This window comes from Lycium ferocissimum, chromosome 8 (assembly GCF_029784015.1).
Source record: "Lycium ferocissimum isolate CSIRO_LF1 chromosome 8, AGI_CSIRO_Lferr_CH_V1, whole genome shotgun sequence".
NCBI lineage: Eukaryota > Viridiplantae > Streptophyta > Magnoliopsida > Solanales > Solanaceae > Lycium > Lycium ferocissimum.
The window spans coordinates 45802432-45874520 of NC_081349.1; the positions used below are offsets into that span (position 1 = coordinate 45802432).

A 72089-nucleotide genomic window follows, 5' to 3' on the forward strand; every position below is an offset into this window, starting at 1 on the left:
AGACCATTATCACGGATAATGCAACCAATCTTAATAGTCATCTCATGAAGGAGGTATGCGAGCAATTTAAAATTATGCATCACAACTCTACCCCTTATCGGCCCAAAGCCAATAGAGCTGTTGAAGCTGCAAACAAAAACATTAAGAAGATCCTTAGGAAGATGGTGCCAGGATCCAGGCAATGGCACGAGAAATTGCCTTTTGCTCTTTTAGGGTACCGCACAACTATCTGCACGTCTGTTGGCACAACTCCTTACTTATTGGTTTATGGGAACTCGCAGTCATACCAAAGAAGTAGAAATCCTCTCTTCGAATCATTGTTGAAGCGAGAGATTGACACCCGAATGGGTCACGTCTAGACTAGAACATTGTCGTTAATCGATGAAAAGCGGTTGACGGCGGTTTGCTTTGGCCAGTTATACCAGCAAAGGATGGCTAGCACTTACAACAAAAAGGTGTGTCCAAGAAATTTTGAGGTGGGCCAACTTGTTGTGAAACGCATCCTTCTGCACCAAGAAGAAGCGGGGGGAAAATTCGCCCCAAATTGGCAGGGCCCTTATGTTATCAAACAAGTGTTGTCAAAAGGAGCTTTGCAGTTGTCCGATATAGAAGGAAAGGTGGCTGACATAGCCATTAACGCAGACTCAGTCAAAAGATATTATGTTTGATATGCTTTCACTTCGACGCTAATAGCACTTTAAGTTTGGGATGACGAAAGGCTATCGTTCTCACTATCCAAACACCGGTCACCCCTTTCTAGCCCTTTTGAGCTTTGTTTATATTTTCTTTGTTTTCCCCTCTTTGGAACTAATGTAGCGCAAAAACAAAACAAAAAAACAAATCAAATGTGTTTATTGAACTATGTTCGACCTGATTCCTAAAAGGATACGTAGGGCCCCTATTTCGGGGTTCGGTCCCACCACTCAAAAGAAAAAAAAAATCATATTTCCCTAGTATTCGAAGAAACTGGGATATTTTTTTTCTCTAGATATTTCATAAAGAGGTTCCAAAGTTGTAATTCAATCTATGATTCTTTTTGCCTTTCCCCTTTAAGACCTTCTAATCGATCTTCGAGAATGCCAAATTAGCGTGCCACGACTATGGTGTTGTATACAACGCTTTATTTGAACGCAAAGGAGTAAAGAAAAAATGAGAGAGTCTTACTGGTGAAAACCCTTACGGGCACTATAAGGCGATAATAAGTTTAGAAAAGAAAAATGAAAGAGTCTTATTGGTGAAAGCCCTCACTGGCACCATTAGACGATTGTAAGTTCAGAAAAAATAAAATGAGAGAGTCTTATTGGTGAAAACCCTCACGAGCACTATAAGACGATTGTAAGTTAAGAGAAATAAAATGAGAGAGTCATATTAGTGAAAACCCTCAAGGGTACTATAAGACGATTGTAAATTGAGAGAAATAAAATGAGAGAGGTCAGTTGGTGAAGACCTGTAAAGGGAACCATTGGTCGAACGAGTTTCTTCTATTCCGGCATGAACACGATCAAGGTAGAGAGCTCGGTTTTGGATTGAAGGGTACTATATTTTGAGATTTAGACAGCTCAAACGGATCAAGCGTATGTCATAATTCATTGAAGTCGACATATACCTCCAGATAATTCTCTTCCCACTTTCCCCGAAAGGGACACCTTTTTGTTTAAACATAACTCATTTTACCTTTTTTTTTTTTTTTTGGCACTTTCTTCTCCTTGTCTCTAGTATATTCTTTGAGTCCCTTTCGGTATAATCTTGCACCAAATTCAAGAGCAAAGAAAAGGCTGCAAAATTGACTACGGTTTCCTAGCGGTACACAGAAAGACTATCGGGGCGGCACCGCGTCGGCAGCGGCATAAAGCCATTTGTGATCTATCCAAAAAGTGAACCCCCGAAAAGCAAAGCATTATTTCGAGGTACTAGGGGAAGGATCACCACAACAAACATTTGCTCTAAGAATAAGATCGGTTACACACCGTATACACAAGATGATGCGGGTACAAAATAGTCAAGGTGGGCACCGAAAGATGAAGGTCTCATGAAGCAAAGATAGTTTCTAAGCAATTTGGTCGATCACTATCAGCCTCGTTTTTCGTAAAGTGGGATGGGCTCTAAGACAATTTCCACAGCGAGTGAAGGCCACAAACCGACCACCATTTTAAGACTAACAAATTTTTCTTTGTTGAAAACAAGGGCAAAGAAATTTCAGAAAAACAGTTTTTAAAAAAGACGAACGCCATAAAGTGAAGTTCTCAAATTTTGTTTGATATGCATATAATCATGTTATTATTGGTAGTATTTTAGGGCACAAAAATCCCTATTTATTTTCATGCCTTCACATGGGACAATATCCCCTGGTTGCATTTTAGGGAACGAGAACCCCTAAATCTTATTTCATGACTTCACAGGCTACAACACTCCCTGGTTGCATTTTAGGGAACCAAAACCCCTACCTTTTGTCATGTCTTCACAGGGAACAACACTCCCTGGTTGCATTTGAGGGAACAAAAACCCCTACCTTTTGTTATGTCTTCACAGGGTACAACATCCTCTGGTTGCATTTTAGGGAACGAGAACCCCTAAATCTTATTTCATGACTTCACAGGGTACAACACTCCCTGGTTGCATTTTAGGGAACAAAAACCCCTACTTTTTTTCATGACTTCACAGGGTACGACACTCCCTGGTTGCATTTTAGGGAACGAGAACCCCTAAATCTTATTTCATGACTTCACAGGGTACAACAATCCCTGGTTGCATTTTAGGGAACAAAAACCCCTAACTTTTTTCATGACTTCACAGGGTACGACACTCTCTGGTTGCATTTTTAGGGAACGAGAACCCCTAAATCTTATTTCATGACTTCACAAGGTACAACAATCCCTGGTTGCATTTTAGGGAACAAAACCCCTACTTTTTTTTTCATGACTTCACAAGGTACGACAATCCCTGGTTGCATTTTAGGGAACAAAACTCCCTACCTTTTTGTCATGTCTTCACAGGGTACAACATCCCTTGGTTGCATTTTAGGGAGCAGATACCCCTACTTTTTTTTTTTCATGCCTTCACAGGGTACAACAATCCCTGGTTGCATTTTAGGGAACAAATACCCCTACTTTTTTCATGACTTCACAGGGTACTACACTCCCTGGTTGCATTTTAGGGAACAAATACCCCTACTCTTTTTTTTTTCTTGCCTTCACAAGGTGCAATATTCCTTGGTTGCATTTGATTTTATCTTTGTACTTTTCTTATACTATTATCATTGTTTTCTTTTAGTAGTTGGTTTCTAGTTTAACTAATAACTCACAAAAAATTTCCTAGCGCAAACTGGGGCAGAAATTTTTGTTCGTTTTGTGCGTCTTGATGGCTTGCAGGTTCCCTGAAAAGCAAGGATTTGATGACAAATGGAGTTCCATCTCTGATCGGAGAAAAGAAGAATGTTCAGCTAGAGTCAACTTTGACAGATAAGGCGGCCCAACGTCTCAAGATACATCTTCTCAGCCTCTATTCAAGAAAAAAATCCAAGAATATTCTACGAACTGTCATTTGGAAGAACATCAACAACTCATTCCAAGTTGCAAGTTCAAGTCTCAAATTCTAACTTCAAGATCAAACTTTGAGATCAAGGTACCCACTGAAAGAAGGTGAGGGATAATCGAAGATCCAAGTGAAGGTCTAAAGGAAGGCTCAAGACAAGTAGAGCAGATAGGATCTTGTATTTCATTTCGTCTTTTATTGTATTTTTCATTCTTTTTATGTAATAGCAGGAGCCACGGACCGGAACCTCGAAAGGACCTCACTCGATTCTCCAACTCATCATTCCATCCATATACTCACTTGAACTACACGTGACCTGATTCTCTTATAACCCGGGATATGTAGGCTGCCCAAAACAAGGACTCGGTCACATCCTTTTCTTTTATTTCTTTTCGGTTTCAAATAATGGTCAGGTCAAAAATCGATCACAAGAAACACGTCTTTGCCTGAAAACTCTTCATGTTTCCAAGCAAAGAGGGACATTCTGTAAGTCTTACTTTTAAAGTTTGAAAGCTACAAAAATAGAGTCACTTTTTAGGATAAGTTTTGCCCTCATTTTTCCAAAAAGAACAGAAAATCCACAAAAAAATATGTTTCTTCTAATTTGGGTTTTAATAAATAAGCTAGAGATTTTTAGTAGTTTTCTTAGTTTAGATTTCCTTTTGGACCGTCTATTAAATTTTTCTACATTGTATTAATCTAAAAAAATAGTTCATTTGTAGTTTTATCTTACGTTATATTTTAAAGCACAAAAGGAACAAAATAAAAAATAAGGTGAAATAACAAAACTAACCTAAAACTACCTTGCCACTAAAATCAAGACCCCTATAATACCACACCTCTTACGTCTATCCCTACAAAAACTAACCAAAAATTTTGCAACAAAATATATCCCTGCACTCACAGCCGCCTAAACTACCCCAACCAAACCCAATCCTAATCCCTATCCCTTAAACCCCTCAACCATAACTAATTCCCCCTTATCCCAACTCCCTATCCTTCACGTTCCTTTTAATTAGGTAGCAACTATACATGACACTACTTCCATTCACCTATATAAATTAACCATACACACAGTAAAAAAAAAAAAACACACACACACACAAAAACAGAGCGGAAAACGTAAAACACAGAAACAAGCACATGATACAGAGAGGAAAAGAATTTTAGAAAAAAAAATGTGGTTTTAGCAAAAGAGTTTTGCAAGTTTGCGAGCTTGAGTTGTGGTTCCTGTCGAGTTCTGGTGACGACGTTCTTGCTGCTATTTTCAGTTAGTTTACTACACAAGTTCTTGCTCACTTCTTTCTATTTAATTTTGACGACTTTATTGTAAATAAAACTTGAGCAAGACGATTCAGAAATGGTTTCTTAGATTATTTAGCATGTAAGTTTTGAGCTAATCATGTTATATTTCCAGTTGCATATTATGTTTGATTATCAGCGTTGTTTTCTCTTATTCCGTTCAAGTCACCATGTTTTGAGTTCGATATTTTGTTAGACCCTGTTTAGGTTAAAGGCCAAATAATAAAGTTTATGGTCCATTAAAAAGTGTTTCGGTCTTTCGTTTTGGTCGAGAACGAGTACTGTTTTAATATGAATAGGCTATTGCTAGTAATCAATTTTTTTAAAAAAAATAGATATTGAGTTTTTTTTGTAAAAAAAAAAAAAAAAAAAAAGAGGATTCGGTTCGTGTTGGTAAGTCAATAATCATTGTAGTTGAGATTTATATTTGAAGTACAGATGTGAGGATTCATTTAAAGCCCATGCATATGTGCAGTTCATATTTTACTAGTTTAGTATCAATATCTAAGCATGAGGTTTAACTGGTTATGAGCTGAAAAAAAAAGTACGAAGAGGCAATACTTGCATGCCATGCTGCGTTTGTGATTTTTGAGTTATTTATGGCTTGGGTGCTTATCTTTGCTCAATATTTTTTTATATAGGTGGTTGATAGTAGTTTTTTTTATTCTTTTATTTTCTGTTCGTTGGTTCTCAAAAATTGCTGTAAGTTTTATTTTTTTTTGCTAGATATTAGCTAACTGTTGTGTCTAAATAAAGTAACGAATAATAGAACATTGGCAAGCACTAGTTAAAAGTGATTAAAGAACACATAGTGTTTAAAATAAAGAGTAGACTTAATATCATGTTTCATCACTTAATAAAATGATATTTGAGCCTAATGACGGTCCTTAGTTTGACGTTGAGTGCTTAATATTGAATTGGTCACTGTTTCTTATTGAATATATATCCATGTTTTGCTGAGATAAAGTGATTTGAATTTGATCAAGCGTTTTTTATTTAAAACTTTGAAAAGAATAAGACGCGAGATAAAAGATCAGAATTGTGGTAAGGCTGGAAAGTGCTGCTACCAGTACATCACACACTAACAAAAAAAAATTAAACAGTTTTTTTTTAATAATTCCAAAACGATAAAGAGGCTAAAAATAAGTACTTTTAAGCTCATAAGCATAATGTATTCTAAAAAATAATTAAGCCGAATATAAGTTGATAAAACGACCGTGATAGAACTACGGGACTCGAGGGGTGCCTCATACCTTCCCCTCGATCAACAGAATTCCTTATCTAGACTTTTGTTTTCGCAAACCAATAAAAATAGAATCATTTCCTTTTGATTAGGGATTCATAAGGTGATTTGGAACACCAAAATTTAATTTCAAGTGGCGACTCTGGAACAAAGAAATAATCCCTTCTCAAAACGTTACTTTAAGTGAAAAAACCCTTTTTAATAACTATAAACTAATTTATTTATTTAGGTGAAAGAAAGGGGTGTGACAGCAGCCTATTCTTACATCATGAATTGATTTAATTGCTTAAAGAGGCTCAGTTGTCTCAACTATTTCTCTTGGGTGGTGCAGTTAAAGCTCTCGCGCCCACAACTCGTATGTCAGCCGTAATAGTCAAAAGATGCTATAAAATATGGGCCCCACAGAAGCTTGCTTTTCTTGTTTTGATTTTGCTGAAGGCACACTCTGTTCCATCATATTTGGTCCTCACTCCGTCTCAATTTAAGTGTTTTTTTTATTTTTTTGATTTGTCTAAAAAAGAGTGTCTTTTTTTTATTTTATTTACTTCCTCCGTCTCATAATAAGTGTCACATTAGCTAAATTTTTTATCCCATAATAAGTGTCACCTTAGGAAATTAGGATATAAATTGGATAGTTTTTTTTCAATTCTACCCTTAGACAATAAAGTAACATCTAAATTGTGATTGGAAAAGCCACATAGTAACTTGGTATTGTTGGATTCCCAATGTCAAAAGGTTTACTTCTTGTGCATGCTCTAATCAAAAGGAAAAAGTAATTAATTTTTATTCTATAGGGATAATTTGGTAAACTTAAAATTGCATTATTGGTTTATTAATATGCGTGTTTTTGGCTAAGTGACACTTATTATGGGACAGAGGGAGTATATAATTCTAATATTTCACATGACAAGTTTAAGTTCACAAGATTTAAATGACTACATACATCTTTAATTTAAGACCATAATATTCAAAAGTCTTTATTTATTTCTTAAACTCTATGTTTTCACACTACGACACTTAGATTGGGACGGAGGAAATAGTTCTCAAGAGTTTTGTAAAAATGAGCCCATTCAAACTTTACACACATAAACTCTCAATTGCATTTTATTTTCAATTCACTGGCTGCCTACTTTCATTTGTGAGGGAGAAGTGTGGCTGGCCACTGAAGAAGATGTAGTATAATACTATTGGAGCGTGTATACACTTTTTATTTTTATTTTTAGTTTAAGCATTAATAATCAACTTAATAAATAAAAAACAAACAATTAATAAATGATGTTTATAAAAATGACTAAATGTAGTGTATATTGGTAAGGGCAATTGTGATTTTTCTACATCAATGATAAATAATTTAAATAAGTAGTTACAGAGAAATCAAAATAAAGGAATTAGGTAATATTGTAAATCACAGGAGAAGTTAGTGTTACAAAGCAACATCTTTAGGGCGGTCTATGAAATTATCCTTTATTTTTAATATTTCTTTTTCAATTGACAATATAACTAATTTACTTATTATTTCGTGAGACGTTTTTTTAATCTTATATAAGATTTACCAATCTTAATTTTGAAATTCTTCGCTTAGCTGATCTTAAACTCAGTAGTACATCCATTGCCCTTTAAAATAACGACCATATTGTGTCTATAAGGACACTAACACAAATCAAACTTATACACATTGAGCATTGCATGCCAAAAGGGTAAATTGACTATTTTGAATGTTTTGCATAGCATTGTGTTAGTTATTACTTATCGGGCTCGTGGACAACACGGATTACTCCTAACTAGTCTAAACATGGAAATCGTAGATCGTAAGTGTCTATACTGAAATCAATTTTCAACAAAATAGCAAAGACACACATGGTAAAATTGCAACCGACGAAAAACTATAAAATGACATTTTCTTGTATAGATTGCAGTACCAAATTATTATTAGAACTCTACTTCTAACATCAAAGATAATTAAGTGCTACTTTCTCAAACTAACCAGCAAATTTAAAGAAAATAACACACTTATTTCCAAAGTCAAAACAAAGCCCATCTTGTGTAGCATACCAAGAGCAAGTTTGGCCATTGCAAAAATCTTTATCTCTTGAATATTTAAACACTTGAAATAAACCATGTTTGTTCCCTAAAGCCATTTGACAAAAATACCATTCTCAGTTACTTCACCTATTGTAACACTGAAAGACCAAATAACTGATGGATTAATTGTTTGTTGCCATAAAAATTTTTCATCTGATAAACATATCAAAGGTTGATTTGCTCGATTTTGAATAGGAACATTATATGACAAAGAGGTGACAAAAACTGAATTGAAAGTTAGAAGAAGAAGAGAGAAAATAGTGAAGGACAGAGAAGAAAAAGCCATTGAATTTTGCTCTTCTTGTTGTAGAAAATTAAGTTAATTTGATGTCATTTTATATGTACCACTGAAGAATTTTTTTAATGGAAAAGATATGACTAATTATTTTGGAATTTCTATTACGATAAAAGGGAAACTTTTGTTTTTAGTCTCTGAATTATGTACAAACTCTGAATTTTAATCCTTATGTTATCTGTTTAGACACATTTAACCTTCAATTGATCGAGATGTGCACTATTGATCCTTTAGCTTGTGAATGTTACTACTTATTGACTGATAAATCAAATAATTACTCATGTATTATGTTAAATATGTATTGTTACTTTATATTTGAAGATAATATAGATCTAAAAAATAAATTAAATATTACATAGTTACTATATAAAGGACTAAAAATATGCACATACAAAAATAAAAATTATCAATAGTTAATGGATCAGAAGTGCAATCACCTCTTGATAAAATGGTGATAAATCTACTTTAGTAATTGGATATGATTGAATAAAAAATTCTAATGACTCGACATCTATAAAGTTAGAAGTTTATTACAAAAGTCCTTTGGGATGTTTAGACTTCAAAATTCTGCAATCTAAATTTAGTGTTTGGTCAAACACTGTTATATACTCTCTAGCCAAATTTATGTGATCTACTTGTTTTTTTAGTTTCTCTTACAGAGAGTGATATTCTTATATATTTAAAATTATTAAATTCTAAAATTTTATTTTATTCTTGATGAAACAATTTATATCCATATAAATGTATGTGACTTATTTTATCGCCTGTATGGTCAAACTTTTAAAAGAACCAAAGTTTTTGATTAAAAAAGACTTATTTTAAAGAAACAAAGTATTTTTGAGTAGTAGACTGTTTTTCAGCTTTTAAGCAGAAGCTGAAAAAGTTAGTGTCTCTAAAAAATAAGTATTTATATTTACATCTTTTAAGACAAGACTACTTATGCCAAAAAATTCATATTGCCAAATTAGAATTAGTCATTCCTTTTCTTTTTTGCAATTTGACACATAAAAATACTTTTTAAAAATATTGGCCGCAAGACAAACTGCTAACAAAAATAAATTTTAAGTGATTTTAGCAAAATAAAAATTGGTATTGTACCTAAATACTTTTTCAAAAAGTTATTTTTCAAAATAAACTAATTTTGACTGGTTAATCAAACAAATTATAAGATCACAAATTGGAAACAAGAAAATATGGTTTCAGTAAGAGAGTGACAGAGAACATTATTCATGAGAAAGATCCAAAAGATTCATCAGTTAAGACTGAAACCTAAGTACGGTGAAAATTGGGAGAGGCTGTTCAATAAAATAAAAATGGGGTGTGGTGGAGAGGACAACTAGGTGGGGGGGGAGGTGTAGTATTTTGATTTATTTTTAATTTAGATTGGAAGAAAAAATTCACGTAGGCGCCACGTAAGAAAATAAAGGTGGGAAAGGGATTTAAGGGACAAAGGGTAAATATGACTCAAAAGTAGAGTACAAGGGCAAATATAAGCTTAAAATTAGATGACAAGAGCAAACATATTAAAAAGTATAACGAAGGGTAAATATAATTTATTTGTGATAGTGCAAAGGCAAATCCTACCCTTTTCCGGAATAACCATTATGCATTAGTGTATCGTCCTGTAATTCAATTTTTTCTCATCTTTTATTATTCCTTGTCTTTATGCTTGTAAAAGTAATAAAGAAAAGTCATGAATGACTCATTATTCTGAAAGTAATTTTTTATTCTTCAAAGTATGATTGAACTAGTAAATTTGTTCGTGCTTAGCACAGTCATAAAAGATCTTATTGAATTTATAAACTAATACTCTCTCTGTTTCAATTTATATGAACCTATTTCCTTTTTAGTCCGTGCCAAAATGAATGACTTCTTTCCTAATTTGGAAACAAATTCACTTTATGAAATGTTTTACAACCACACAAATATTCAAGACTTATTTTCAACCACAAGTTTCAAAAGTTTTCACTCTTTCTTAAATGTCGTGCCCAGTCAAATGGGTTGACATAAATTGAAACGGAGGGAGTATATTTTAAGTACTTAATATTACAAAAATATAACTTGAAAGATCTCATTAAATTTATAAACTAATCGTTTTCTAATAGTTAAATATTAAAAAACTAAACATGAATATCTCATTGATTTTACATACTAATCTCGTTCTCACATTTTGACTATTAAAAAATATAAATATGAAAGATCTCATTGAATTTACGAACTAAATTTTTCTAATACTGAATATTCAAAAATATAAACATCAAACAAAGGGGAATAACAACAATAAGAAAATGACTTGGATGAAATCAACACATCCTTACAAAGCACCGCTCTTCTTATTTATCCCATTCCTTATGCTCTATTCTTTAAGAATAATTCACCGTCAACCATTTGGGATCGAGCAAGTGCATAGATAGACGATTGAAACTCCTATTTAAGCCACAGTCTGAGTTTATAAAATTTTATAAGATTAATAATCACTTTGAAAATAACTTCTGATATATATACGCAACGACCGAAGATACAAAACTTCGTGTCTCAAGTTAGAAATTTTGTCCCAAGTTTAGCATATTGTGTATGCTTGCCAGGGCTTAATTTTCAAAAATGCATGTTTGAAGATTGACTATCAAGGTCTTCATAATTTCACATATATATTTGAAATTAAGAGTGACTGTTCGAAGTTTAATTTGAACCATCAATCTTCATCTCCATCAATATTTTCAAGTTTTCCAATAACTTTCATTTGATTTAAACTCACATTTCATCATTTAATTTGCTTGGCTTGCTTAGGTGATTGTAGAGCCTGAATAATTGCAAGGCGGAAACTAATGAGATAACATCTGAACAACTATGATAAGGCATCTCCAATTTGGAAACAAAACCTTTTGAACTCAAATCAATTGTGTTGATTTATGATTCCAGAAGGATAAGGTGTTTCTCTTCCAATAAGGTAAAAATAATTATCAACTTACACTCTATCAAAGACTGAAAAAGAATGAATTACACATCCATTTGCCAGCAACGTGATTGAAGAATGAGGACCTAATACTCACCAAAAGCAAAATCAGTGTTAAGCATCCATTAGATACCGGATAGGAAGCTCCTAGTAGTTGTAGAACATGGCTTGTGTAGTCTTGAAGAAAAGTTATTCAATTAAAAGATGAAGTTTTTTACTCCTATGTTGGTTTTTCACCGTCCCGGGTGCCAGTGCAATTAAAAACCAGCAACAAAAATAAAAAGTAAAAATTAAAAAACTGACAACAATACCTCCTTATGTTGGTTTTTCACTGTCTTGTGTGCCAGTGGATTGAAAACCTGGAAAACAAAAACAGAAAACAACCATGGTGAAATGACTCTTTATTCTGTTGACAATATTTCAGTATAAATGAGAGTAAAGGTAAATTTTTTTCTTGATTGGGACCTTTGGAATTTGTAGTAGAAAACAAAACCTGATGTATGACTTTTGGACTTCTATAATTGTTGATTGATTTAACGTGAGGGAGTTAAACAGTTTTAACCTCTTTTGAGTGGAGTAGTAAATTTTGAGACATTAGAATTTTTACATTAAAGAATAGGAATGAATGAAAGAATAGCAATTGCTATATTTATTTTTGTGCAATTAAAAAATAGGACAAATTGTCAAAAAAAAAATGAGAAAATAAATAAATAAGATTCTTGGCCATAGAGAGGCAGTCACATCAACTTATTTTTATGTCTAGCTTTAAATTATATATAGATTTGCTTTGTTGTAGATGTATCAATCACCACACCTTTTCTAAAATATTTTTATAATTTTATCACATATCTGACTTGTATGTTAGGTTCTTTCTTTTTGTTCATTTTTTATATTCATTTACCCTTTAACTTTCTCTAACATAGTATTTCCTTTTAACTATTCATAATGAAGCCTTCTTTTTTGTTGTTGTGCTCTTGAGAAATGTTTGTACAAGGGGAAAAAGGAAAAAGAAAGGAAATATGCACAGTAAGTGAATTTTAAGCTAAGTACTCCCATCTATATATAATACAAAGCTAGGCATAGATAAGGTGATGTGGCACCTCTTTATGGCCTTCATTAGTATTTATCTTTTTTCTCAATTTTCTGACCTTTTTCTCTTATATTTCCCTCAAAATATTTGTTGAAAATTAAAATCATCTATCATTAAGTGCATAATTTCCCACATTAATTTGTATTAATAAAGGCAAAAAAAAAAAAAAAAAAAAAAAAAAAACGTTTCCTTACCCCACGTTTAAGAGTTAGGACCCACTATTAAGTGTAAATTTATTAGTAAAGGCAAAAAAAAACCTTTCCTTACCCCACGTTTAAGAGTTAGGACTGATTATTAAGTTTTGTTTTTTTGTTATTTAAAGAGAATCAACTTTCTCTTATGTCCTGAAAGTGTCTCAAGTCTATGAGTTTAAGATCTTAATCTGTTGTCCCTAAAATCATCTTTATACCTCATTTATGGTGAGAATTCTCAACCTTTCTCTCCTGATTTCTTTTCATGTTGATAATGTCCTATTTTGGTAAACTGGGTAAGGAATCGATCATCTTCTTTCTATTTTTTGTGTGGTTTCATTACTTATTAATATTATATCTTATTTAATTAACATGCAACAATCTATCTATTTATATCTAGAATCTTGTTAATCTTCTTTTTTCTTTTATTTTCCTCATTCTTTAGTTATTTTTTGTTTTCTTAGAATGTATTATTGGGGAATGAAATGAAATGTTTTGAGACCAATGAAGAGTTTTCACAGACGAAGATAATCGAAGTCATATAATGAGAGTTAATATTGTTTAATATACTCTCTTTTATTTTTTTTATTTTTCATATTCACATTTTTGCGAATGGAATGATCACCTATCTTTGCAGGTTGTTATGAAGTTGTATTATGTAAAAAGATATGGTCATCCAACACCTATTATAGCAGGATTCATTCCTCCACAAAATAATTCACTTTCACGGATGTCACAGCATGATGTTCCTCTAAGCAAATTGATCGTTCTAAGAAATGTTGTAACTAAAGTCAGAAGCTACAGTGATTAATTATATTTTTTAAGTTTGTTTTTGCCTTGTCATAAATGATATAGATCTTTTAGGAGGTTTTAGGAAGAAAGAGTATTCTATTATGTGTATGCAGGCACACGAATTGGAATTAATTCATAGTAAATTTGGATAAAGTCCAAAGTTTTTTGGGTAGTACATTGAGTTGGTCTTCAAATAATGAGCCCGCACCATTAGCCCAAGGTCCATGCCACATGTCAAATGACGCGGCGCGCCAAGTCAAGTTAAGGACAAATAAAATCATGCGACGGGCATAAGTGACGCAGCATGCCAAGTCAATAGAAGAACCAATCAAATGTCGCCAAGTGTTCAAATGATATGGTTCAACCAATCATATAAATACCCTAGCTCTCCCCTACAACTATAAATAGGGGTCTTCATAAGGCCAAAAGGCATCAAGAAAAATACATAGAGAAGCTCTCATCCGCAAGTCTTCCGCATACTAAGAAGTCTTCGCTTCAAGTGGTGAGCCACAAGTTTCCATATCTCTACGTTTGTGATTAAAGCTCGGCTCGCATTCGTAGTGAAATCTCGACAACAAGTAATCCGTCCATTCAAGAACAAGCAAAGCCCTTGATTGACGGCCGTATCGTGAGGAGAAAAATCAGAGGATTACATCTTTTTATTTAAGATTTCATAAAGATTGTAACCCCCGCACAAATTCTTGAAATCAAATATTATTCTTTGTCGCTATTTTTCTTGTCTTGATTATTATTTTCAGGAATGAAAGATTAGTCGTTACAAATTTGGCACACTCGGTGGGACCAAGTCTGCCCTTCATCTCTTCTCGCACAAATTAATCCGCAGTGGAAGATGGAAGCTCCGGTTTATGGGTACTTCAATTCTCGTCTTTGAGTTTCGACAAGTCTACACTCCGACAAGCCTTGAAGTAGGGGGCATTTGTAGACGATGAAATTTTACCATATCTAAAATAGGACTCTACAAGATAAGTTCAATCCATCTTCTAACTCTAAAGTCGATTAGGGTTCTTGAAGGCTACTCTACGTTAAACCCTAGCTCACACCGATACAAAGGTATACATATTCCCTTAAAAAGACATCTCGAATATCCTATAAACTCATGGGTATTCACAAAGAGATCAAAATGTGGGCGGACTCTTCTTGGTAATCAAATACTTGAGGAAGATCTACAAAATTCTTTCATGGAGATCAAACAAATCCCAAGGAGGTTCACATCATCCTACGTTCGAGAAAGACGCCACTAACTGTCCTCGAATTACGGAGAAATATTAGGAGAGAAGAATCAAGAGAATAAACAAATTTGTACCCCCAATATTCATCACTAAAATCTTGTTTCAACATATTTGTTTGTGATTTGCAGTTTATTTCTATCATTTAGAATTTGCTGCAAACAGTGTAATACTAGAACTACAAATTATATTTCTTTTCATAATCTCAGTTCCCAACTTCCTTTTGATATGGTATGAATTGTATTCTATAGGTAAAAGAAACCTCTTAAATTTTTAACAGTCTCATCTAATTTTGAGGTAGCAATTATCTCATATTTAACAAGGGAGCCTAGGTACCAATGTACGGTTGACCTCCAAGCTTAAAATTTTTTGCTCCCAACACTATTTTAAGGACCAAACGGGAAGAAAGAAAGAAGAATTCTACTTCTATAAGCTCATTGCAGTACTTTTACTTTTAAGAGATTTAATTTCAATTCTCCCTGCCCATTTCATTTTAGAAGTTAAATAAATATACACAATTGGTAGAAATTTAATTCGTTTCAAGTTCATTGAACATTCACAGTTGGTAGAATCTTAGAAAATTTATTAGAAAGACCAAAAAAAAAAAAAAAAAAGTCATAGACCATAACTCTGTAAGGTTACATTGCACCTGTTTAATTTTCATTTTCATTTTTTGTTTACCTTATTTTAAAAATCTCAAGAATTTCTAAATATAAGTATTAATTATTTATTACAATAAAAATTGTTATTTTTGAACAACAATTATATCGAAATAAAGATGAGAGGACTTATGTAAGACCAAAAATCTTTAACTATGCATAACGTTTACTTATGAGTTCATTAGCTATAAATATTGGTATTATTTATGTTGACACCCAATTTTGTCCCTCCTTTATTTAATTTAATCGGGTTTCTAAATTTACTGACAAGTTAAATACTTTATTATTTTTTATTACTACTACTATTAGTATCACTAATTTTATTTTTAACATTATGAGCATTACTTTATCACAAATTTTAAACGGTTAGTCATCGTTTCATTTTCGGGTCGAAGCCAAATTAATTACAAGACAACACTTTGTTAAATTCTTATTTTTCCACATATTAACCATTAAGTGTCTTCACATAGTATATGTTGTACTAGTTATTAAATTAGAAGCCCGTAAATAATTAAATAGAGAGAGGAAGGATCCACAATTTTCGCCTAATTTGATTTCATCCAAATTTACACTTTAATTAATTAAACTAGCCCACATTATTCTCCTACCCAAATAATCAACCCACATTTTAATACCCAGCCCATATTTTCTTACAATATTTCAGACCACCAATTCCTACACCACCTACCCGAACATATTCACCCGACCCCGCCCATTTTATTTTCCTAAAAAAACCTAAACCCTATCTCTCCTCTCTTTCTTTTTTTCCTTCACCCGCCGCCCCTCACTCTTTCCTCTCTCATCTCTCTCGTCTCACCTCCCCTCTCCCTCTCCCACTTTCCCCACGCCCCGCTCCTCTCCACTCATCTCTGTCCCCCGCTCTCCTCCACTCATTCGTCCCCCCCACGCCCTCGTTCCTCTCCACCTCTCCTTTTATTCATACGCTCTCTCTCTCTCCTCAATAAAGGAGAGGGAGAGATGAAAGAAAAAAGGACAATAACGTTTTTAGAAAAAAAAAAAAGGAATTTTTGATTGCATTTTGAGGGACAAACCATCTTCCAAACATCGATTTTCCTTTCCAAGTGAACTTTAGCCGTGGGGGACAACTACTCTATTTTCATTTTTTTTCATTTTGAAACTTTAGTTACTTTAATCGGGTTCGGGTTTGGGTTCGTTCGAGTTCGAGCATAAATACGAAACCTCGACGCCCCGTTCATTGCACACAAAAAAGGTAAACATTGACACACTTATTGCTTTTAATTTTTAGTTTCTACTTTAGTTAAAACGTTTAGCTCATTCTGCTATTTTTTTTAATTATGTAGTTTCTTTGTCGTCATGTTATTTCGTTAGATAGAATATTAATTGCTAAAATGAATTTGAAAGACGTATGTTGTAGTTTGGATGTTTAGACTCGAACAAAACTTAGAACCTATTTTATACATAGGATATACAGCGGGTTATCAAGGTAAGAAGAAGGTATACATTCGATATTGATATACACACTTGCGTGTATATTGTGTATGTGATTTATGAACCATCTCCATAATTGTCTTTCATCCGTAAGTTTAAGTTTCTCGGTTTTGATTAATGCTAATATGAAACAAACATGAATATTTAATCGTGATTTAAGAGGATTTACCGCATATGTTTTGTACCAATCAAGTCCCGAGTCGCATTAAATCACCGAAAGTTTAATTCTATTTGTGTGTTGTTTCAATAATTCGTACGAGTCGAGTCCGTGATTAAGTGTGCATTGTTAATTTCCAACTCTTCGTGACATAGCACTCTTTATGAAAAAGCTTGTCGAAGGAATCTAGCACATATAAAAGGATTAGAAAACAATGAAGTTTGGTGTGAGAAGTATGAGGTCTTATATCCATGATTCATATTTGTTTTATTTCTTCGAATTCGCAATGCATCACTTTCCTTTTAAAAAAAAAATTAGTCTAAACTTGGCCAAATATATATATATATATATATATATATATATATATATGAAGTGGTTTAGGGCAAATAAGGATGATTCTCTACAATCGCTTCTTATTAGCTTTTAGGTTCCGAATATCGTGTATACTACTCGTGTTCTCTCTCTTAAATGCTCTACGAACCCCCTAAAGGGTGTTACGACATGGTAGAATTTCTTTGTTTCGTGAAACATCAACTTTGTGCATTATTCATTCCACCAAATTCTCGCAGTGGCTTTTTTCGGTTCGACCAAATTTGAATGTTTGAGAATTTGGAGCACGTATATACAATATAACGAACTAGTCCCCGTGTTTGTCGTTAGCCCCTCTCTACGTTTGTTGAATACGTCCATTTACAAATATGAATATCTCCCGTTTTTGTATTAGTTATTAGTCCGGTCTGCTTTCCGTGTGACCGAAGTCATTTTAACCGTGTCTTAAAAGATTAAAAATGACAAGCATGTTTTTTTTGCAATTTGAAAAGTAAGTTTGGTACATGGATTAAGCATATAGTTAGCCGCATCTAAATACACCTCTTCTCCCGTACGGATTGTTAGCCCGAATTTATGTTGGGTACTTTGAGTTAATTTCTATCATTAAGTCAATTGTTACATTTTAACCGAGCCGCATGGAAACTAAAATGTCGCGTTCCCGGGATAATTTTGGCCACATATGCTACTTTATTTAGAATATTCAAACTTCCTTACATTCTTAGTTGTTGTTTGAACATAATAACCGGTGTATTCTTGAAATCGCCTTTTGAAATGACTTGAGTGTTACACATCGATGTTGGGAAATTGTCAATTGAATGCTCTCACGATGTTATTGTTATCTCAACATCCGCCATACTTGCTTAACTTCTTTTCTTGTTGCTTGTTTAGAAGACATTAATATATTAGTCATAGGCATCGAAATCTATTGGCCCGTGTTGAATTTAATTATATATGTTTAACCTTATTTGTAGATTATATACTAATCCTTTTTCCTTCATTTTTTCTTTTGCATGATTATCTCGCATACGATGTAGGGATTCGTCGCCTCCAACATAACTCCTCCCGTGTACCCAATCCGTAACCAAATTTTTGCAAAAGTTCATCAACATAAAGAAAGATCGAGCCGAAGCCCAATAACATGAACAGCTCAGTTGGGCCTTAATACATTGCCAAGCCCATTTACTCTTTATTCTCTTCCTTATTTTTATTGTTGTGTATTTCTATTTGCTTTGTATGACTAACATTTTATCTTTTTTAGTAACTTAGATAAATTCTAGACATTTAAGGGGTTTAGTTTAGTAATGGGTAGTTAGTTCCACAAGTTACATTCACTTCGATTTTATTCCAAACTAATTATGATCTATAACATTTATTTGAGAAATTGATTTTCTTTTTTATAGCATGACTATATGTTTTAAAGCTAAAAGAATCAATATTTACTCCTACTATCTTTCGAAATACAATATTTGTTAAAACATTAGTATAAATCTTGCAATAACTTTACAAATACAATTTAATTTGCCAATCGGCATAACTCACTTTCCAAATACATATGAACATTAAACATTCCGATTTTCTTTTAGTTTATTTATACTAAACTCTTTTCATGCAATCACTACTTTTCTACAAGTTTTACTTTAAACATATTCTACTTCTATCTAAAATTTTAGCAATACTTTCAAGACATTTTCTTAATATTTAAAATACTATATTTACACTTAGCGTAACTAATCATAAGTCCGGTCGGTTAACCATTGTTAATGGGTCTTAAAGGGTGCCTAATACCTTCCCTTTAGACTAATTGAACCCTTACCTAGAATCTTAAGTTTCGCAGACCTTAAACAGAGCTAACTTTAGAAAATAACTTTAATAAACTTTAGGTGTCCTAATTCACCATAAATAATTAGGTGGCGACTCTTAACTTTAAATTAACCCCGGAATTACCGGGATATTGTAAACTATTTTGACTCCGGTTAAAATAGGGTGTGACAATTTACATGACTAATGTATTGTTTATGAGTAGCCATTGAATAAGAATGAACAAGACGAAATGATTTATGTATATTCCCTAATTATAAATTCTCAATTTAATAGAAGATGAGAGGACTTCTGTAACACCAAAAAATATCTTTATTTATGGATAACGTTTACTTATGAGTACATTAAACACTAAGACCAAAAAAAAAAAAAAAAAAAGATTACATTAATAAACAAAAATGAATTTTTTACATGATTAATATATTATTTATGAACAACAATTAAATAAGAATTTCGTAAGACCAAAGGACTTATGTAAAATTTCTAATTATGTATAGGATTTACCTCTAATTACAATCACTAATAAATATTACTCTTATTTATGAAAAACCATATAAATATGAATGAGAAGTTGGAGGTCTTATATGAAATATGTTCTTCTCGGTAACACGAGTATTACATGCTCATTCCCATATATTTTTTTTTTTTAATTTTAAATGGTATGGCGTTACCATCCGAAGAACCCCTCTTCTCATTCCCATCTCGGTTGTAGTTTATTTTGATGCTATTACTTAATTTTTTTCGTTATGACATTTCTTTTTGAAAAGTAATAGTAATTATATTACACATTCTTTTTTTAAAAATTTTTAATTAATCAAAACTTTATAGTTATATACATCTATAATTGTTATTGAATGCATCTATTTGAATTTATTTTTTGTTTTAATTTTTGAACAATAAACCTCTCTATATATTGTTTTCGCTTAATTTTCTTATTTTTATGTTATATTTTACTTCTCTATAAAAGCATTCTACCTATAAACGTTGTCATTCATTATAGGCATACTTTTGGTAAAAATAATTGAAATATTGTGTAATAATATTTTGTAAGAAATATATTTGTATAAAAATAAAAAGCTATTGTTAAGAGTCACCCATTATTGAGGTGATATAGAAGTAATCAGTATTGCCTTAGATCGTCTTCAAACGAAAGCTATTGAATTCCCCTTTGGCTAAAAGTTTGACAAAATTCTTTGTCAATTCAATCTTGATATTATCACTAAGAGACTGAAAATTACGAAACAACTTACAATTTTAGAATTCTTACATCAAACTTGAAATATTTAAATTCTCAATTAATTTTAAATGGTATGTTCCTTCTTTATTGGTATGGTCCAACTAGTTATGGATTTATTAGTAATTTATTCATCTTTTTAATTTTTAATTAATGAGATATGCAAATCAATTGAGATTTTAAAATTAACAAGTCTATTGTTTTCGTTTATATGTAACATAAAAAAGTACAGAAAAATAATTGTTTGCGTACTTTTGTTTATAACGTAAATACGAGATCTAAACATTGTTATACATACATAACATTCTTTTACGAAATTTTTTGTCATTATTAGTGTATGTATTTTATCTTATACATTCTTTTACTTTTCTATTAGTAATATCTTATCACTTTCATATCATGAATTTTTTTTTTTTAAAACATTCTACCATTAGCTATATAACTTTAAAATAAAACCACATAAATTGCAAATTTTTCAACCTATCTAGTTAAGTAATAAGTATTTATTAAGTTAACTTTATCTTATTAATTTTTCTTTAAATTCTATGAACACTATTTAACTATTAATTCTATGAAGATTCCATATCATAAATTCAAGCTTCGGGAATATTGTCTTAAGCAGATGAACAAAAACTAAGTTGAAGATTTACTATATGCTTAGTCTACTAAACTTTTAGATAATTCCAAAACTTCAACCCTATGTATGAAGTCCAAACAACTAACTGACTAAGGTCGCCCAAAACTTCTTGTTAAATGGACTTTATCTTCATACATACGAGAAGGTTAAGAATTTTTTGTTTGTCAATTACAATGACCATAATAAGGTACGAAAAATGTTGAGCAATTGAATTTGAGCTTTTACTTGTTGAGCATGTGAATTTGAGCTTTTACTTTTTATCTTTCCTATTTTAATATTTCGAGTTGTGTTTCATGTCTCTTTTACTCGTATTACCCATAGATGCTACTTAGCATATTATGGTACTTATTTTTGGCTCTGCATTTTTTACTTTCCGCTGCTCATGAGATATATAAGTTTTATTTTACATCACGAATGTTTCTTTAATTATAAACATGATAATTTTCGATAATGAGATGGTTCGCCTAGGGGTGGATAATAGCTCGTTAGGTACTGGTTGTGACTAGCGAAAGTGGATCGTGACAAGTCGTCATCCAAGTACCCTTTCGCAGAGTATGTCCTTGTCAGTGATGAGGGGCCTACCTTAGCACTATGAAGAAAATCGGGTATACTAGCAAACCATAATATTAGTACCCCAAAGGCAGGTTAAAGTCATTATAATGTAAGTCATTCTACTAGACATTGATTTCCACTGGAAAAGAGTACATTCAGTAAACCATTTGCTAAGACACATTATGATATAAGATCCCAACAACTATCCTGATTTACAAGAGTTCAACTCAATGCCTATTGCCCAATAAATCAGATGCTTAAAGGGCATCATAAAATTAACCTACCAAAAAGAAAGCGAAACAAAAAAAGAGAAATAACTCAAGCATCAGAAAGTGTATGCTTCCCAGCGCTTCCAACTCTTCCTTCAAATTTGATTAATTCCGTAAAACCATCACCACAATCAGTTAATGGCATCATTAACTGAGTAAACCGACAGATGTCAGAAGGCCAGCTCCACCGTGCTAGTGCCCGAAAAATCCCAATTTCTTCATTTGATCAAACCTGAAAACACGTGGAAAGTGAAAAAACAACGCACAGAAGGAAAAGATTTAGGACATGATAAAATGTAACAAATGCTTGTTGCTTTTTAACTTCATCTCCTGATAGCTACAAAAGGTAAGTTGTGCAATACTCCACTGACAAGTTAAAATTGCTTCAGTCACCTAAAAGGGTTAGAAAATAAGGCTTAAAACCTCGGAAAAGTAGACTTACATCTAACTTAACTATTGGGGTTTTATGGCGTCGTTAATACATAAACTATTACCAGTCTTTTCAGCTGTTGGGAATCTTGGGAATGTAGTTTGACAGGTAAAAATCAGCAAAAGCGGCATATTTGGTAATTTCAATAGTTCCCCTTACAGTGTTAACCCCTAATTGATAAGATGGACTGCAAAATTCTAATCTTATACAGGAAGGTTGCAGTTGCTTAAGAGTCTCTTGATTGCCGTACAAACCTTTTGGTCCCAAATTTTTTCGTTCTGTCTGAAAAAGATTATGCATCTGATTGATCTGATTGAGACTGTCTGTAGAAGATTCCTACGGACTGGTGCTACAGATTGTTCAAAGAAGGCTTTGGTGGCCTGGGATAAACTATTTACCAAATCAGCTGTGGATGATTAAATATTACTAATATATAGGTATGGAACAAAGCTGCCATCTTGAAGCATTATTGGAATCTATGCAAGAAGAAAAATAAAGTAATACAATAGGTACACGTATACTTTGGTAAAGGGAAAGTAATCTGGGAGGTGAGTATTAAGAAAGCATCATGGATAATCCAAGAAATCCTCGATACCAAAAAGTATATGGAGGGTGCTTGGGCTATCTAGTGAAGATCCACAGAACTTTGCAGAATACTGCATAAGGAAGATTTATAACAAGCTGAGAACGGAGGAAAATGGTTTTAATATTCAAGGAAGCCCAAGGTGGCTTTTTATCCTATATTTGGCAATGCAAGGGAGGTTATACACAAGACACAAGCTGACTAAATGAGGTATGGGCAGTAGCTCAACGACACGTGTCAAGGATGCGAAAATGAAGATTAAGACATACAACATCTGTTCTTTAAAGGGTAATACTAGCTGAAATACATGGGATGATACTGAAGGCAAGCCTATACTACAAGAGAGGAACCAAAAGGAATTCCAGAACAAGAGAATATCTGATGCAGTTATGGTCAAAATGATATACAATGCCGAGGAAGTTGGAAGCCAAGCAATTACAGAAACTGAATTTCTATCCGTAACACAGATGTAGCCAAAGTGAGGTGCTAGGAGTAGCTTTTCTTTAGTCCCTTCTTAATTTAGTTGCAGTTTTTTCAACTCTAGGGGTTTGTTTTACTTGTACATATTTCCCTGGTAATGAAGCTTCTAATTACCCAAAAAAAAAAAAAAAAAAGTTCCCCTTAACCATATATAGTGCCCATACTGAATCCCACACCCTAGCGCAAAGCCAAAAGACGGCATATGAGAAGCAAATTTCCAAAAGACATACAAATGAAGTTGTTGATGTCTTCGGGCAAATAATAGTAAATCCTCTCTTTTCAAGGATGCAAATTGGTAAAGAAGTATAAATGAAGACGTGTAAGTGGAACAACAACTAAGCCATTATTCTCTCAACAATGTTTGGTTCTTAAGTAACTCTGCATTGATTCCCAGTGTATGTCTTTTGAAACAACTTCCCTTCATTTTATTTCAAGGCTAACTTGTTCCTTGCAACACCTTCAGTCATCGTAGTGTCATGCCTATAAATAGTGCATTTAGAACTCTAAGTAAGACCATAACTCTACATTTGAAGTCGAAGATTTTTTTTTTTTTTTTTTTTTGATATTGAAAATAAAAAGATAAACTTCACGCGTGATAACGGATCCTAGTTATATGAAGAGAAACACCTTTCGAGTGGTTGAAGAAAGTCACCAAGTTAAGGACCATCCTAGCATTTCTATATAATTCTAAATTCATACAAGAGTGTTTTTGTGTGTGTGTGTGTGTTTGTGGGGCGGGTGGGGGGAGGAGAGAGAAGGTACAAACCCTTAGCAAAGCAGCAATTCCTTATACTTCATTCATCATCCACAATGCTCCAAACCATCCTAAAATCACAAACAAGATTAGGCATGAGTTAAAACAAACAAACGATATAATTAGGTTTACGAGGTGTTTCAGAGATGAGGACAAGCAGCTTGTTGCCAACACCATACCAGACTATCGAAAAGGCAAGAAGCATCACAAGATAACCAAGCTTATACAACCGAATCTTCTTTTCCCACGGAAGCTGATTGAAAATCTCAGTTACATCTACCAAGTGGCAGCGATCGATATAGCTGATCAAGAGTTAACATCAGTTGTCAGAATTATATGTTGAGATGTCAGTTGCTAAGAAACAGTAAAACGGATTAACAACTGTCACATGCAACGACTTTCTACAGGTTTCACTAATAGATGCTTACACTTTGATGTTATAATATAAGTATGGTAGACATATCAGAAACATCAGCCAATGCCCTGTGACAAGATGCAGGAAGCACAAGGCTCCTTGAAGAGCAAATTCTGGAAGCACTCCCCTGTTAATCCGAGATGCTGAATCATAAGGGTTGACATAATCATATTCAAGATCTGCCAAGCACATGAGCTGCAATAAATAATTGCAAATTGTAATATTCTCCAAGCACAAATATTAGGGAGATAAGACCAGTAAGAAAAGAGAGAAAGAGAGCTTAAAGAAAACAACTATGCAGACAATGCAATCTAAGTTTAAAACATGGTGCACGCTACGTAACAACTTTGACCAGTATATTCAACATTCAACATACTTGTTCGTCTTTCAATTCGATTGATAGAAGAAAAAAGGACTAGAAGAGCTAACAAATAATGCCAGATCATCAGCCATAAAATGGTAGATACGCAAGGCTCAAATGTCAAACAAGTAAATCTAAGTGATATTTGTCTATTGAAACAAATGATTTGATAAACACCCCATGTTACTCTCTATTCAAATCTTTTTTATAACCGTGGACCGTGGTATCCTAACCAACTTGCGCACATCTCGACTAATTCAACGGGTACGTACTACCTCCCACTGTATAGGCACCAGGTAACTCTGTCCATCAAGGCTTGAACACATAGGAAGAAATTACCTAGTATTTTTTCCTCTGTTGGAATATGAACCTGAGACCTCATGGTTCTCAACCCACTTCATTGACCGCATCATTGGTGCCTATTCGAATCATTTTTGGGAATCACTATACGAGACTCTTTAATCTAGGCAGAAATCCGATCGTCCTAGTGAATGATCATAAATCACTTCAAATGATGTTTTGGAAGCTATGGAAGTAAAGATCCATGATACTTGAAATATAATAAGGCCATACTCGTGTTACGTTGCTAATCATTCTCTATATTTCAAATCAGTTGGTGTTGCTATATGAATTGGCTGGGTCCATTTCGCTCTCTTCAGAAAATTCATCTAAATCATTGTTACGCTGATGGTCAACCTACTAAGACCTTCCTCTATTATTGGGGCATGGGACCAGCTATGCTATGCGAAACTCACATTGACAGAGTTCTAAAACTAACGTGTACTAAAAATATAGATGTGAGACAGTTCATGTCTTAATGCCTTATTCCTGCATTATCAAACCAATATGCGCCTTTTGCAGATTAATCCAATATGAGGAAGTTCATTCGCTCCCTTCAACAACATTGAAACCTATCATTATAGCCAATAATTATATTCTTTTTGAAGAAAATTAGCAATTGATGCATCTAAGGATATGGCCTAATGGTCAACGAAGTGGATTGAGAACCATGAGTTCTCAGGTTTAATTTCCAGTAGAGGCAAAACACGAAGTAAGTCTTCCCATTTATCCAAGCCTTGGTGAATAGAATTACCTAGTACCTATGTTGGTGTAAGGTAGGTGTGCCCATGAAAATAGTCCAGCTGATCGCAAGCTGGCCCGGACACCATAATTATAAAAAGAATTAGCAATTGAAATTGAATATCATATACTTTTATCTGCTCGTGCATAATGAATACATCAAGGAAATTTTCCCCTTCACATCTCCCCTTTTACAAAAATTCGATTCTTCACTTTCCCAATTTCCATTGCACAACACCCATTAAGAAAAACAATACTCTTTAATAAGAGAGCAGCAAAAAATCTCAACGAACCATAACCAACGAAAAAGGAGGCACTATTACTATACGGAGTATAAATTTGTGTGTAAAATTTCACTAAAATTGTGAAAATAATATACATGAATCCATAACTTTAAAACTATAGTAATTAAGTTCAATAATAAAACCTTAAGGGGCGTTTGGTCCCAGGATTAAGTATGGGGTTAAATTTATACCGTGTTTAGTTGACATAAATTTATATTGTCAACCAAATACAGTATAAAATTAATTTCAGCCTTAAGCCTATATATCCTATCAAACTTGGGATTAATTTATGAAATTAGTGAAAGAATTATAATCTCAGAACTATAATCTCGGGATAGTATAATCCGCGAACCAAAAGACCGTTGAACTCATAAAGTTTAAGTTCTAGATCCGCCCTCTAAATCAAGAAAAGGCTGTCAGGTGCACTGCCTCCCGTTATGCGCGAAATCTGAAAATTGACTAGATACACAGCTTTACCCTGCATTTCTACGGTAGACTGTTATTTAAATTGATGGTAAGTGCATGGATAGTAGTTACCTGGTAGAGGATAGTACCAAGAACAGCTACGAGAAGGAAGAAGGAAAATAGCCATGAGAGTAGATCGCCCATGGCAATTTCTTCTTCTTCCTTCTCTTAGGAACCTTTTCTTCTTTTTTCTTTTCTGACTTTGTGGCTTCGTATGGAAGCTCCCTCAAAGCAGAGTTGCTGAGCTTCACTCTTTTTTAGGAGATTTGACCATTTCTTTTGTTCTTATTGTGTTAAAATTCTGAAAACATACCTTGAAGTTTGGTATCAAATGACAAAAATTCCTATGAAGTTTTGAAGGGGGATAGAAGTTCCCTTGATTTAATTATTTTTTTGGGTTTATTTTAACCATAAAATAACTTATAAATTAAAACAGCTGTTTGATGACTTAAAAAAGCACTCAGAAGAAAGTGCGCTTTTTAAGCCCATTCAGACAGGCTCTTAAGGCTAAACCTTGTTAGAAATTTGTGATACGATATCGAAAGCTGAAGAAATGCAAAAATAACAAGAAAAATTAACAAACAATAAAGATAGATAGAAATTAAGGGAGAAATATAAGAGAAAGGTTAAAACTAACAATCAAATATGCATTTAATTAGTAGAATAAATCAAGAAAGGATAGAAACTTAAACTCATAGTTGGATTCACTCATCCAAAGAAGTCAAAGGGTTCAGATATAAAAAGAAAGAAGAAATTTCTAAAAATCCTCACAAAGAGCACTTGCTCAATTTTTCTTACATCAACATAATCTATCCCTAATAAAATGACATAATGTAGTATTTATCCTACGATAAGAATAAAGACTAATAATGATTATTACAAAAATATCCTTAATGAAATAAGGGTCTTCTTAGTCTTCTTTGGCATGTGGGGGTTGTGTTTTAAAAATAGCTCTTTTGCATAAATAGCCTCTTTTTCCATGCTCCAAGTATTCTTCCAAGTGGGGTCTTGTACTTTCTTTTTAGCATCCCTTCAAGCCTCAAATCCTCCTTCCATGCATCTTCAAAGTACTTCAAGCAACATTTTGATACAAGGTCGGATTTGCAAGCTTGATAGCCATCTTGGGGTGTATCAATCCCTCTTTCTTTAAAGAAATTCGTCCTCGAATTTTTGCTTAACATGATAACTCAACAAAAACCAAACAAGATCCAAGGACCAGCAAGTGTAATCTCCAAGAGGAGTTAGCAATAACAACACAAGCAAGAAAAGCGTCAACAAACTTTTCCCAAAATGTACTCTTATGATATAACCAAGCATCTAGAATTTCAACAACGGTAATGTATGACACAAAAGATGCAAATACTTGGCTATCCACATAATGATCATGTATGACACAAAAGATGCAAATACTTGGCTATCCACATAATGATGAATAGAGGGTAAATAAATAAAACCAACAATCTTAAGAGAACAAATTGTAAAGTTCATGTTGGTTCTAATGATCATAAAGAACAATTCTTCCTCTAATTCAAGTTAAGAATCTACTTTCTTATACATGAATGCATTATACTCAAGATTCCACACTCTACACAACACACAAATCTATGTCCAAGAAGAATGTATAAAAACAACCCCGGGGTCAAATACAAAAGTATCCCCCACATAAGACTCAAAAATTATTTGAACCATATCTAAGCATGAGTCAAGAATCAATGAGATGGAATAATGTTAATGGCTATGCGGCACCAAATAATGTATGAGGGATCTAATTGTGTACCAGTCCCCTTATGCAGTGCAATAAGTAAAGAAGGTACGATTTTACTGTGAAAAACTCTTTGCTGAAGTGATTAAAAATCACAACCTACCCCAGTAGGATTTCAATTCCACTAACCAAGCAACTCAGGTTACAACTCTATTGCAAGCTAGAAGTTAACACCCATAACCCCTCACCCTTACAATAATGCTTATGCAACCCTCACACTTGACTACCCCTAGCCAAGCACACTAATACACCTAGACTCACTCCATCCTAGTGTACCACTCAAAGGCACTGTAACGACCCATTTGGTCGTTATTTTTGGTCCTTTTAACCCCTTTCCCGAGCTTGGTTAGCTCACTTTGGACCCGAGGGGACTGTTGACATGCTTCCCGAGGTATTTAGATTTTATTCGGTCAACTTTTTTTGAAATTTGGGCTTTAACCGAAAAAGAGTTGACTTAAAGTTGACTTTTGGGTAAACGGACCTTTTTCAAAAATTCATCAATCCCGAGAGGTCCGGATGGTCATTTAGAACTTGTGTATATATCTAGTTCGATTCCCAATGCACTCGGATGCATTTTGGGACTTGGGTTGGGAAGTTGGAATTGAGGTATCGGGAGTTGACTTGATCAACGAGACCTCCGTTGGGAATTTCAAGGCCACAAGCACGTTTGTAGTGTGTTTTTATATGTGTCTATGCATATGAGTTGTGAGCAGATGTCTTCGGGAGTTAGTCGAAAATTCGGGTTTAGTTGTGTAAATTAGAATGGTTTTACGGTGTCTTTGTTGCCGCTTTGGCGCACAAGACGGCGACGGTACCCCTATAGCGGTCACCCTTGTGGCCCAAGCCGGCTTTCGTGCCATTTAGGCATGACCGCTGGGGCGGCGCCGCTGAAGCGGTCTGAGTGACCGCGGAAGCGGTGATCGGGTAGTGACTGGGGTATTTAATGATATAAAACCCCAAGTCTTTTCATTCATGGTTATTCCGAAAGTGGCTCATATTGGGAGCAATTCTAGAGGATTCTTGGAGAAGATTCTTGGTCGTAACTCCTCCTAACCTTCTTGCTAATTCATTATTCCTAATCATCTTAGAATCCTTTTTCCTTGTTAGTTCATTAGTAATGGAAGATTAAAAGTGGGTTTGATGGATTTTCTATCTAGGCTTTTTAATGATGAAATATATTAGGTTTATGCTAGATTATGATGTATCTAAGGTTATTAATCATATATCTCCTATTGTTAAGGTTGAATTCTTGAATCTAAGATTTAGGTTTTATACCCAAAATTGGGGGTTTTGCTTGAATTTCAAAATTGGGTGGGTCCTTGAGTTAATTTAGCAATTAGTTGATGGGTGTTGATCACCTAAGGGAAAAATTAGTATCTGACATGGTCGTCAGGATGAGGTTGCGACTGGTGCTAAGGTTATTCTTGATATAAGTTAGTCAATGTTAAAGGACTACTCGGTTATTAAGTGAATGGGCACATCTTTTGATCGGTAAGTTTGATTGGGTTGTAGGCTTTGTGGAGTTAGTAAACGACTGATGGAAATGGCTTCAAATATGGGCAAATGTGATAAACTAATGACTTGAGGACTTATCGGGTGTTCACTTAGATGGGAGGAGAAGTATTGATTTTGTTTTGTGGTTTGTTGGGCTTAAATGGATGATTAGTTTAGAGGATCGAGTGGATTTGAGTGTTTTTTGGTTAATAGTGACAAAAGTGATTTGAAATGAAATACGAGAATTGAAGGGTTTCAATGGGACATCTTGCTATCGGGTTCAGGGAATTAAGGGTCGTAAGACTCGAGGTGAGATAATATGGGTACTTGAGCCGTGTTGGATTGCGGGAACATTATATCATGTTGTACAGTAAGGGGTGTGACCGAGAAGGTTGATGGGTGCCTACGAGGTTAAGGGCATAAAGGAAATCGTTGAAGCAAGAGTTAGTGATGTGGGAGTTTGGTTGTAGTGTACAGGGTAGAGTGGCTTAAGAGTTTATGGATGGGTTGCATGTTCGGTTATGTCATAGACTAATAGAGTTTAATTGTGGACTGAGGATAGGAACTTTGTATTCATTGTGTTATTGGCTAGATCCCTCTACTAGTGTGTTATTAATCAGCTTGGGTGATTGAATAAAAAGGGATAGTCGTGCAAGTAGGTAGAGGTATTCATATTCGATAATTGAGGTAAGAGGCGATTCTTCGAGAACTAATAACGTTAAGGATTTGAGTAAGGGATTATTAAACATAGGTACTTGAAATGATAGAATAGACGATGATGTGTTAACTGAATTAAGTTCGGTATACATTTCAAAATTGAGTAAGGCAATTCAGGTAAGGACGTTTCAGTTAGATCCATGAGGATATTAGTGAGACTGTTTGTGTAATACGCTAAATTTAGAGAGTGTTCAGCTTAGAGTGGTACGCGTTAATGAACCATAACGGATAGAGTTGTGGCCACCTTCAGATGTGATTCAGTCAGCGTATAAGACTTATGGTTATGTGATAGACTACTGAGTGGGTTCGAGTAATGGTTAGACGATGGCGGTATAAGTGAACTGATAGAGATTGAGGAATTGAAGAGTCAAGAAAAGGTATAGCTGATCGAGAGCCGGCAAGAATGAGGTACATCTTAGGATTACCTGAATCTATTTAGATTGTGGCATCGTTGTCTTTCATATTCGGATGAGCTGTGATAATTACGTGAGCTTAAGGAAGGAAGTCTATAGATGGACTAAGTGAAATGAGGAAAATTTCGTAAGATTCGCGATCAGCAGCTAATAATAAGAGTATTCAGTGAACTGACATATTGAGATTTATAAGAAGTGGCGTGGTGGTACACCGTTGGAAAAGTTCGTAACATTCTACAGTGAATGAGTCAGTGTGCTTTAAGAGAAAGGATTATGGAATACCTATTATGTTATGCTGGAATATATGTTCAAGGTGAGACCCTGCTCGTGGTAATATAGTATGATTGCAAGTAATATTGACGGGACAGTTTGAGTAAGAGCTTTTGGTTATTAAGGACTTAGGGGTAATTGCGTGAGATTTTAAGCGGCAGTGTAAGATTGGATACTTTAGGAGAATTTGCTAGCATATCGAGGTGATACTATGAGAGGTTCAATGGTTATATAATTACTATATGAGGCTTCAGGTTTCGTGTCAAAAAGTTCGGGATTGTATCGGATTTACATATCGATAAAGGTTAAGAAACATGAAGTTTGAAATCGTAAGGTATAGTTCTTCGGTACTAAGTTGATAACTTGGATAGGACTCAACTTGTGAAGTCGAAAGTGATATACAGAATTTGTTATGCGTGATATGGCTATGATCGGTTTCAAAATTCGGAGTCAATTCTAATGACTATTGGTGATATTCGAGAGTTGTACATTCACTCAAGGTTAGCGTTGTTCGAGTTAAGCTTAAAGGTCTTTGATTGCACTTCCAGGAAGATATTTAAAGATTTGAAGTGTTTCAGCAGATTTGACGTATGATAGATTTACCAAGCTTTGTCAGGGTTTTCGAGTGGATTTGATGATACTTTCTGAGAACAGTTATTCGAGACAGAATAAAAGTATACAATGAGCCTAGTACTGATTTGAGGAGGAACTGTTGTGCGTGAGGTCTCTATAGTGATCAGTTTTTTGCTCGACGAGATATTCAGTGGTATGGTTCCTGCATTATGATTTGAAGGTTTAAGAAGATTTGGAATTAGCCAAGTTGGTTGTCGGTAAGATCAGTTTTTGATGGAATTGCGTAGAGATGGCAGATGAATTAAGGATTCTTTCTGGCGAGTGTAAGTTATGAGTTTAGAATTTTGGTATATATGTGTTTTCATGTGTTTCTAAGGAATCGCGGTACGAGAAACGACTCTAGTAAGTGCGAAGGAAAGGTTAGTGGAATCAGAGTATTTCATCGATTCGAACGGGCTATGGTTATGACCATGTTTTTGAGGATCGCATTGGTTAGGGAAGTAGTTGTGGGGCACTTTCGATTGCGTTCGAGTTGGGTTTTTTATCCAAATCGAGAATTCGAGTAAAGCGATTCGTTTATTCGAGGATCAGTTGCGAGGGAAATCCAAATATGGAGATATGAGAATTGAAGCTTGATCTAAGTTTAGAGAGTTGTGACTGGTAAGTTAGCCCAGGTGCTTGGTCTTATTTGAGACTACCCGTTGTCGGACCCTTATTCTATGAGTTAGTTTTTTCCACGCATACGTCGAATATTCATCCGATTTTCCATGTTTCTGTGTTGAAGAAGTACCGTTCTGGTGGTTTATGTATCATTCGTTGGGATTCAGTTTTGTTCGATGAGAATCTTCCCTGTAAGAAGAAGACCGATGTGAGAAGGTCGATATGTTAAGTTATTGCCGATTCGAGCATTTTTTCGTCCTCTCTTCCTTATCACTCGTGGACGAGCTATTATTTAATTGGTATCTGATGTAATGACCCGTTTGGTCGTTATTGCATTTTCAGCACTTTTGACCCCTTTCCCGAGCTTGGTTAGGGAACTTTGGACTCGAGGGGACCTTTGACACGCTTCTCGAGGTATTTAGATTTGATTCGGGTGAATTTTTGTGAAAGTTGGGCTTTAAGCGAAAAAGACTTGACTCAAAGTTGACTTTTGGATAAACTGACCTTTTTCGGAAATCCATCGATCCCGAGAGGTCCGGATGGTCGTTTAGAATTTGTGTGTATATCTGGTTCGGTTCCCAATGCACTCGGATGCATTTTGAAACTTGGATTGGGAAGTTGGAATTAAGGTATCAGGGATTGACTCGGTCAACGAGACCTCCATTGGGAATTTTGAGGCCACGAGCGCATTCGTAGCGTATTTTTATGTGTGTCTGTGCATATGGGTTGTGAGCAGATGTCCTCGGGATTTAGTCAGAAATTCGGGTTGAGTTGTGGAAATTAGAATGGTTTTCCGGTGTCTGGTGCCCGCTTTGGCGACACCAGCACCGCGACAACGCACCGCTATATAGCGCCTATTTGCCTTGAAGGCCGTGCCATTTAAACATGACCGCCGAGGCGGGAGCCATTGAAGTGGCACGAGTGACCGCGGAAGCGAAAGGATCGGCGTGACTAGGGTATTTAATGATATAAAACCCCAAGTCTTTTCATTCATTGTTATTCCGAAAGTGGCTCATATTGGGAGCAATTCTAGAGGATTCTTGATGGTAAGTCCTCCTAACCTTCTTGCTAATTCATTATTCCTAATCATCCTAGAATCCCTTTTCCTTGTTAGTTCATTAGTAATGGAAGATTAAAAGTGGGTTTGATAGATTTTCTATCTAGGCTTTTAATTATGAAATTGATTGGGTTTATGCTAGATTATGATATATCTAAGGTTGTTAATCATATATCTCCCATTGTTAGGGTTGAATTCTTGAATCTAAGAGTTAGGGTTTATACCCAAAATTGGGGTTTTTTTTTGAATTTCGAAATTGGGTGGATCCTTGAGTTAATTTAGCAATTAGTTGATGGGTTTTGATCACCTGGTGTTTTATTGGATATTTTACCCTCGAATTTCCCGTTTTGACCTTGTGAGCCCCGTTTCCCCAAATTATAAGGTTGGGTTTTGACCTAATTTGAATGATAGCAAGATAGGTATCGATATTCATGATTTCTGATCTTGATTTCAAATATGCCAAGATAGGAAAGCTAAGAAGTGATTGTTGGTATTTTGCTATTCGGCCATCCTGGTAGGTTATGACTTACCTTTGGTGAGACTTCGTATAGCGAAGCATATATTTAGATTATATTGTCGGAGAAAGCATGTAAACCTTCGGGTATGAAGTTGGACTGGATATTGTATTAGGTTGGGCCCTATTGTGTGATTGGGGCTAGTCACCCATTTGTGTTGTGATTCAAATTGTTCTATTGTTGTGGGCTTGATGTCGCATAGTGATAGTAGATATCAGTGACTATTGATATATCTTGTTCATGATATTTTGATGCCTCACTTATTGGCATTGATTATGAGGATAGTGTTCTATATGACTCGCATAGTCTTTCATGATGTTATTGGCGTACCCATGTTTGGTACTTGTGATATTGATCTGATTATTCATGTTGACTTATACATCGCATGCATTCACATCTCTCATGATATGTTGTTGGTACATTGTTGATATCACTGTGATGAGCTGAGATCAGTTTGCATGAGAGTGATGTGAGTTGTCCGATATCCGATGGTTGTCCCGGAATCGTGGATTGTATGCGAGTGATGCGAGTAGTTTGATGTCCGATGGTTGTCCTAGAATCATGGATTGTGTGGAGTGATGTGAGAGTCCGATGACCGATGACTGTCCCGGAATCATGGATTGAGTGAGTACATAAACTTCGTGGGTCCCCCATGGGTTGTGCTACCGGGACGTCAATACTTCCTTCCGGAGTACATGTGTACACAACATTGCATTGCATTTGTATTCTCACATTATTACATTGCATTGCATTACGGCTTATATTGTGATGATCTGGTGATTTACTTGCGTTAGTTTCGGATTGGATATATTGAGACTTGGTACACTTGGGTTTAGATGCTTCCAACTAAGTGATGACGGATACTTGGTTCTGATTTGTGTTGGACTTATACTTGTTGATTTATCTGACTATCCTGCTTTATTGTTTGAATTATGTCAGCTATACTTAGTCGGCCGATGATACCTACCAGTACTGTGGTTTTGTCCTAACCTACACTTCCTGCATTCTTTTATGAGTGCAGAGTTTCAGGTTGGATCTACTTTTGTTTCTCGTGGCTAACAATCGCTCCGAGATCTACTTTGAGTTTCCAGGGTGAGCACGAGACGTTCGCTGCCTTGAAGACTCCTCTTATATATATCTTACTTTTCCATTGTGAGACATATACAGACATGATGTATTATTATATTTCAAGACTTGTATATTATTAGCTAGATGCTCTTGTATGTATTAGACCAGACCCTAGGTGTATCTCTTATTTCCGCACTTTCTTCTATATTATTATCGTAAGACTTATGTGACTTATTCTCTTTCGCTTAATTGATTTATTTATTTAAGCTTTTATTATCGATGGGTTGAGGGTTCGCTTACCGAGGTGAAAAAGGTAAGTGCCCGCATGGCTTAGCCAAATTGGGTCGTGGCAAGTTGGTATCAGAGCCCTAGGTTACCCGCTTTATAATACAAGAGCATGTCTAGTAGAGTCTCATAGATCAGTATGATGAGCTCCGTACTTATCTGCAATAGGCTATAAGACATTTAGGAAACTTCGAATTCTTTCATTCTCTCATGCGACTTTATTCCAATTGGTATCTAGTCGATTCCAATTGGTATCTGGACCTTTTTATCTTGATCATATTCGGAAGATGAAAATCCATCCTCAAATTCTTATGCGAACGATCGATCTATGACGTGTTGTGGAATGGCACGAGATGTGTTATCCTGATTCGGACGTGTGATTCAGTTCAGTTACTAGTTATGGCCTGAGGTTTCGATTGTGTGGAGTTACGACTAGACTCGGTTGCCGTGTGGAGTTGCGATTAGACTCGTTTATTGTGGAAGTTCGTGAGGAATTGGAAGATAGTTTAGAGGGTTACAGGGTCTTTATGTTCCAGCGTTGAGTTGCTCGGAAGTGACAAAGTACATTTATGGCTTAACGACAGTGGGTTGCTCGATGATACGATCGGTTTGAATTTAGCTTCGTCAAGGCTTTATGATGGTGCGCGTGACGCTGGCGAACCAATGGCGGTTGACGATTCAGTAACGGTAGAGTATTAGACTTTAGTATATGAAAACAAGTGTAAGTTCGATGATGACGTCAAATGTGGAAAACGTATTGTGATCGCGTGTAATAAAGAAAAGAAGTTAACAATAAGGACCTAAAGGAAGACTTTGGTGGAAAGCGCGTAGCGAAGTGAGACTTCGTAGAACATCTCGGGCATGAGTACCTTTCGAGAGATTCGAAAGGGAAAAATTGGTATCTGACATGGTCTTCAGGATAAGGTTACGACTGGTGCTAAGGTTATTCTTGATATAAGTTAGTTAATGCTAAAGGACTACTCGGTTATTAAGTGAATGCTACGGGCACATCGTTTGATCGGTAAGTTTGATTGGGTTGTAGGCTTTGTGGAGTTAGTAAACGACTGATGGAAATGGCTTCAAATATGGGCAAATGTGATAAGTTAATGACTTGAGGACTTATCGGGTGTTCACTTAGATGGGAGGAGAAGTATTGTTTTTGTTTTGTGGTTTGTTGGGCTTAAATGGATGATTAGTTTAGAGGATCGAGTGGATTTGAGCGTTTTTTGGTTAATAGTGATAAAAGTGATTTGAAATGAAATACGAGAATTGAAGGGTTTCAATGGGACATCTTGCTATTGGGTTCAGGGAATTAAGGGTCGTAAAACTCGAGGTGAGATAATATGGGTACTTGAGCCGTGTTAGATTGCGGGAACATTATATCATGATGTACAGTAAAGGGTGTGACCAAGGAGGTTGATGGGCGCCTACGAGGTTAAGGGCATAAAGGAAATCGTTGAAGCAAGAATTAGTGATGTGGGAGTTTGGTTGCAGTGTACAAGGTAGAATGGGCTTAAGAGTTTATGGATGGGTTGTATGTTCGGTTATGTCATAGACTAATAGAGTTTAATTGTGGACTGAGGATAGGAACCTTGCATTCATTGTGTTATTGGCTAGATCCCTCTACTAGTGTGTTATTACTCAGCTTGGGTGATTGAATAAAAAGGGATAGTCGTGCAAGTAGTTAGAGGTATTCAGATTCGATAATTGAGGTAAGAGGCGATTCTTCGAGGACTAATAACGTTGAGGATTTGAGTAAGGGATTATTAAACATGGGTACTTTAAATGATAGAATAGACGATGATAGGTTAACTGAGTTAAGTTCGGTATACATTTCAGAATTGAGTAACGTAATTCAGGCAAGGACGTTTCAATGAGATCCATGAGGATATTAGTGAGACTGTTTGTGTAATACGCTCGATTTAGAGAGTGTTCAGCTTAGAGAGGTAAGCGTTAAGGAACCATAACGGATAGAGTTGTGGACTACTATTACCTTCAGATGTGATTCAGTTAGCATATGAGAATTATGGTTATGTGATAGGCTACTATGTGGGTTCGAGTAATGGTCAGACGGTGGCGGTATGAGTGAACTGATAGAGATTGAGGAATTAAAGCTGGAGCAACAAACAGATTCCCTTTTCTGGAATTTTACAATCTCTAGAAGTTCCGTCATTCCATGCTTGTCAGAGATGTCATGATCAAATACTCTTCCCAGCAGCACCTTTTGATTCATTAGAGTATTTTTCCCTTTCTTTATCTAAGTCCTGTAACCTTCTCCTTTTCTTAGAGCAACCTCATTCCTTTCTTAGTTTGCTCCCTTTTCTTTTGGGTTGTCAAGGTGTACTCTTTTTCTTGACAACTTACTCATTTCTATTAGTAGGGGTATCTTCCTTGATAACCCTTTTTCCTCTTTTTTCTTCTTTTCCTTTTAGATAACCTTTTCTCAAGAGATAGTTGTTTAGGTTCCTCTTCTTTATCAGGAATTGTCACCACATCCGAAGACGATGGCATCTCCTCATCTCTCAAGCCGTTCTTCCCAAATCTTCCTTTCTTCTTGTCCACCAATTTTTCTTTGTTTGCCTTTAGGACGGACTCAAGCCTAGCTTTTCTCCTTTGCCTAGTGTTTAGAGCTTTATAAGTAACATGTTTCCTGACTTTCCCACTTCTTGGAGTTGCTGGGTCAGAGGATCTCTTGACTACGATACTTAGAATGATATCACCATCAGAGTCTACTTCCTCCGAAGAGTTATCAGACCTTTCCTTCTCCGAAGATGGTCCTCTTAAGTGCAAAACAGCAAGCATAGCATCTCTAATTACTTTAGAGGGGTTTGGAATCTCAACCACGGTGGGAGTAGTCAGAAGTACAAATGATTCGAACACTCCTTGTGTTGAGAGACCAGGTCCCTCCTGCACATCCCCTGTACTTTCTTCTTTCCCTTGAACCTTTTCACTGTCCACCTCAGCCTGCATGGCATCATCAAACCTGACCACTATTTCTTTTTTCACTTACCAGTATATTAGATGATTCCACTCTTTTCTCCGATAGGTTACTATCTATAATTAATCTGGAGTTCTCCTTTTTCACAACCAAAGGAATTAGGATTACCTAAGATTTTTGCACCAACTTCATTCTCCTTAGTGGTACCTTCATTTTCTGAGTCCTCTATGTCCTCACAATTTGCCTTTTCAGCAACAGGCTTTTGGATATTGGTATTTAACCCCTCAGAGCTCATGATGTTGCTTGAAACTTCCACTTCATCATACCTTGCGTTTCCTTCCTCAGTGGTTTGGAGGAATTTGGAGACTGAAATTGCTTAACCACTTCCATCTGAAACTGATTTTCCAAATGGAATGGGATTTGAGGATGTGTTTTTAAAAAGTGAGGGGAGGAATTTTATTATTGAGATAGCTTAAGAGGTGGACTCATTTTTAAACATGATTAATCTCGGCCAAGTTTTTTAGAGGAAGAAGAGAGATTCGAGTTTGTGAATGTTACACTAACAAAGTGAACAGAGAAGAGGGATTTAGAAAGAGCGAGACAGAAACAGTAGCCTTGAATATTTGAGACAAAGAACCAACTTTGATTGGTTAATACATGAGGTTTCTCACAGACCAGGTCGGTCCAAGAAAGATGTAACGTTTGGGCTCAAGATTTTGGCCAGGAACATTTTTAGTGACATGACATGTTAGCAGTTTAACACACATATGTAGGCATTGGAAAGACTACTAACCTGAGTCACAAGAACTAGGTTCCTTGACAGTTTTTTGAAGCAGCAAGAAACTTCGAAAGTATGCAATGTCTCCAATACTTATGTTGTCCTGAGAGTGATATGAGAGTATACTTATCTTTAGTCACTATCATTTAGAATGTGAAAAGCTTCGTTCGATCAGACTATCTCTTTTTCAGTAGCAACTAATTTCAATATCATTGGAAGGTGTTTTATATATATATATTTAAAGGACACACCTTTTCCTTAGAGTTCCTTGAGTGAGGTGACACATTTTTTTTTTAAATTTTCAAAAGGACTTTGAGCAAAGATATCTTCTGACTGTTCTTTCCTTACCTAAGTCTTCTGGCTGACTTACTGACTCTGTTTGGGAACCCGCATTCGATTGGATCCCTTAGAGTGAAAAACAGTGTGAATTGAGCTTTCTTCTTTTAATTCAGGTAACTCTTCCTTTTCTTTCCAAGACCAGATTCCTCCTCTCTTGACTTTTGCTTGGCAGTATCTTTCCCTCTACATGATGTATTCAACAGTTCTTTGATGTGGCTATTTAGAAAAGGATTTTCTTTAGTAACTTCCTCAGCTTGCTCTTGTAGATCTATGATACTAACGACCATATCATCCGTTTCTCGATCTTGAGTGGTCTTACTACCCTTCATTTTGAGAAGATCAAGCTTTGTACTGATTTTGTCGACTCCATCATGTACACCTTTGAGAGCGTCCCAGATGTCCTTTGTTATTTCACAAGAGGAAACTAGATTGTACTCCCCTGATCCAATGCTTTGAAGAAGAATCCTTTTGGTTTCTTGATCTTTTTGCAGAGTAACGCCATTTAGTTTGGGGATATGAGAACCATAATAGATCATGTCCCACAGATCTTTATCTTTACCAGTGCTGAAGTTTTGCGTTCTAACTTTCCACCATTCATAATGTTCAGCACTGAAGCTTGAGGGTCTTGAGGTAGATTCTCCCTTCTTTTGGTTTAGTGAGCTAGCCATGAAGAGATCCTTTCTAGGTGTTAACCTTTTAGAAAGAACCCGCTCTGATACCAATTGTTAATGGTTATGCGTCCACAAAAAATAATGTATGAGGGACATGGTTGTGTACCAGTCCCCTTATGTAGTGCAATAAGTAAAGAAGGCATGATTTTACCGTGGAAAACTTCTTGCCCAAGGGATTAAAAATCACGACCTACCCCAGTAGCATTTCAACTCCACTAACCAAGAAACTCAGGTTACAACTCTATTTCAAGCTAGAAGTTAACTCCCATAACCCCTCACCCTTACAATAACACTTATGCAACCCTCACACTTGACTACCCCTAGCCAAGCACACTAATACACCTAGACTCACTCCAGCCTAGTGTACCACTCAAAGGCACCCTTTGAGAATTCACCACAGTGACTAACTCTAGCCACACACTAATACAACTAAGCTAACTCTAGCCTAGTGTACCACTCAAGAGCTTGTGGAAGCAACCTTGAGAATTTAGAACACCTACAAACAGCTTCTTTTTTATGGAAGAGTAGGTTTACAATTTAAGCACAAAGGAATAAAAACCTACAAAAACTTAAAGAACATAGACAATATCTTGTGTCTGGATCAGGTTCTTTAGCCTGGAGATCGCTTTGTTCGAGAGAGATCTTGAGAAACTTACGTCGGCAGATTTTGCACAATTTACATTAGGTTTTTCAAGTCTACTCAATACGTTGCCAACATGTTGTATATATGGTGGGAGCATGTGGGATGGATAGAGACCACTCATTCACTTTGACCTAAAGCATGGGCCAAATCACAACTTTACTTGTGTGCAGTAAGCGGCTCAGCTTTACAGTTGTTCCCTACTGACGGTGCAAGGTGCATAGAGAGTAGGTTGTAGATCAGGTCTTTATCTAGTTCTGAAAATAGTTTAACAATCATCAAAACACAAATGCACTTGGACTTATCAAATAATCACAAGAAAAGGTTATATTTTTAAGCTCATTTATGCCATGCCAAGCTTCATATGGATTCTTCTTGCTCTCTAGGTTAGAAACTCTAGCATAGTCCATTCCAAAGGTATATTCAAAATCGGGGATAGAGTAAGTAAAGAAATTGATATTAGAGCTAATGTCTCTTAATTCACTTCTCTTGACCCTCAACTGTCTCTCCTCCTTTAAGAATCCTTCATCACTCTTGAAGGATTTCCTCTTACATGACTAGCTTTCATCAAACATATCATGAGTTAGCTAATATCCAAACATGTAGAATCTTCAAGCAACTCTGCACGAAAATACATTCTCACAATCATGCACTTTTCATATTTTAAAACACTATTTTCACCAAGTGCAAATAAGTCAAAAAGAAAGGTTTCACTTAATATAAACTCATCAATAATGCCCACATTTTCAATCTCATTTTTGGATTAGTCAAAATTAGCTCACTTTTGGATTCATCAAAATTAAGCACAAGATTAAGATTAGGACAATTTAAAGGAGTATCATGTTCTAAGAGAGTGTTACCTTCTTTCAAAAGACAAACATTTTCGTCATGACATGAACCACCACTTGAATCAAGAATGCCATAATTCAAGAGACCGCAAGAATCAAGCAGTTCATTTTTATCTTCATCAAACAAAGGCGGAGAGTCATAAAAAGAGTGACTATCTATGCCAACATTGTAAGAATAATCTTTAGTTGGGTTTCTCAAATAATCAAGCAAATCAAATTCTTCCTCAACCAAAGGATCATCCTTTTCAAGAGAGAAAGGTCCACATCAACAAGGGGATAGTTAGCATAATCTTCATCCAAACCTATGTTCTTAATGGAATTCATGAAATAGAAAAAAGACAGAATTTTGATCATGTTTTCTTTCTTTTCAAGCAAAGTATCCTTTCTACTCTTGCCAACACATGACATTGCACTTGCATTCTTCAAACTCAACTCAAAGTTACTTGCACAACTAGAGTTCATGCCTTTACAAGATAAGGAATCAAGACAACTAAATTCACTTGCAAAAAGACAATCATCCTCTATCAAGTTAGCAACAAGAATAGTGTTTCTATAAGAAATTGTAGCAATAGGATCATGAATTAAACAATTACTCAAGGAAGCACTTTCAAGCTCACTAACGTTCTTAAATTCCACGTCACTAGTGTTAGAGGTTGTGCGTCCACCAAACAGTATATGAGAGACCTGGTTGTGTACCAGTTTCCTTATGCAGTGCAGTACAAAAATCAACACAAGGTTTTTATGTGAAAAATTCCTTGCTCAAGGGATTCAAAACCACGATCTAACCCAGTAGGATTTCAACTCTACTGACCAAGCAAACTCAGGTTACAACACTATTGCAAGCTAGAAGTTAACTCTCATAACCCCTCACCCTTACAATAACGATTATGCAACCATCACACTTGACTATCCCTAGACAAGCAACTAATATACGTAGACTTACTCCAGCCTAGTGTACCACTCAAAGGCACCCTTTGAGAATTCACCACAATGACTAACTCTAGCCACACACTAATACAACTAAGCTAACTCTAGCCTAGTGTACCACTCAAGAGCTTGTGGAAGCAATCTTGAGAATTTAGAACACCTAAAAACAACTTCTTTTTATGGAAGAGTAGGTTTACAGTTTAAGCACAAAAGAACAAAATAGCTAACAATCCTATAACTCAACACATCTTCAATTGTAGAGAACATGTCGTTGGATCTGCTAATGCCCTGTTCTTGTACACCCTTTGGAGAGTGGAGACTTGCACTTGAGATCTACATTTTGGATTGTGCAAGAATAAGTCTTCTCTTGGAAGATGATGTCTTTATATGCACGGGGAGAGAGAGAGAGTAGAGATGACCACTAATGAAATGTAGACCGTTAATTAATCGGCCTTGCTGAGGTACTATTGTACAGTTGCATTGTAATTTTCAGCAGCACGCTTTACAGTTATGGATTTGGACTTCCAACTTCAGTGACCAGGACCTTTATCTAAAGGAACCTGGTTCCTCATCTGTTCTTCGAACAAGTTGTAAGTACTAGATACACTGTCGCATAGCTCTACAGCTGCATTGTTGGCTGAGGAGGCTGGAGACCTGATCCCACCTGGTCCTTCTGAATCAACATATCTGGTCTCTCATAGATGAGCAAATCCCACAGGCATCTGATCCTTCAAGGAGCATGTTAAAAAAGCATCACATGAGATATCATAAGGTTAACCAAGTTTAGACAGGTGAACCTAATTGTATTTGGTTCCTTAGGGTTTGTCATGTCATCAAAACATATCATTTCTTATCAACTAGTTTGTAGCTTCACAAGCTCACAATAAATAACTTCATTAGCTACACAATTGAGATCAACTAGTGGATGCTCATAACAATCACTTTGTTTCATAATGCAACAAGAAGAATTATCAAGATTACACAAAGACAAGTCACCACTCACATTCAAGGTGTCAACAATATTACCATTCTTTTCACAAGTGTCAACACTAAGTGGACACAAATTAATCTTTCTAGAAGAATCAATTCGGTCATTAAAAGGATCAGCTAGTGTATGAGCACTCTTATCACATGACATTGCATTCATATCACAAGCGACAACACTAGTTGGACATAAATTAATCTTGTAAGAAGATTCAATTCAGTCATCAAAAGGACCAACTAATGTATGAGCACTTTCATTAATAACATTATAAACACTTGAACTATTAGGGATAACTATTTTACCTTGAGGCTCAAGAAAAGGATCTTGTTTACCTTGACTTTCCAATTTCAAGTTCACTTGGCCAATTGAAGAAATGGTTTTGGCCTCCATTTTATCTTTCAAGCATGGGAAAATTTTGGCTTCTTTAGGGGCACTTCCCTTTGGATCCTCCAACAATTATTTACTTCCAAAAGTACCTACACAAGATACATCACAAATAGGAGAAGAAAGATTGAAATTGTTAGAATTAGAAATAGTTTGTGGCAACTTTCTCACATCACTCCACACATTCTCTCACTTTTCCTATCTTAAGTTGAGACTTTTCTCTCCCTCACTCCTCTCAATCTTTTGTCTCTCATCTTTAGAGAAGTTAGGGTGTACTCCAAGGATGCCCTTTGAAGGGTAGGATGACCCTTCAAATCAATTTCAAGCATTGGACTTAGAGATCTATCTTTTGACTTCTTTGACCTCTTTATTTTGGATTGATCACAAGACTTAGAGCTCACTTCTTGAGTATTATCAAGACAACACTTGTTTCATTAATTTCATGACTTCTTGAACTTATAGGACTTTTTGATATGTTATCATGTGAGGACTGATAGCAACTTCTACTTGGAGTCGAATAAGATGAAACATTTCTCCTCTCTTCTTGGTAGGCTTCCACAAGCTTACTCCTTTGTGGTTTTTCAATAGGCAATTCCTTAAAGAGAAGTTGAAAAAAAACCCTTTGAGTATGAAACATGAATCTTCTACGCACATATTCATAAAAAAGATCATGACCACTTTCATACCAAGGAGACCCTAAGCATAGATCACAAGTGGTCAAAGGAAACACATAACAAGTTGGCCAATCAATAACAAGTTGGCCAATCATAATAATATTTCCCTTTACTAATATGTACATTCTCCACCACTTCATTGATTCGTGTCCTATTGAAGAACTTTGGAGTAGTCATTTGATAACAACGTAGCCCCAACCCTTTCACAACCGCGCAGGACTAATAAGATTTTCCGATATGTTTCTTCCCACCTCAATAGTATATCCCCTTTGATAGTTGATAGCCACCTCAAATCTACAAATCCCTTCTTTCACATCAATTCCCTTTACATCTTGAGGACTCTCATTCAACTTATCATAACAATATTCATATGATACTCCACTAGTATGAGAGTTGCAAGAAGGAATATACCTCAAAGCTTCATCATGGCCAAGACACCTATCACTAATGTATCCAAAAGAGCTCTTCTTAGTTGTGCTAGTGTGTGAAGAACTTCTCCTACTAACTTCAACACCATAGCCATCCATCCCTCCCATATAACTCCTTGTACCTATTGAAGTCATCTTAAAACAAAAAAAAAAAAGTGGTTAGCATAAAAGAAGGACCTCATAATCACACCCTTACCTTTATATGCGGCTCAATCAATTTCACTCAATTTTCGCTCGTGTATCACTCAAAGGCTGATGGATTTTGTGACATCATTCAATTGATCTCACCACTCAAGCCTTTTCGCACAAATAGCCTAGATCCCCAATCTCAAGAACCATAACTTCAACCGTCCTTTGAATAAGCTCCAAGTATCGGTCCAGAGTGGAGTTTATCTGACACAAGGAATCGGACTAGTAAAAGAAACAGACAAGAGCCAAAGAAGTATCAACAAAATAAAATGAGAAAAAGTACAAAAAGAATTAGCACGAAAGAAATACGTACACAATTAACTAGATGACACTAATAGGAACAATTACTAATTGAAACCAAATAAAGCAGGGAAGCAAACAATTAAATATAAAATTCTGGGCAGCAACCAAAATTTACAAGAATTGGACTTGAAAATTATTTAATGAGTGTCCATTACGCAAAATACGCCGATGTATGCAAAATACGGACAGACAAGTTCCGTTCTTCATCTTCTTTGTAAGCAACTGCTTAAAATCCAACCAAATACACCACAAATCTCAATCAAACAGCCCCAAATTTCAGGTTCGAAACTCCTCTCGACATTTCGGTTCTTTTAAGATATTACCCATTCAAATCGAAGTTCGTTTGTGGCAACCCGAAAGTTCGAACTCGAAGCTTCAATGGAGTCGTCAATGGCGGACTGTTTTCTTAGAATTTTTCAACTATCAATGGTTATTACGTTCTCTAGGTTTAACGTCCTTTTCCAGCATGTTCAATCCAACAAATGAATCCGAAAACACTAGCTCCAATTTTTCGAATCTAGTTCGAAACCGGCTTCTTCAAGAGTTCAATAATGGAGGTTTTCAAAAATTTATCACTTCCAAGCTTCTGTATTTAGTCAATAAAAATTTTTTTAAGACCCAGTCTATCATGACAAGCTGATCTCAACAACAGCCAAATTTTAAATACGTAACTTTCGAGCAAGGTAGAAACCAGCAATGGTGGGTTCACGTTTTCAAGGCCAAATTCAGTTTCGCATCTCAAAGTTCACTTAGATTTCAACTCAAATTCATACCTCAAACAACAACTCTCAGTAAGAATCACCAAATCAAATAGATTTGCATATAGATGAGACCGAAATAGTGAAAAACAAGATGATTTTTTTTATTATGCTAACGAGCTCAACGGACCAGGTAATGAGCTTTCAAAATTCTACCTCAGCAGCTAAATGTATTAACGAATCAACTAAGAAGATGATTAGTCCAGCTACGATTCAATTTGTTGTGTCAAACACCCAACACGGAAGCTCTCTCTCTCTCTCTCTCTCTCTCTCTCTCTATAGTTTTTCATTTGTGAACTAACGAGAATCCCAGCAATTCCAATAGTACATTATCAATGCAGCCACACCAGTACAATACTCACGATTTCCAGCTGCGAACAAGAACACACAGTGAAAACTATTTTTGGATTTTTGAATTGCAAAACCTCTTTTTTTTTTTTTTTTTTTTTTTTTAGTGGAATCAAAATTCAAGACTAGATTTGATGAAACAAACCTAAACTAAGCTCTGATACCAAATGATACGATACCGAAAGCGGAAGAAATGCAAAGATAACAAGAAATTAACAAACAATAAAAATAGATAGAAATTAAGGGAGAATTATGAGAGAAAGGTTAAAACTAACAATCAAATATGCATTTAACTATTAGAATAAACCAAGAAAGGATAGAAACTTGAATTCATACTTGGATTCACTCATCCAATGTAGTCAAAGGGTTCAAATATAAAAAGAAAGAGGAATTTCTAAAAATCCTCACAAAGAGCACTTACTCAATTTTTCTTACATCAACATAATCTATCCCTAATAAAATGACATAATGTAGTATTTATCCTAGGTTAAGAATAAAGACTAATAATAATTATTACAAAAATACCCTTAATGAAATAAGGGTCTTCTTAGTCTTCTTTGGCATGTGGGCTTGTGTTTTAAAAATAGGCCCTTTGCATAAATGGCCTCTTTTTCCATGCTCCAAGTATTCTTCCAAGGGGAGTCTTGTACTTCCATTTTAGCATCCCTTCAAGCCTCAAATCCTTCTTCCATGCATCTTCAAAGTACTTGAAGCAATATTTTGATACAAGGTCGGATCCGCAAGCTTGATAGCCATCTTGGGGTCTATCAATTTGTATCTTACCAGAAAATGGAGAGAACTTTTAGCTCCCTATGGTCATAGATTTTGAGGTCTTGAAATTAAAAAATGTTGAGTTTTTGAAGTTGTAATTTTGGAACTTGAAGTTGTGTGTGAACATGCGTTTTACTTGAAAAAAATTTGAAGTTTTGTGAGTGGAAGTGAATTTTCTCCCAAAAACTTATCTGAAACAGTTTCTGAAACTTGAAAATATTTTGAAAATAAATTTTTAAAATCTCATCAAATTTCATGGCCAAACAAATATTTGATTTTAAAATCTAATCCAAAATCTATAGTCAAACGCTAACTTAGAGTTTATTTGGTTATAAGATTATAACATCAAGATAGAATTTTAATTTTGAGATTAGCAATGCTAAATTTTTTTTATATCAAAATAGTAATAGTATTATTTTTATATCACACTATATGGAATAACAATTCCAAAATAAAGTAACATATTTGTCCTTCTTCAAAGTTTTTCTCCGAGTCTTTTTAAAAAAAAATCAATGTTAAAACTGAAAATAAAAGTTTGTTTACTTTAAATCAAACACATGTTTTAGGAGTAAGGCACTAGTACCCCCAGAACTTTGGCCAAAGTTGTTGCGACACACCTTATCTTTACTAGGGTCCTATTACCCCCTAAACTATTTTAAAGTGTAATAAATGCCACCCTAAGTGCTAACGTGACACAGAGAACCAAACATTTGGCAGACAGTGAAATACACGCGTTGCCATGTGTAATTTCGTAATTGTTTTTAAATCTATTTCATTTTCTTCCTTTTTGTTTTCTTTTTAATTCCGAAATGTATGGAAATTTTATTTTATATTTAGAAAAATGAAAAGGACAATTGTTATTGCCATTGTTTTTTTATCCCCATGTTTTATATTAAACATATGCGAATAAAAGAATATCCACTAAGTAATCTTGTCATTATTTAAATTCTAATATTATAATCCCCACATTATAATCTACTACAACTTCTTCACACCAACCGACCCCTTGGAGCTTGTTCAATCAAACATTCAAAATTTGCTTATTTGAAAAATATTTTTTATCGAATGAAATTCAGAAAAGGCACTTTCCGATAGTAGCAGTCCGTCTTGACCAATCTTTCCAAAAATACTTTTGAGCACAAATTTAAAATATAGTATAAAATTTTGCTTTACGATTACTTCACTTAAATAGATAAATGATTTTGAAATTACTTTATTTGATAGATAAATGATTTTGAAATACTTATTGTTTTTGTACGTGTGTGTGTGAGAGAGAGAGTATACTGTTTTTAAACTTTAAGTGACAATCGTAGTTCATGTAATAATCAACACAAACAAACCAAATATACATGTAATATAAGAAATTAAACATACTTGTACACCATCTTAATAGCTTCCACAATTTTTCAGTACTTCAGAAACCAAAACAGAACACACAAAATAAATCTCCTCAAAACATGACAATACTTAGAATAATAATTTGTGTTGCTGCATTCAGGTCTGTATCTTGAATTAAAATAAACCCCTTATTTTGCAGCACTCAATTGCTCCATCATACATCACTTCCAGACCATGCTCATACTTGAATCCAGTCTCCAAGAGTTTCTTTGATGAATATTCAGGATATTTAGAATCACATACTTCCTTTGACAACCTATAAAAGAGATACTAGCAATTAGTACATAAATCAGTTAGTTTAACTACTTTTGGGTGTATTTGGTAAAAAGGAAAATGTTTTCCACCAAAAATATTTTTTTGAAAATTATTTTCTTGAAAATAAGTGATTTTCTTACCCTTTTTTTTAATGCTTGGTAAATATGCATAAAATATTAAATATATAGGCAAACACTATTGGAGTCAGGGGGCTAGGAATATGGGGGTGGTGGGATGGGGCTATGGGGTTGGGGATGGGATTTGAAGGGTGGGGATTAGACAATTAGTTTGAAATACTCCTTCCAGTTCAAAATAAGTGTCCACTTAGCCTTTAACACACCTCTTAAGAAAATGCTAATTTCTAGAAGAAAAAAAATAGACATTTGACTAAACTATACTTAATTAAATAGGTTTTGGGATCTGATCACTATTAAATAGGTTTTGGGATCTGATCACTAGCACTCAATAAGGGCAAATTTGAAAAAATAAAGTTAACTCTTTCTTGCACCAAAATAAAAAGGCTAAGTGGATACTTATTTTGAACCGAAAGAAGAACCACTTATTGAACTTGTTTTTCCTACTTTCATCACGCATTAGGGATCAAAAAAGTTTTCCAAAACTTTTGACCAACCAAACATGAAAAAGTTGAAAAACATTTATTGAAAATATTTTCCTCCATTCCGATACCGAACACACCCTTAATCTCAAGATTTCAACAAATTAAAAGATTGAAAAATAAGTGATTTATACCGAACACACCCTTAATCTCAATATATCAACAAATTAAAAGATTGAAAAATAACTGATTTAGAGAACTTACTCGATAATTGGAATTTGATATTCTGGATATCTTGCTGATAAAAGTCTTGTGAGTTGATTTATTGTTATTGCAACATTAGAACAAATGTATCTTCCTCTTGCATTTGGATATTCAAAAAGAAAGATGTGTGCATTTGCCACATCATCCACGTGGACTACAGGGATAGTAGGATAATGCTCTATCATCAGATCTCTTTCTCCTGCACAAGTTAGAGAATTAATCATGGAAGAAACAAGCATTATGTTCAATCTAGTTAAATTTTATACACTATTCATGCTCATTTTTTACTGAAAAAGAAAAATTAGAACTCTTTACTCATTTATACCGTCAATACTATGTTTTCTTGCGAAAACAAAAATTTGATTTTGCAAGAAAATAAAAGTTGGGCCGCATAATAGCGTTAATATACACACTGACTAGCTAATGGTGGCAAATGGACGTGTTGCATCAAATTTGAACACGTCAAACGTGTCATCAATAAACAGGTTATGAGCCAATTAACTAAAATTTTGCTTGGAGCAAAATAGATTGGGCCAAGAAGAATTAAATAACAGGTCATAATTCAACTCATCCACCACCATCCTCCAGCGCCAAACATGGCCAACAACCACCTCGAGTTTCTGCTACCACCGCACAGCCATGCTCGCTTCCGCCATCACACAATTACTAACTACCACTGGACATGCAACTTCCACCCTCACGTGACATCGCCTCTTAGATAGTTGCTTCTTCGAACAAACAGATTTTCTTTAATATTTGTTGATAATATTTTGAAGAGAATATATCACATCGGTGACGGACAAGAACCTAATGCTCCTTACATCGGTGACGGACAAGAACCCGCTGCTCCTTATAAGGCTTGGGCAATCCTCCTCCCGTTGAGCTAGCTTTTGGGGTGTGAGTTAGGCCTAAGGCCTAATTTGACATGCTATCAAAGCCAGGCCCAGGCCGATTGGACGTGGGCCCCTGGAAAAGGAGGGGGGCAGGGGGGATGAGCCCCAGATTGACCCGTCCAGGACCCGGGGGGGTGGGGGTGGAAATGCCCCCTGGTCCATGAATGTGCACGCTTCAGACTGGAGAGTTGATCCCAGATAAAAGAATATCTGGATCTGAGCTTCTCCTTTTTACTCTTAATGAGATAATTTATAATTATACAAATATTTATGACTTATTATAATTTATAATTATAATATACAAATATTATAATTTATAATTATACAAATATCTATGACTTATTTTAAATTATAAGTTTCAAAAGTCTTTCTTTTATTTTTAATCTTCGCATCCAGTCAAACATCATCACATACAAATTGGGACGAGCGGGAGTATCATCTATTTGTATGGGAAAAAAAAAATGCAAACTTACCAAAAAAGTATCCCATTAGATCTCGTACGGATCCAGGGCAATGAGGAGTGACGAAGGGTCCATGTACCCAAGGAGGTATTACTGACACTACTTCAATATCATGTTTCTCTGCAAATTCAAAGGCCGTCTTTTCTGCCAATGTCTTGCATATTGAGTAAGCAGCTAAAACTGGACAATTCTTCCTAATAAATTCTACATCACTCCATGAGCTCTCATCTATAACTTCTAAGCCAGTCATGTCATTGAACGCCATTGCAGAATCACTGGATGTGCGTATAACTCGTTTAACTGTTTTTGAGTCTACGCATACCTGTAAATGTAAAAGTTTCACAAGATATTATATTTGTATGCTACTATTTAACCTGTATCTATTTTGAAAAAAGAAAAATTGCATGTCTAACCATTTCAGAAAACTTCAAATATGCGGTGTTTAACATTAAGCTTGACAAAACAAATTTCAGATAAAAGTGTTGTCTAAAATTCATTCATTTTTGCCTGAATTTCAAGCGAGAATGGTTGAACTTCAGCCATATGTACATGAACTTCAGGCAAAAAGTGCTAAAGTTTAGGAAAAAAATAACCTAATTCAGCCACTTATGGATGAAGTTTACCAAAATGACAGAACTTTATCCATATGAGCCTGAAGTTCAAATAAAAATGACTTAATTTCATCCATATGCCTGAAGTTCAGGCAAAAATAGCTGAATTTCAACTGTATGTGCCTAAACTTCCGCCTACAATCCTAACTTCAATTTTTTTGAAGAGTTTTTATATATATATATGTCAAATTAGGATACGTATATATATGTAGCTGAAATTGGACCCCAGATTCTAGGTGCACTAATTTGTGCTATGCCCAAAGTGACCCACCAACGAACATAAGTCCAGCCAAATCCGTCAATTATGAGTGGATTATTAGATAAATAACATTTGCATGCACTAAAATTGACACTCTTACCTGTAAAACACCTAAGGTTCCACTGACAGCCCTTTTAATTTTTATATCTTCTGGTTCTTTTTCTTCAAAATCCATTGTATTAGCCACATGGAATACTCCAATGCATCCTTCAATTGCTGCAGCAAAACTTTGTGGATTATCAAGATCAGCAATGAAAATTTGAAGCCTCTCAGATGCACCTGGTAGGTTTGTAAGAAATGTGACATCTCTTTTTCTACCTGAAAAAAACATTCTTAACGAGCAAAGTAAGACAATAGTTGAGTTGTTGTTGTCATTCAACAAAAGAAATTATTCTGAAGTGCAATTGGAAAATTAATGAGCCGTTTGGAAAATAATTGGTTGAATTTAAATAAGAAAAAATGAATATTTTGAAGTTTAAGAAAGGTATTTGGAAGTAGTTGTATCTAGATATTAAAAGTCAAACTCCCCCTTCAACTATGAATAATAAACATTCGCCCCAGAGGCGAATCTAGAATTTCTGGAACATGGGTTCACCACAAAAAAAATAGAAGGAAAAAATGCATTAAGTGGGTTTGATCCCTAGACCTCTAGGTAAATAACTCAACCTTCAACTAAGTGCACCATTTATTTAGCTTTTTTGTAGCATGTGTTCCAGCAAATAGTATTATACTAATTTTAGAAAATATATACATAAAATGCCTAATTTTACGGAGACACCATGTGTTCACGTGCTCCGTTTTTTGCACCTAAAAATTCCCCCGATTCCCCCCCCCCCCCGCCACACCTTTATCCTATGTTACTATTTATGATTGGTATTTTAATATTACATGCATTAAGTGTATATTATGGGTGTATACACACACACACACTGTCTCTCTCTCACACACATGTATTACCTATTATTTTTACATAAATATGTATATGTATATTTGAGTTTCACTTCTCTTTTATTTTCTACTAGTATTGCAAACCCGCGCGATGCGCGGACACGTTAAAAAGATATTAAATCATATCAAATTTGATTTGACATACTTGAACACATTAAGTAATATTGTTTTTGTTGGGATATATATACTATTAACCATGTGTTTGGATATAGTATTTATTATAGAACAATTATTTATTCATTGTTTAATAAAGAATTAAATAGATCATGCACTAGTATGTGTGTCCTTTACTTATATAGTAGATGATTTAGTGTATAGAGTTTAGCTTATACACGGAAGATTAAATCGTCGGTTCTTATAAGTATAAAATTTATATTCACAATCTAAGATGGAAATTGGACAAAGCCATTGGTATGATTGTAACCCAAGACCAAGTAGAGGTAAGTGTTTTTGTACTGAATATATAAAATAAATTCTCTAGTTCATTAAATGTACTTATACTCTTAATCTTGATATAATTATTATGATCAATGTGATTTGTTCATTATTTTGATTTATTAAAAGGTACAACTCAATTGCGGGTCTATGTATTCGGTAAATTGGATAATGGAAAAATACATTTGTGAAATAATAATTAGTTGATAGAATCCATGTCTCGACTTTGAGATTGATGATACCCCTTTGTGAATGCTTATAGGTCTCATGTGAAAACCTGCAGTGGATTTGTATCCGTCACATGATGTAAGTTAAGCGAGAAATATAAAGGTTTCAATTAGTCAATGAATTAAATTGTCGGTAATTTAATTTAATTGATTGGTATCGTAATCTTAACATGGGAGTCAAATAAGTTTTATTGTATGATTTCGAAATTGGTATGAGGAGTGCGATTTACGATTTTTTAGTGGAATAATGCGTAATTTATTATGGTAGGATTAATTGATTTCTTGAATTAATTCCATAATAGGAACCTCGTTAATTAAATTCTTGTGGTCCTGTTTGTGCCCGAATAATAAAGAATTAAATGGAATATCATTTCTTGGTGGAAAATAAAGACCCAATAGGTTTTGGAAAAGGGGAAAACCCTAAACCTGTAGTTATAAAACAGGGGTCTTATTTCATAAGGAGGCGAAGGGTTTGACAAGGTTCTACTCTTTTTTTTCCATAGAAATTCGCCCACACGAATTTCATAAATTCTGGTATTATTCGGGATTCTGTTAAGACTGCCAGGCCGAAGGATGACGATCAGCTGGATGGTTTTTGCTCGTGCTTGAAGGCTAGATTCGAGGTTGCATTCACGCTTCAAGAGATAAGTATCAATTTTATGTTTGATCAATATCTTTGATTATGTGTTGTCTATATTACATGCAAGTTCGATCCTGGCTATCTGCTTCCGCTGCGTATGCCTGTATTCCATCAGTTTTAACAAAATTACGAATGTCTTCTCTTTTTTTAATTCTGATATATTCGATAAGCAAAGCTCTGTGACGTCATACTTTATTTTAAAATGTAATATTGTATTACTCTAAAGATATAAATATTAAAAGTTCTTGATATTATATTATTATAAAAGACCACTATATTATTTATTTTCTTTGCTAGAGCAGATTCTTTTCTTATCTTTTTCATTCCCATTGAATTATAGGTGTTAAGAAAACTATTATGTCGAAGACAAAACACATATATTGTTTAAAAAAAAAAACTCATCATTTCAGAAAATAGAGTTTTATATTTATGAAATGCAAAAACCCATTCTTACACGTAAATAACATGTGTTTAGTTTGCTACTCTCTGTTCTGAAAATACCTTGGATCCTCATCTAAGATCTATTTGAATATTTGCGATTGAAATTCAAAAATTAATCATACTCTATTGAAAAACTTGTCTTTCAATTTAGATTAAAAAATAACCACAATTAATTAAAAAATTCCTCAATTTTAAGTTACATTAGCCATTAATATTATTCAAAATTTAGTATCTAACTTTTTAATAACTTGTCATTTTATTTAATATCCTTGCACACAACTCTCCTTTTATAATATAGATATTAAATATTGCAATCTTGCTAAACTTTATAAATAAAATGCAAAGACAAAAAATAAAGGCAAGCAGAATAAATTACATGATTAATTATATTCTAATTACATGATACTGAAGTTTAAACTCCTTTATTGACACTCTAATAGTAAAAACATAAAATTTAACCTTATCAAGTAAAATATGTTAATTATTAAGAAACTTAATTGTTTGATGTCCTTCGATGAGATGCTAAGGTACAACCATCAATATTGGTAATTACCACTATATTTTTGTACTTCACCTTTTTAGTTTTTCCTTATTAATTTAATAGAAACAATACGTGAAAATAAAAATTTTACTTTTAGATGAAATTTAGATAGATGCACCACATATCTGAGTGACAAAGCTGCTATCTTGATTAAGTAATTCTAAGTGTAAATTTTATAAAAGTTGGTCATATGGTCTTTTTGTAAGAGCTGCAAAGTCTCTTCTTATAATATCATAATGCTCTTCCTCCTCTCTAATTCAATTGCAAAGTCAAACCATTTCATTTGACCAATATAAGTTCATAAACTAATGATTCACCAAAAAAGAATATGAATCTCATTGTCCAATCAAGAATACACCATGATTAAATTAATACATATCACATAAAGACAAACTATCAGTGCAAAGCGAAAACGTAGAGATGAAAAGAACTGGACGTGTTTCATTCCTTTGATTTATCATAGACATCTTCTTCTTTTATTTTAGGGATTATTGAGTTGTTTTAGCCATTCTTTAAATATGCTGTAGATTTTATTTAGTAGAAATACTTATAAATTGGCAGTTGGCAAATAATATTAGGACTTAATATTATCTGTTTTTTAAACTAATTCTATATAAATAATTAGTATTTTATTAATTTAAAAATTGAAAAGGATAAAGTTGAGAAGTTATAACCACCACCAACATGCGATTGGAGAGTAAAACGTGGAAATATACATGTCTCCCACACACACTTTTATTCCTACACATTTTTTTCCCTGATTTTTTTTTCGTCTCAAGTCAATTCTAAATCCAATAGAATACAAGAGTATCAACTATTATCCTAGATTTAAATACATGTGGAGAGATTTTATTTGTTTGAAAGGAAACTAAAATTACCAAGGAAAACATAATGAAATTTACAAACATTATGAAAGAAAATTATAAGAGATAAAGAAATACTCTTATAAATTACTTTTTTTTTTAATTTATATTCTCAATTGTGAATCCATGTAAATGTCTATATGTTTAATTATTTCTTATAACTCATTCTCTCTATATAATTATTTCTTAAAACTAATTCTATATAAATAATTAATATATTAATTTAAAATGATACGGATAAAGTTGAGAAAATTGTAACTACCACTAACATGCTATTGGCAGTAAAACACTAAAACGTGGGGATATAGATGACAACTTTTATTCCTACACTTTTTTTCATGAACTTTTTTTTAATTATATAAGTAGTAATAATTATAATAATTTGAATAGAAAGTCCTCCAGAGTCACGCTTTTGGCGGTCTCTTCAACTATTATCCTAGATTTTAAATATATGTGGAGATTTTTTTTATTTTTTTTTAAAGGAAATTGAAAATTACAAACGTGGGAGGAAGTTGTACCGTGTGTTGCTTTTTTTTTTTTTAATAATAAATAAAAATTAGGAATCTGGAATAGCAGTTTTGCAAGTCATTACATTTCATGTTTTCGTTGTGTACTCCTCCCTCCTAATTTATATGACGCATTTTGATTGGGCATAAAAAAAAAAAAAAAAAAAAAAATCTTTTTTTAACTTTTTTTGTTAACCTAAAGTAAATTATATATGTTTATGTAGTTATAATTTATCTCATTAAGGATGAAATAAAAGTTTAAAGTTATAAATGCATAATTTTTTATGACAGAAAAAAGAAAATGAATCATATAAATTGAAATAGAGATTGTTATAGAGTGTTCGACAAACAAATAATGAAAACCAATTCAGCACATGAAACAAAAAGGAATTTTTCTTTTTTTTCTTTTCTTAGTAATATATATTTTCCTAGCAGATATGGTTTTCCGCAAATTAAAGCACATGTATGTAGTCATTTGCCTTTAAAATATGTGAACGTTTTATAAAAAGTAACATACGTCTCGTCATTAACCCAGAACAGAGCAGAGAAAACGAACAGAACAGAGAAAACAAAGGAAAATCTGAAAAACTTGAATGCTTACCTTATGAAGAGAAATTCAAACTTTGGAAGAAACATAGGCTGCTAAGATTTCTTATTTCTTCATGTTGTTTTTGATGGAAACTAATTGTGATAGAGATTCTGGGGGAGTTGATAGTAGTTTACAGAAAGTGGGAGGAAGTAGGAGGTTACTAATTGGTTATTATTCTTGTTAGTTTTCACACGTATAGAAGTAATATATGAAGTGTTGTGTCATAAAAAAATAATAAATTATTTAAGTTATATATATTGGTAATGCAATTTTTTTTACAGTGTCAGTAACTTTTAATAAGTAATAATAACATAATTATTATTTTTTGATAACTTATCAATTAATGTCATAACAAAATAATAAATTATTTAAGTTATTTATATTGGTAATGCAATTTTTTTTACAGTATCAGTAACTTTTAATAAGTAATAATAACATAATTATTATTTTTTGATAACTTATCAATTAATGCTTAATAATTTTTTTACCTAATTACCTTATTTAATATTTAATATCAATAGAATTCAAACAGAAGAAAGAAAAGAAAGAAAATTTAGTGCTTTTGATGCTACACGTGCGGTAGTTTTGATCCAAACGAAACTGTTTTAAAACTGTCTATAAATAGATTTGAGAAATTACATTTATTTATTTATTTATTTATGAATTTGCATTGTTATGTATTTTTAAATTCTGATTTTTGTAGTGATGACACTTGTCATCTTACCATGCTTTTGCCTCTCCTATTATATATAAATAGATTATCAATATATAAACGAGTTTTGGTTGTTATTAATGAAATATTTTAAATTATAATTTGAAATTCATTTATAATATAAATAGACTCTTTTAGGAATTTTTTTATAGAATATTCCTCTATTTTCATTTAATTATTTTGTATTACCTGCATTGAAATATATTTATAAAGTAATTATTATCTGTTATTTTTACTTGTATAAATAGATATCATAATTTTGATTATTATTAATAAGAAATTTATTCTTCTCATTTATTTCATTATAGAACGGCATTAAGTTATATGCTCAACTAGTATTTTTCACTTTTCGTTTTTAGTCTCGAATATAATATTTAATTCTTTTTATAGGAAATTTGTTACATAAATTAAAGAGATAAAAGAACTCATGATTTTAAAGAAGTAAAAGAAAAAAAAGACAATTTGATAATGTAAGGGTAAAATAGGAATTTTAAAAAGTTAATTAGGATAAAAGGGGGAGAATGACTATTGTTCAAAGTTGAGAGGGGAGTTTGATTTTTAAAGCAAAGTTGGGGGTGAAAATGATTTTCACGCGTTATAACTAATATCCACCGACAGTATAAGCTTTTTTTACACTATCGTAACTTTAATACCTATTACATGTAAGCTCTTAGTTTTTTTTTTTTTTTTTATAATATTTAAGATATTAATTAGGTAAATAGTTGTAGAAGGTAACTTGGACTCTACAATCTACCTATATTATTCTAATCAAATTATGACCTTGTTTACCAAAAATACGAAGGATTTCCATCTTCTTGATTAAAATCGTTCCTGGTTTTTACATATTTTGTTTCTTGAACATCATTGAGGCAATACATATATGGATCCGCAATTTAAATGACCCAAAAAGTGGCTGTAGGGACCAAAATAATCCAATAAAAAAAAGTTACCAAAGTAACTTTTGCGCACTAAATTAGTGCGCAATAGGACCAAACTGCAAATTTAGAGTTAAGTCCTAATGCGCACTAATTTAGTGCGCAATAGGGTTGTATTTTTTATTTTATTTTTTCAATTTAAAGTTTTGAAATTTCTCCTTATTTTTATACTTTGACCAAAGATTAGTCATGTTTCAAAAGGCCGGAATATCAATATTTTATATTAAACCTGATATTTTTTCTGCGAACAATAATTTAGGCTCACTACATCAAGTATACGTAAACGTTTGGATCGTCGTTTTAGGGGTTGTAAAGTGCCCCGAAGTAAGTTTTGTTTGTTTGGAAACTTGTTTTCTTTTACTTCTTTAAAAATTAAGTATACCTTTGCGTATCTATTTCTTAATGATAAATATTATTTTACTCTTTGTTATCTTATCGTATATAACTAACTCGCGTGATATCCTAAACTAATTATAAATAAAACACTTAGGGCTCGTTTGGTATGATGGATAAGCAAAAATAGTCCTGGGATAAAAATTTAGTGCAGCCTTATCCCACGTTTGGTTGGAACAAAAACGCGGGATAACTAATCCCGGGATTATAGTGTTTTTTTATCTCACATTGAGGGTGAAATAACAATCTCGAGATAACTTGTTTTCTAACCAAACGAGCCCTTAAACCTAAAGATAACAAGTTTCCAAACAAACAAAACTTACTTCGGGGCACTTTACAACCCTTAAAACGACGATCCAAACGTTTATGTATACTTGATGTATTGAGCCTACATTATTGTTCGCAGAAAAAGATATCACGTTCTATATAAAATATTGATATTTTGGCATTTTGAAACATGACTAATCTTTGGTCAAAGTATGGAAAAAACGTGAAATTTCCAAACTTTAAAATTGAAAAAAAAAAAAAAAAAGACTCCTTTTGCACACTAATTTAGTGCACAATAGGACTTAACTCTAAATTTGCAATTTGATCCTATTGCGCACTAATTTAGTGCGCAAAGGTTACTTTGGTAACTTTTTTTTTTATTGGGTTATTTTGGTCCCTACAGCCACTTTTTGGGTCATTTAAATTGCGGACTCATACATATATATACACCATTGAAGCAAATCCCAAGCTATGTTACATACGGAAACTCTTTATATTTAAGTGTTTTTTTCCCTTCAGATTTATAATTAGCGATAAGGGAGTTTGGTGGTTGATCTACATTGTTCATTGTAAGAGTAAAGAACACTTTTTAGATAAGCTAATCTAACATAAGGAATCACCAACGATTTTTTATTCTGACAATTAAGCTAAAAGATTATTTCATCTCACTTTTGAAATTAACAAGTTTAATATGATGAACTCGGTAGCCATTAAAATTATATCAGAACTTTTAGTACTAGTAGAGATCAAGTTTGCATCATATGACAAACAATTTTCTTCTCATTAAAAAAAGATTAAACTATAATTTCTCTCCTAGCAAATATTTTGATTCTTTTAATACCGTTAGAATTACATCCAAACTTCTAGCATGGAAACGACTAAGCTTCTAGAGTTCAAACTTTTTAAATCTATTTTGAACTTTGAATCTGTTTTGAGCTTAGGGGAGAGAGAAGATTAGGATAAAGGTCATCCAATTAGGCTGAGGCAGTGAAAAAAAAAATAAAAAGAAAAAAGAAAAGTAAAACTGAAAATAGGCCGGTAACCGGCTAGTCTCCGTCAATGTTGCCTGACTATGTAAAAAGAGGTAAGGATCAAAAACACACCCCAACTATTACTGTTTTTTGAGTTTCATACCTAAACTATCAGAAGGTTGAGAAAACTACCTAAACTATCACTATCTAGTTTGTAAAACACACCTCAAATTATTCTTGAATGGCATGTGATCTACACTCTCCATTTTCTATAAAAATGTTGCCAAGTGTTGTCCACGTGGATAAATAATGTCACAATGGCACCTACATCGAAATTAAAAACTATTTGTTTTAAAAAACAAATTGAAAAATAATAATTTTGTAAAAAAAATATCAAAAATTATAGAAAATAAAAAAATAGTTTAAAAAATGGAAAAGTTATTTTTTAAAAAAATAATAAGAAAACTGATTATTTAGTTTTTACCTTTTTTTAGAAAAAAAAAATCAACTTTTCTATTTTTTTAAATCATTTTTTTTTATTTTCTAAATTTTTTGATTTTTTTTTACAAAATTATTATTTTTCAATTTGTTTTTAAACAAATGCTGATTTTTTTTAAAAAAATAATGCAGTTTCTTTAAAAAAAAAATATACAGTTTTTTTTATAAAAAAATATTATTTTTTAATTTCCATGTAGGTGCCACCATAGCATTACTTATGCCATGTGGACAAATGTTTTGAGAAAATTTCAGCTTCACTTGCCTTTTGGATAGTGAATTCACACATTTAGTTCAGGTGTGTTTTGCAAACTAGATAGTGATAGTTTAAGTAGTTTTCTCAACATTATGATAGTTTAGATATAAAACTAAAAAAAAAGTGATAGCTAGGGTATGTTTTTGACCCTTATCTCAAAAAGCTTAGAAATAATTCAGTTGAAATTGACGTTAAAACAGTGTGCTACTTCTCTATCATTCAATCCCTCAAAGTCCAATATTTAGCAATATTTCATCTGAAATATTTCTCAAAGCAATTTCTCAACTTCAAATTTCTATTCAAGTTTGAAGTTGAAAAATAGTATTCATGAAAAAAAAAAAAAAACAAGTCGGCAGTAGGTGATCTATTGCAATTTCGAGAGTTTAGGATATGTAATTCTTTTTTTAATAATATTTGTATTTTACCACTTTTGGTAGAAAGGATAAAGAGTTTACCGTAATTGATTTTTATTCTTCCTAAAAGAAGAACATGAATCTTTTATATTTGGCTAACCCCTTTCTTGGAGAAAAATGTTTAGACTTCTATATATATGGAAAATTTATATTTTTCTTTTAAAAAAAAAAAAGAAAGTAAAAGTCAATTATGGTAAACTCTTAAAATTCAAGTACAGAAAATCGGTTAATTTCTCAAGTGTCAAGAGCCATGGGAGGTAATACTAACATGTTCACTTTTTTCCTTCCAAAAATATAGTTTCACAAACCAAACAAAATAGATGATCAGATGAGGAGAATTAACTCTCTAGATTAAAGAACTAATAGATGATTATTATACCTGGAGGAGACCTAATGGTGGTGTTGACATAGTAGCCACGTTGAAGAAGGTTCATGATTAGCCATGATCCAAGAAAACCTGTTCCTCCTGTTACACATACTTTGTTTCCCACTTTCCCTAATTCCATATTCACTCTTCTGATCTCAAGAAATAAAGATTTTTACTTTAGTTGATGTGACAATATTGTATATCAAAGGCATACCACTCATATATACTTTATTTTTGTTAGAGAAAAATATATAAAGGTGTGCGTCACATGAATCTTTTTAGATTTTTGTCACGATAGATAAATCTAATTGAATTTGAGTGAATACAAAAGTTTTTTTTTTTTTAATTAAAAAAAAAAAAAACGCAAGTTGGAAACCTATGTAGGGGCAGAGCCAGTGTAAGGGTTAGGATTTTGGTAAAATTCAGTAATTTTGACTCAAACTCTGTATTTGTATTACTAAAGTTATGTAATATGTACAAAGAATTTATTTAAAATACTGTAAGCAAAAAGAATTTTTATTCAGAACCCATAAATTAAAAAAATTTGCTTCGCCTCTGAACCTATACGAATATCCTACGTGAGAGGAAGCTGTAGACCATGTAAATTATAGTCTAATGACTGATTATGTTGTTAATCAAACTTTTAAACTTTTTGCTGTAGGAGAACGAAAGAGCAATAACCATTTTTTTTTGTTTTAACCAGACGTACCTGAAGAGATAAAGAGCAATAATTTATTATTGGGGGAAATTATCATGGTAATCATTTCTAAAATTTTGCTAAAGTAGAATAATATTTTCAGTTAGTTTCCTTCAGGTACAACAATTTTTTTTCTTTTTTTTTTCTTTTACTATGGGTGAGGCATAGATAGTGTCAGTTGTGTGGCCCTTTCTGCAGTTGACAAGTGTCCGTTGTGGGACACAGAATAACAAGTTTTTTTAGGAAAAAATTAGAGATTTGGGATAACAGAAAAGTTGCGGCTTTTCATAGTAATAGTCACTGTCAAGAAAATTAAGGCTCCACTGCATTATTGCTGTGTGGTGAAATTCCTGCACTATAAGTCTAAAATGAAGTTCAAATTTCAGCAATAATGTGAAATTCCAATAGAAGGAGATTGTGATCTGCAGGGGTGTGTACGGTTAGGTTGTAAACCAGACCAAATCAAAAATTAAATTAAACCGATTGAAAAAACCGACAATATTTGGTTTGGTTTTGTAACTATTAGAAAAGATCGAAAATAGCCAAATCAAACTAAACTTATAGATTATATACAATATATATATATATATATATATATATATATATATATATATGATAGTACTAGTTTTCATAAATAGTTATAAATATTTTACACCTTTTAATCATTAATTTCTTTTTTTGTCTACTTATTTACGTTTTGCCGGAATTTTTTTTCACTTTTTTCAAAAATTAGTGTTTGGCCATGAAAATTCCAAATATAACTTGAAGTTGTATTTGGAATTTGAAAAACATTCACTTTTTTCACAACCAAAACAAGTACATTTCAAAAAAATAAAAAAATAAAAACTATTTGCAAAAACTATGGCCAAACACAACTCCAACTCCAACTCCAAAATTCCCAAAAAAGTGAAAAAGTTTTTGGTTTCTATGGCCAAACGCCTACTAATTTGCTTTAGCGTTTCTAGCACTCAGCTGCTTAAATATACTTAACTGCATCTTATATGTACACGAGCAACAACTGATGCTTATGATCTTATCAGGGGCGGCTCAATAAGATCGGGGGCCTAAAGCCAACTTTAACGGGAGGCCTTATTTTTTTCTGCTAAATATTTTTTAAAAGAAAAATTAACCTATAAATCTATTGTAAGTAAAAATTAGGCCTCATCCTCCCTTAATTAAAGGTCTTGGGTTCCAGCCTTAGAACAAAAAAAATCTTGCTAGAAAGTGCTTACCTCTTAAATCGGCCTTGCGTGTCTCGAAATCGAATTAATCAAAAAATTTAATAGAGATATTGAACATCGGATGAAAAAAATGGGCCCCCAGAATTTTGGGGCCTAAAGCCACCGCTTTAGTGGCTTGACCCTCTTGCCGGTCCTGGATCTTATTATTTCCAATGATATATTAATTCTCTTAGTGGTCGTTTGGTTCATTATAAGAGAAGTGGCGTTTGGTATAAGGTATAAAATAACCCTCTTGCCGGTCCTGGATCTTATTATTTCCAATGATATATTAATTCTCTTAGTATTATATTAAGTCTTCTTAATCTCATATGTTATATTAGCTCTTATTATCATTTCCTATGCTCTATAAATTGTTGATATGTTCTCCAATAATTTGTGATATAATCTCCAACACTTTCCTTCAAACATGAGGTGGCAAATAACTTTGAGTTTACAAAGTAAGTATGTCAAGAAAGTTATTGTTAAAGGAGTAATCGCTAGAAAATACAATCACAACAGTTCTTCGGAATGGTATTATCAAATAGGGGATGTAGTCGGAATAATAATGCCAAAGTACTCTTACTGTAAATAAAAATGATTTGCTTTGTAGTTAAGTTGATTTGCCATGGACACTAATGTGGGTTCTACTTCCTTCTAATTAGGGGTGTCAATGATTTTTAGAAAACCGACCGAATCAAACCGTACCAAACCAATTTTTTTAGTTTTTTTTTTTTTTTTTAATAAAGCCGCCTTTTTTTATATTAATTTATAACCGTACCAAATAATTAGGTCGGTTTTAACTTTTATAGAATAAACTGAAAAAATACCGTACCGTACCGAATAAATTTATGTGTAATTATATTTTATATATTAAGTTTAAAATAGTAAAATACTAAAAAATTTGCTTTGAGCCGGGTGATCATGAAAACGACTACAAGCCAACAACATAATTAACACCCAAAGTCCTAATCTTTGAAACCTATTATAATGCTCCTATATATTAAAATTAAATTAGTTCTAGCATCTCAAAAGCTACAAGATAATCCAATAACCATGAGTGTTAGATATCTTTCCTCTCGTATGATTTAAACTTCTCTTGTTGGATACTTAATTTTAGTATACTCAGTTCTTGAGTCCCCTCTTGATTGATTTCTTCCCTCTTGTGTGATCTAAAGTATATCTTTTTTCTTTACTTAACATTGTTTTACACTACCGTGTAAAATATGTGATGAATTTTTATTCTTGTTGTGTCTCATCGTCGTTTAGACAGTAGAAATATCTAGAGAATTTTGCCAAAGTCCTACTGAAGGGTGCATGATATTGTGTTCCAACTTCTACGAGTAACTTTTACATGATGTTTTCTATAAAAAAAAATACCTAAAATTAACCTAACCGTACCGATACCTAAGAGAAACCGAGGTGATGAGACTGTTTCGAAAAGTCTAATTTTGGTTATACAAATAAAATAACCGAAAAATTGGTACGGTACAAATTTTATAAAATAGCCGCTCGAACCGTACCATTGAAACCCCTACTTCTAATGCTCATTTGAAATTGATGGTTTTTATTTTATTTGGTTTGGCTTGATTTTAAAATTTTAAAAATTGATTAAATTAATTTAACTTTGATTTAATAAAAAATCGACCCAAATAGCACCATGGACACCCCTAGTGATGTGTATACAGCAATAAGAGAGAAGGAAACAAAATTTGGTGTTGTGTTCGTATCATTTGTCGGAATAGTAAGTATATATAATACCTTTCGGTGTCTGTTAAGCATGTCTTTATAATAGTCATCGTGCGATAGCTATTTATTTTACAATTCAAAACGTTTGAACAAATAATAAGTAATAAAATAAAATAAAATACAATAAAAACTTTAAATAAATAGCTGAAATTTATTTCTTAATTCCAGGCTACTATTTTGACCCAAGGCCCAATTATCCAACTTTGATAGAAATATACAAAATAAACTCATGTTTATAACAACTCATAGTATTATTCCAGTTCAACGATTTTCAGGTGAAGCAGCGATGAACTCCAACGGACAACAACAAACCGTTTGTTGTCCATGCTGGGAAGGTTCACTATGAGGGTAGGTTTATGTTTCATCAATTTTTTAAGCATATTAAAGCGCTGGAGGGGCTATTTTACAGATAACGCAAAATAAAGGCCCAACAAGAAAATAAAGTATCCACAAGAGAATAAAAGGAAAGTAACGTAAATGAAATCCCTAGATTTGTGATTTTCTCCCAAATGTTGTCGGTAAATTCCGACCATTGGCGATTTCATCCTTGAGGGATACTTTACAGCTGAAGCCAAGTTTAAGGACCTATTTATGTAATATGCCAAAATATAATATACGTAATGGATAAAAAATTGAATTGTCTCTATATAATGGAAATTATGGAAGAAGAAGAAGAAGAAGAAGCACTTTTCGGTTTTGAGAAGACGTCCTTTTTATTGTGGACTAGAGGTAAATCTATTATAGATTTCCTTATCAATTAGAAATAGTGAATATTTAATTTCGCATATATGTCAAATTTAATTTCATTCCATCTACTTTTTGGATATTAATATGATACATGAGATTGTATAAGGAGTGGAATTAAATACCGATTAGGGGTGTACATAGGCCGGGTTGATTTTGAGTTTCTAAATACAAAACTAAATCAATTGTATCGCTTTTTTTAATCTACTAGTTTCTCGGCACGTGCGTTGCACGTGTATGCCCAAGTTATGTAAACATAATATATTTGTAAAATAATAATGCTATTATGAAAATAAAAGTTTAGAGTAAATAATTAATAAAAAAGAAGAAAGTATAAGCTTCTGCGAATTCTCAAATTACAATCGACAAAATTGGATCTTTTTGCATAATACCTTGACTTCTTCCAACTCGACAAAAAAATTATTACTCCACCAGAACTTTGGTGGTTGTCAATTTAATACATCCACTTGCGCAACAAACGTTGAAGGCTTATCTTGAAACTTTTTAGCATGACCAAAAATGTATTAAGGAACTTTTACAACATATGAGTATATGATGACAATAAGTTATAATTAAGTAGTTTCTCTTGAATGTACATTAAAAAAATATTATATGATAATAAAAAAAACTAATATTTTGTAAAATGTAATTAACATAAAGAAAGTCAATCTATGAGTTATTGCAAAAACTTTTGTGTCAATTTTTATTCTCTTCTGATAAAGTTAGTCAAGATATTGAACTATCATCTGAATATATGAAGTTGAATAATCAAAGTTTACTTTGGTATATTTTAGTTCACTGGGCTGATTCCTCTATCTATTGCCCTTTACCATAAACATGTAATAAATATCCCAAGTCAAAACACAATATCATGTAATGGGAAAAAAAAACTAAACTGTCTCTATCTAATTATCAAAACATTTACACTTGATTTGATAGATCAAGTCCAAATTCAAACAAGATTAATAACTTACCGATGTAGAAAAAGAAGAAGATCTTATAGCTTGTATAATGTACTATCTAATAGCTTCATATATCTCATAAACAGTATATGCAAATGAATTAATGTACCTGTAAGGGTTCTTAACTCCTCCAATTGTTGGTGAAAAGTCAAGAGCCGCCTTGATGCCAAGCTGCTTCCTTGGAGACTTGCCTCCGATAGATTTACAGGTTGTTTGCTTTGTACGAGCGATCAAATGTTCTTAAATTTTCTTGGAGTTGAAGTTTGGTGAAAAGCTTGAAATTAGTGGAAGAAGAAGAAGCACTTCTTGATTTTGAGAAGACGTCCTTTTTATTGTGGACCCGATGAAAATCTATTATAGATTTCTAATTATGAATATTTTATTTCTTCATCTGCCAAATTTAATTTCATTCCATCTATGTTTTGGATATTAATATGATATAGGAGTTTAAGGAGTAAAATTAAATACTGACTAGAGGTGTACATAGGCCAGGTTGATTTGGATTTTCTAAATACTAATCCAAATCAATTGTATTGGGTTTTAAATGTACTAGTTTCTCGGCACGTGTGTTGCACGAGTATGCCCGAGTCATGTATACATATATTTGTAAATTAATAATAATATTATGAAAATAAAAGTTTAAGTAAGTAATTAATAAAAAATAATAAAGTGTAGGTTTCTGCGAATGCTCAAAGTACAACAAACAAAATTGGATCTTTTTGCATAATACCTTTACTTCTTCCAACTCGACTACAACTAATTCATATCATATGGTAATTTTGATTCTATTGTTAGAACATATGCATTCTTTGTTTGTTTTCTTCAAATTAAGTTTTTCATATATGTCTCAATTTGGGACGTCATAGCTCATGAGCTAATCACTCTTTCTTGTTGTTTGACGGTTTAGCCTCATTTGAATTTGCTAGTTTTTGTGTTAAAACAGATTTTTTTTTTCTCGTTTTGTACAATATCATTTGTCTAGTGACAGAAGCCAATAATAATACATGAAAGTTGAGTCTTCCTCAATCATCACAACCCATTATTCAATTTTAAGTACAAGTATTGTTTCACTTGAAACCCAAACTGGCATGGACAAAAGATTATTTACAAATGAATGATATTAACACTTGTAAGTAATGAATAAATTCTCCAAGGGAGGGGTGCGTTAGGTTCTTTGATTCGATTTTTTCAAACTTCGGTTGAGTTCTTCGGTTTTCGGTTCTTCAAAAGTGTGTACCGAATACCGAATCAGATTCGTTCGGTTCGGTTCGATTCGATTTTTTCGATATGGGCCTGACTAACGGGCTACTTTTCTGCTTGTAAAATGGGCTATCTTTTTAATTCACAGGAATGCCCTTATTTTGGGGTAGTTTTAATTTTTGTCCATTTCTTTAATTTTTGCCCTTTGTTAGAACCCCTTGGTTTCGGGTTTGAACTCCGGCTCAATAAAAAAAATTGTAAAAAATTCGCAAGGTAGATTTTGAATTCGCAAGGCAGAGATTTGCATACAAAACTCTCCCTTCAAGCAGAGTTTGAAACTCTACCTGATCAGGTAGAGTTTGAGTCAAACTCTGTCTGATCAGGTAGAGTTTTGAGGCAAACTCTACCTTAAGGTAGAGTTTTGCCTTCAGGCATGCCAAAACTCTGCCTTGAGGCCTAACTTTAGCTCGAATAGGCCTAACTTTGGTACAAAACTCTGTCTTCCAAAATTATCTTTTTTTTTTAATTTTTTTTATTTTACTGAGCCCTGGTTCGAACCCCAAACCTCATGGTATTAGGCGAAAGGGGCAAAAATTAAATACCACCAATTTGAGGGACAAAAATTAAAGACCAGTGCATTTGAAGGGCACTTCGCACAAAAAAAAAAAAGATTAAAAATAGGCTATTTATGTTTTTAAATGAGCAATTCTGCGAATTGCCCTTCTTTTGGGGTGGTCTTTTAATTTTGTCTTATTAAAACCATAGGTTCAGTTCGAAACCAGCTCAGTCAAAAATTTTTAAAAACTTCGCAAGACGGAGTTTAAATTTTTATCTATGCCCCCACGGCGAATTTTAGTTATGTTTAACCAAATTATCTCCGAAATGGAACTGCGTTAAAGGCATATAACTTTTTTTTTTTTACTTTTCAAGGTAAACTTTTAATTATGCCTTAACTAAAAGTGTGCCCCATAAGACATAACTAAAAGTGTGCCCCATAAGACATAACTAAAAGCATGCCCCATAAGGCGGAACTTTTCCTTAAGGAATAACTAAAGTTATCTTTGGACCCGACATAACTATAAGTTCCACCTTATAAGGCAAAGTTTATGCCTTAAGGAAATGTTCCGCCTTAGGAGCATACTTTTAGTTATGCCTTAACTAAAAGTCTGCCTCATAAGGCGAAACTTTTCCTTAAGGCATAACTAAAAGTTTGCCTTATAAGACAAAGTCTATGTCTTAAGGAAAAGTTATGCCTTATGGGCCATACTTTTAGTTATGCTTTAACTAAAAGTGCTTATAAAGTATGTCGAACAGATACATCGCTATGAAGGAATAACTAAAGTTATGCCGGACCCGGCATACTTATGCCAAGTCTGCCCATAAGGCATGAGTATACCGGGTCAGACATAACTTTGGTTATTCCTTAACAAGCGTATATCTTTGCATACAACGGCCCAAACCTTGCCTTTGATTTTTTTTTTAATTTATGCTTGAGCGGGGTTGAACCTGTAATCTCATGATTTCAGGAAGCTCGAGGTTACCTTGTGACGCGAAGGGCAAAAATTAAAGACCAGCAATATGGGAGGCAAAATTTAAAGACCACAAATATGAGAGGCAAAATTTAAAGACCACCCCAAAAGAAGGGCAATCCGTGAAAAAAAATGTTTTTAAATTCAAAATGGACTTATTTAAAGTTGTGTTTCAAAGTTTTATTCAAACTGGGCTTCATTCACGCTTCAACATTCCAAGGCAGTAAGGGCGTATGGCACCATTTTTCATATTTTCGTTGTGAAATGGAAAAGCTGGCTGCTGTCCAGCAAACGAGTGAGTAGCCAAAGGCACGATAACCAACAAAGTGCAAACAGTAGCAGCAAACGAGCAATAGCCTGAGTCCTAAGTATTATAATTTTTTTGTGCCCCTGTAGCAAAAGTTCGGTTAAATCGAAATACCGAAGAACCGAACGCTCATGACCGAACACCGAACTTTTAGAAAAAAAAAAAAAAAAAAAGAAGAACCGTAACCGAACCGAAAAACCGAAGAACCTAGTTAATTCGGTCCGGTCCGATTTTTCGATTTTCGGTACGTATGCCCAGCCCTTTACAAACGTCCATAAGAATGCGGGTTGGAATGGATACAACGAGATCTTAGGTTTGTATGAAGAGAAGATAGGAAGAAAGAGAAGAAAGGACGATATCAAAATCCCTAATTTTGTAGTTTTGTTGGAGTTGTATATATTTTATAAATATTTTGTTGCTATATTGTTCGTTGCTGGTGCTTCATCATTGTAGTTTTGGCGTTGTTTGTTGTTGTTGGTTCTTTGTCGTTGTTCTGGTGCTTCGTCATTGGAGTTTTGGCGTTGTTTGTTGTTGCTTCTTTGTCGGAGTTCTGTCAAAGTTGTCTCATATGGCTTCCTCGATATCTCTCTCTTCATGTACACTTTGTATGTCATTATATATCATTGTATGCCGTAAGTTTATATATTATTATATACATACGAGATGCATATGTCATATAGTGATATACATCTAACACATGCAATATATATCACTTGTATGTCACTGTATATCACTTGTATGTTGTATGTTTGTCAATCAAGTTATACATGTTGCATACGTACGACATGCAATTGATATACACACGGCATATAATCATTCCACCATCCGATCACACTAGAAATTACCATAAGTACTAACAAAAGCCACCATAACCGCCTCCCAGTCGACCATAACAATGCAAAAATTATTTTCATATAAAGAAACTCGTCAGATCTCTCCAGCAGTATAATTCAGATCTACAACAAAACTAGAAGCTTCCAATCATACAATGAAATGTCACTTTTCTGGTGATAATTCGAGTTCCGGTCTCTCCAGGTTTCTGGTCTCCAATCATATAATATTCTTTCCTCAACACAGATTCGCCCACATTTCTCAGCTTTGAAACACAAAAATTGAATCCCATATGAATGACGAATGTTTGAAAATTATAAGATAGAGATTTTAGCATATGTAACTTTAAAAATGGGAATCAATCCGAAAAGTAGCGATTAGCCAATTTCTCCCTACCATAACATTGTACTCGACAAAGTATATTTATTCATCAAAATCCAGCCTCCAGGCAGCTAGATAGATTTCTTTATGATTATATATATTGCAATGAATTAAACATTTAATCCCAGCTCTATGAGACCTTGTTTTAAGGTTTGGGATTAGACTTCGTTTAAAAAAAAAGGACCTTAATTAACAACTGCTAATTCAGTTTATACTTCTTGTTTGTAATCCTTTTTATTCTTGTACATTTCTTGAGTATGAACAACTCAATAAATGT

General features: G+C 33.7%; 2 protein-coding genes and 1 non-coding gene across 4 annotated transcripts; 1 reads left to right on the forward strand and 2 right to left on the reverse strand.

The window, feature by feature from the left end:
• Positions 1-21676: 21676 nt before the first annotated feature.
• Positions 21677-27084, reverse strand: LOC132068623 (protein cornichon homolog 4-like). Of its 2 annotated transcripts, none has more exons than XM_059462265.1 (5): positions 26777-27084; positions 24528-24693; positions 24279-24401; positions 24112-24170; positions 21677-22084 (listed from the first exon to the last, which is right to left on the reverse strand). In XM_059462265.1, exons 1-4 carry the CDS (start codon positions 26829-26831, stop codon positions 24140-24142), a joined length of 375 nt encoding a protein of 124 aa, XP_059318248.1. In that variant the 5' UTR covers positions 26832-27084; the 3' UTR covers positions 21677-22084; positions 24112-24139. The 2 variants fall into 2 exon arrangements, with proteins under 2 accessions (XP_059318248.1, XP_059318247.1); XM_059462264.1 differs by having other exon boundaries at positions 24528-24709; positions 26777-27080.
• A 21800-nt stretch (positions 27085-48884) lies between these two features.
• Positions 48885-62349, reverse strand: LOC132067007 (vestitone reductase-like). Its single transcript, XM_059460177.1, has 5 exons — positions 62208-62349; positions 52297-52514; positions 51339-51648; positions 49973-50171; positions 48885-49153 (listed from the first exon to the last, which is right to left on the reverse strand). Exons 1-5 carry the CDS (start codon positions 62332-62334, stop codon positions 49012-49014), a joined length of 996 nt encoding a protein of 331 aa, XP_059316160.1. The 5' UTR covers positions 62335-62349; the 3' UTR covers positions 48885-49011.
• Positions 62350-71910: 9561 nt separating this feature from the next.
• On the forward strand, positions 71911-72003 carry LOC132069095 (small nucleolar RNA snoR69Y). The gene has a single exon (XR_009417662.1). It is a non-coding gene; the product is annotated as a small nucleolar RNA snoR69Y (small nucleolar RNA).
• Positions 72004-72089: the final 86 nt, after the last annotated feature.

What these genes read in the sequence shown, in the direction of transcription:
- LOC132068623 (XM_059462264.1), bottom strand. Translation starts at nt 26,848, where the DNA reads ATGGGCGATCTACTCTCATGGCTATTTTCCTTCTTCCTTCTCGTAGCT. An exon ending in TTGGTACTATCCTCTACCAG is followed by an intron (nt 24,710 to 26,776) that starts GTAACTACTATC and finishes TATTTATTGCAG; the next exon opens with CTCATGTGCTTGGCAGATCT. An exon ending in TTATATTATAACATCAAAGT is followed by an intron (nt 24,402 to 24,527) that starts GTAAGCATCTAT and finishes ACTCTTGATCAG; the next exon opens with CTATATCGATCGCTGCCACT.
- LOC132067007 (XM_059460177.1), bottom strand. Translation starts at nt 62,334, where the DNA reads ATGGAATTAGGGAAAGTGGGAAACAAAGTATGTGTAACAGGAGGAACA. An exon ending in CACCATTAGGTCTCCTCCAG is followed by an intron (nt 52,515 to 62,207) that starts GTATAATAATCA and finishes TGTTTTTTTCAG; the next exon opens with GTAGAAAAAGAGATGTCACA. An exon ending in TCTAATGGGATACTTTTTTG is followed by an intron (nt 50,172 to 51,338) that starts GTAAGTTTGCAT and finishes TAACTTGTGCAG; the next exon opens with GAGAAAGAGATCTGATGATA.